We start from the raw sequence: 72,089 nt of genomic DNA on the forward strand, positions 1-72,089 counted from the left end.
TCCCCAGGAGAACAGGTGTCAAGCAATTATCAGAACATCACTACCCCTCAACGTAGAGATGCAAGACCACAATTTTCCTTTTAAAAAATAATTATATAATGAATGAGAATCCAATTTATGTGGAAATGTAAGCATTGGCAACATAGTAACATAGTTTTGGGATTTGTATTAAGGTATGACAAGAAAAGGAAAACATTAGCTGAGACTCATACGTTTAAAAATAGAAAAATCACATACTGAAGAATTTGGAGCGGGGATGGAAGAAATGGGTGAAGGTGGTCTAAAGGTACAACTTCAAATTATAAATAAGTTCTGGGGATATAACTTACAGAATGATTACTATAGTTAGCAATAGTGTACTGTAAAAAGTAGAATTTGATATGAAGAAACAAGACATATTATAACGGAGAAGGAAGCACTGTCTCCTTATCATATTGGAAAATTTAATATGTACAAGGCTTTCAAAATTTGATTTTTAAAATCATTGTACATTCTGGTGAATGCTTTTGAATGTCTTATGTCTGTTTTGAAGTACTTGTTTCATTGCCTCAAAATGTACAAATATAATAAATGCTGCTTCTTGCTGGAAGATGATTCAATAATTTAAAAAATTCAAACTTTAAAGCAAAAAGTGTTGAGTCCCAGCAAACACTTATATAACTGCCAGTATGGTAGGAAAGAAAAAGAACAATAAGAAGCACTGCTATTTGAAAGGTGAAAATGTCACCAAATGCCCTTGAATGCTCTCAACAGGAGCCTGTCTTTATTCTGTCTTTTTCTCTGACATCTTAAAATGAGATCTTTTCAATACTTCCAACCATCTGATAGAATCCAAGAGAAGACTATACTAGCCATCAATGTAAAAACAAAAGTTCTTGATTTGGAGCACACAAAAAAATCACGAAAAAGTAAAAAGTGAAAGGAAGAAACTTCCTCTTTATATATTATAATCCTCAGTGATTTACAGAAAAGTTGTTTTGATTAATGGTATTGTGATTGAATTAGGCTGACCTTTCCTCTTCTTTAGCTGCAAAAGCTTATAGTTCTAGCTGTTGTGCACCTCTCTTAAACAGCCAGCCACCTGGACAATTTCTATGGAATCCTATATCCTGGATTTGGAGTGATTCCCTGTATTATTAAAATAAACTGGACCTTAGGGGATGCAAAGAGCAGCTGCACAAAATCAAGCTTCTCATTATTTAGAAATATTTCTAAGACACAAGGGATTCTAGTCTTTTTGTTGCCTATGCTTTTCAGGCACACAAAAATAAATTAACATTTTTTTTTACCTTATTGTTGGGGTTAAATAAATTAATACTGGTAATACCCTTAGAATAGTGCCTGGCACATCGCGTTTGTTATTATTTTTATACAAGTCAGGAATATTTATTAAATTGCTTCTCCTGCCACTAAGTGAACTGCACATGAAATAGGTACAGGGCAATGCAGACCCCTCATGTGTAATAGACAGGACGATTACTGACACTGTGTGTGCACTCCATGTATGTACTCCACGTGTGCACTGGAGAGGACACGCCCTCCATTTTGGTGTGGACATGAACTGTTAGGTTTGAGAGTCGAAGTTAAATAAGGGGCTATGGAATCATCTCAACATTCGGATGTAGGTTCAGTTCCAAGTGCTTTCTACATGTAAAGCTGAACAAGACCATTTCACATGCAGGGCCACACTTAATCCTATGAGTTAGGTGTAACTATCACTGCTCCACAGTGAGAAAACTGAGGCTTAGAGGGTGGTGTGATTTGCTCAGGATTGCATACCTAGAGAACAAAGCACCTGAATTTGAAACTGGGCCTTCTGACCCCATATCTGGGGTTATCCTTACTCAGCTGGAAGTTGACCTTGTCACGAAGTGGTGCTCCTGGGCTGTTTTCTCTTTCGGCTCCAAAGTTGCCCTGAAGTTCTAGGATGGTGGTCTTCTAGTCTCATGGTATCTGTTGGCATTAAACCAGTCTGTGAGATGCGGATGGGGGTGAGGAAAGCCACAGTTACTGAGAGTAAAAGATGATTGTATATATGAATGACTAGGCTATGGCAAGTTTCAGAGGGAAGGTTCCTCCTTATCAGAACAGTTTTCAGGATATTAAAATGTTAAATTAAGCTCCCTAAATGGTACTCCAGTCATCTTAAATGTTGCCAGTTGTTGCTAATTGTTTACTTGACATGGTGGAAATTATTCTCAGGTATAGTTAATATCACAAAAATGTCTTTAAAATGGCTTAAGAAAAAGAGTCTGTTTCTATTTCATTCTTATTAGGAGCCAATTATTTTCATACCTCAGATTTTCAATATTCACTGAATCCCACTTTTTCGTTCTTAGACATTGGTTCGCTGTCTTTCATGTGATTCTTTTTGCCTGTTCTGTATTTCTTTGAAATCTTGCTCCATAGACTTTATGTCACTACCGGGGCTGTTCCCTAAGTGAAGCAAATTGGTCGGTGAAATGTACAACTCATTCACTAAAACCACCTGCCTTCAGTGAGTTGAGGATGATGGATGTTATTACCTGACTATTTTATTGCTGCCCAGATAACTGACTGTATTAAAAACTACCATTCTTAAGCATCATTTAAAGTCGACTATTTCTAACAGAACCCAGTGAAAGGTCTGTAAAATTCTAAGCAAATATTACACCAGTAAGAGAAGCTCAATAAATGATCATCAATTTTTGGACAAAAAATCTCAGCATAATTTTCTGTCTAGAAAAGTTTATCGTACACTTGAAGCACGTTAGACCGTGAGGATATTAATTTGTTGCAAGTTAAACATGATGAATACTTCTCTGGGAACCCATTTCTCTTCTAGTTCTTACTCAAATTTTGCACTTTTTCTGAACTTTCTGAAACATTAATCTCTAGAATGGTTCTCAAAATACCATGGATCTCACTGACATGTGGTTTTCATTACAATAAACTGCTGATGGTAAGAGAAGTGATTGGAGAGAGGGAGGTACTAGATGCAAGAGAAGACATCTCTGCTGGCCAACTGGAAAAGTGGGCAGTTTAATTCATGTTACGTAATATAGTGATGATACTTATAGAGTTAAAATCTCAATTAGTGTAGAATTGTTGAATGTATGATCCTAGACAGGTATTCGAGGCACTTTGAAAGACATTCTTATGTCACATTTGTATGTTTAAGTATGGAAAATTTAATGATTTCTCCTCCTACTTCCTCTTAAACTGATCATATTTAAATAAGGATGCAGCCATGAAATGTGGACACACAGAAACTACATCCCGAATTTTGAAGTCATTAAAGAAAGACAATTATGGAAAGACATGATTCAAACAGGGAATGTTCTGAGACTTTGTATGAATCTTTCCTACTAGGCAACTGTCTCAGATTTTTTTTCTTTTTGTAAGGAAGTGAAAACCAGAGAAGTGGCATTGAGGAAGGGGACCTGGTCCCTGCAGCAGGGATTCTGCATCTCAGGGAAAGAAAAGTGACCTCTAGACCCTAGAGGGGTCACTGCTGGATGATGCAGCTGTTGATCTGAAACAGCGTTGTTACAACACCAGCAGCATATCTAAGTGTGTCTATATAGTCTTTCCATTCTTCACTCATTATATTCGACACTGCAATCGGATAACGCCTCTCTTAATCCGAGAAGTGGTCTTCCTTTTTTCATAAGGAACCAGCCACAATTATAGGCATGTTAGACTACCAGATGCTTCCACTTGTGTGAAATTTTTCTTTGGGAATTTTTTCTCAAAATGCTCCTTGGAACCATCTGTATTCTGTCATGGGGAGGGTGTTGGGGAGGGTCTTATGAAATGTGCAAACCTATCAAGTGAGAATCTCTAGAATCTTCAATGTTGTTCTCTTGGTAAACCTGTTCTCTCTCTCTCCCCTGCTTTATGTAGTACATCTGGGCCTGCATCATAAAAGACAAACTAAGATCATATCATGTATATATAGGCATATATTTATATATAGACATATATAAATATATGCCAAGCTATAAGCTACAAAGAGTCATTTAAATTCTATCTTATAGATTGGATAAAATCATAACAAAAACATATGATAATGCAATGTGTTAATAAAAATGAATTAGGAATGATTTTAAATGTACATATTCACAGTAGCATTTATCTATTTTCTCTCCATCCTGTTGATTAGAAAGTCAAGAGAATCAGTAACCTTGAGGTGAGACAATACTATTGAAAATAAATAGAAATGGAAAAATGTCTTAGATTTTTTCCCCTAAACATGAAATTATTCTAACTTGATCAGTTTTCACAAGATCATTAATACAGAAGGAGAGAATCCCGAGAGACAGGTCCAAGCAAGGATTCAATGATAGAAGGCATGTAAAGCTTAGCAAAGTGCTTGTTGCCAAATAATAATAGGAAGACATTTCTATATAATATTCTATATTATGTTGCTAGGTACTATTTTAAGTGCCTTACATAAATTTAATCATTTAAGCTATCATCACAACAGCTCTGAGAGGGAGGTTCTACTATTATACCCATGTTGCATATGTAAAACTGAGGCATAACTCCCAAGGTTATGGAGCTAGATGTGATGGATGTGGAGTTTTTAACCTATACAGACCGGATTTGGAGTCAATGTTCCTAGTCACTACAAAACTGCAACAAAAATGGGGACATCATTCTTACCTTAAAGAACAAGCAGATGTGAAATGTCTTGAAACTTTTGCAAACAAAGAATAATATGTAGGGACCAGTCCTACCAGATAATAAAACTTTCTATAAGAGTAGAATAATTAAATGTGTAATTTAAATGATTAAACTATAGTAATTAGTGGGTGAAAAATAGACTGGAAGATCAATAGAATAGAATAGCTATCATGGAACCAGTGCCTGTAATGAATGTAAACACATGAAAAATGAATCCTGATGATTCAGGTGAAAGAGATGGATCATTCAAAATGCACTCCTTAGAGTATTGATGAACTAGTTTAAAAAATCCATTTTGATTTTATGTTATCCTAGCTCATCAAAATAAATTATAAAAGGATAAAAAATTTAAATAAAAGGATGAAAGAGCTAAATGGAAAATGAAAATTAAAAAAAACAGGAACTATAGGTGAATGTTTATCAAATTTGTGAATGAAGACAAGCTTTATGAATCTGAAGAAAATCAAACACCTACAAATGACCAATGCATCTTACTGTATGTCAATGCCTTCAAGTCAAAAGTAAAAAACAGAAAACAAACAAGCAAAAAACTGAGTTAAATGAAAAAAAATATGAAAATGTATTTGAAATAAAATGTGACAGATTGTTAGCTTTATTAATTTATAAAGACATTAAACCACTTGATAGAGGGGAAAATACCCTAAAGTAAGATGTGGATAACTGGATGAGACACAGGAACTATTCAAAAAATAGTAAGGCAAATGATTAATTAATATTTGAAAGAGATTACTCTTACTAATAACCAGTAGGTAAATCATAAGTATTATGTGTTATTTTCTGAAAATTACAAACTATATGGAACATTAACATTTACCCTACAACTATTAGCACTAGTGGAGGTACAAATTGCAAAACAAGTATTTTAAGTGACTTATTTAATTTATTTATTTACTTATTTTAACATCTTTATTGGAGTATAAGTGCTTTACAATGGTGTGCTAGTTTCTGCTTTATAACAAAGTGAATCAGTTATACATATACATATGTTCTCATATCTCTTCCCTCTTGCGTCTCCCTCCCTCCCACCCTCCCTATCCCACCCCTCTAGGTGGTCACAAAGCACCGAGCTGATCTCCCTGTGCTATGCGGCTGCTTCCCACTAGCTATCTATTTTATGCTGGTAGTGTATATATGTCCATGCCACTCTCTTGCTTTGTCACAGCTTACCCTTCCCCCTCCCCATATCCTCAAGTCCATTCTCTAGTAGGTCTGTGTCTTTATTCCCATCTTACCCCTAGGTTCTTCATGACCTTTTTTTTTTCTCCCTTAGATTCCATATATATATGTGTTAGCATATAGTATTTTTCTCTTTCTGACTTACTTCACCCTGTATGACAGACTCTAGGTCCATCCACCTCACTACAAATAACTCAATTTCGTTTCTTTTTATGGCTGAGTAATATTCCATTGTATATATGTGCCACATCTTCTTTATCCATTCATCTGATGATGGACACTTAGGTCACTTCCGTCTCCTGGTGATTGTAAATAGAGCTGCAATGAACATTTTGGTACATTCTGACTGGTGTGAGATGATATCTCATTGTAGTTGTGATTTGCATTTCTCTAATGATTAATGATGCTGAACATTCTTTCATGTGTTTGTTGGCAATCTGTATATCTTCTTTGGAGAAATGTCTATTGGGTTGTTTGCTTTTTTGTTATTTAGCTGCATGAGCTGCTTGTAAATTTTGGAGATTAATCTTTGTCAGTTGCTTCATTTGCAAATATTTTCTCCCATTCTGAGGGTTGTCTTTTGGTCTTGTTTATGGTTTCCTTTGCTATGCAAAAGCTTTTAAGTTTCATTACATCCCATTTGTTTATTTTTCTTTTTATTTCCATTTCTCTAGGAGGTGGGTCAAAAAGGATCTTGCTGTGATTTATGTCATAGAGTGTTCTGCCTATGTTTTCCTCTAAGAGTTTGATAGTTTCTGGCCTTACATTTAGATATTTAATCCATTTTGAGCTTATTTTTGTGTATGGTGTTAGGGAGTGTTCTAATTTCATTCTTTTACATGTACCTGTCCAGTTTTCCCAGCACCACTTATTGAAGAGGCTGTATTTTGTCCACTGTATATTCTTGCCTCCTTTATCAAGGATAAGGTGACCATATGTGTGTGGGTTTATCTCAGGGCTTTCTATCCTGTTCCATTGATCTATATTTCTGTTTTAGTGCCAGTACCATACTGTCTTGATTACTGTAGCTTTGTAGTACAGTCTGAAGTCAGGGAGCCTGATTCCTCCAGCTCCATTTTTCGTTCTCAAGATTGCTTTGGCTATTCGGGGTCTTTTGTGTTTCCATACAAATTGTGAATTTTTTTGTTCTAGTTCTGTGAAAAATGGCAGTGGTAGTTTGATAGGGATTGCATTGAATCTGTAGATTGCTTTGGGTAGTAGAGTCATTTTCACAATGTTGCTTCTTCCAATCCAAGAAGATGGTATATCTCTCCATCTATTTGTATCATCTTTAATTTCTTTCATCAATGTCTTATAATGTTCTTTATACAGGTCTTTTGTCTCCTTAGGTAGGTTTATTCCTAGATATTTTATTCTTTTTGTTGCAATGGTAAATGGGAGTGTTTTCTTGATTTCACTTTCAGATTTTTCATCCTTAGTGTATAGGAATGCCAGAGATTTCTGTGCATTAATTTTGTATCCTGCTACTTTACCAAATTCATTGATTAGCTCTAGTAGTTTTGTGGTAGCATCTTTGGGATTCTCTATGTATAGTATCATGTCATCTACAAACAGTGACAGCCTTACTTCTTCTTTTCCGATTTGGATTCCTTTTATTTCTTTTTCTTCTCTGATTGCTGTGGATAAAACTTCCAAAACTATGTTGAATAAGAGTGGTGAGAGTGGGCAACCCTGTCTTGTTCCTGATCTTAGTGGAAATGGTTTCAGTTTTTCACACTGAGGATGATGTTGGCTGTGGGTTTGTCATATATGGCCTTTATTATGTTGAGGAAAGTTCCCTCTATGCCTACTTTCTGCAGGGTTTTTATCATAAATGGGTGTTGAATTTTGTTGAAAGCTTTCTCTGCATCTATTGAGATGATCATATGGTTTTTCTCCTTTAATTTGTTAATATGGTGTATCACGTTGATTGATTTGCGTATGTTGAAGAATCCTTGCATTCCTGGAATAAACCCCACTTGATCATGGTGTATGATTCTTTTAATGTGCTGTTGGATTCTGTTTGCTAGTATTTTGTTGAGGATTTTTGCATCTATGTTCATCAGTGATATTGGCCTGTAGTTTTCTTTCTTTGTGACATCTTTGTCTGCTTTTGGTATCAGGGTGATGGGCCTCGTAGAATGAGTTTGGGAGTGTTCCTCCCTCTGCTATATTTTGGAAGAGTTTGAGAAGGATAGATGTTAGCTCTTCTCTAAATGTTTGATAGAATTTGCCTGTGAAGCCATCTGGTCCTGGGCTTTTGTTGGTTGGAAGATTTTTGATCACAGTCTCAATTTCAGTGCTTGAGATTGGTCTGTTCATATTTTCTATTTCTTCCTGGTTCTGTCTTGGCAGGTTGTGCATTTCTAAGAATTTGTCCATTTCTTCCAGGTTGTCCATTTTATTGGCATAGAGGTGCTTGTAGTAATCTCTCATGATCCTTTGTATTTCTGCAGTGTCAGATGTTACTTCTCCTTTTTCATTTCTAATTCTGTTGATTTGAGTCTTCTCCCTTTTTTTTCTTGATGAGTCTGGCTAATGGTTTATCTATTTTGTTTATCTTCTCAAAGAACCAGCTTTTAGTTTTATTGATCTTTGCTATCGTTTCCTTCATTTCTTTTTCATTTATTTCTGATCTGATTTTTATGATTTCTTTCCTTCTGCTAACATTGGGGTTTTTTTGTTCTTCTTTCTCTAATTGCTTTAGGTGCAAGGTTAGGTTGTTTATTTGAGATGTTTCCTGTTTCTTAAGGTAGGATTGATTTGCTATAAACTTCTCTCTTAGAACTGCTTTTGCTGCATCCCATAGGTTTTGCGTCGTCGTGTCTCCATTGTCATTTGTTTCTAGGTATTTTTTGATTTCCTCTTTGATTTCTTCAGTGATCACTTCGTTATTAAGTAGTGTATTGTTTAGCCTCCATGTGTTTGTATGTTTTACAGATCTTTTCCTTAAATTGATATCTAGTCTCACAGCGTTGTGGTCAGAAAAGACACTTGATACAATTTCAATTTTCTTAAATTTACCAAGGCTTGATTTGTGACCCAAGATATGATCTATCCTGGAGAATGTTCCATGAGCACTTGAGAAAAATGTGTATTCTGTTGTTTTTGGATGGAATGTCCTATAAATATCAATTAAGTGCATCTTGTTTAATGTATCATTTAAAGCTTGTTTCCTTATTTATTTTCACTTTGGATGATCTGTCCATTGGGGAAAGTGGGGTGTTAAAGCCCCCTACTATGAATGTGTTACTGTCGATTTCCCCTTTTATATCTGTTAGTATTTGCCTTATGTATTGAGGTGCTCCTATGTTGGGTGCATAAATATTTACAATTGTTATATCTCCTTCTTGGATCGATCCCTTGATCATTATGTAGTGTCCTTCTTTGTCTCTTGTAATAGTGTTTGTTTTAAAGCCTATTTTGTCTGATATGAGAATTGCTACTCCAGCTTTCTTTTGATTTCCATTTGCATGGAATATTTTTTTCCATCCTCTCATTTTCAGTCTGTATGTGTCCCTAGGTCTGAAGTGGGTCTCTTTTAGACTGCATATATATGGGTCTTGTTTTTGTATCCATTCAGCCAATCTGTGCCTTTTGGTGGGAGCATTTATTCCATTTACATTTAAGGTAATTATCGATATGTATGTTCCTATTCCCATTTTCTTAATTGTTTGGGGTTCATTATTGTAGGTCTTTTCCTTCTCTTGTGTTTCTTTCCTAGAGAAGTTCCTTTAGCAGTTGTTGTAAAGCTGGTTTGGTGGTGGTGAACTCTCTCAGCTTTTGTTTGTCTGTAAAGGTTTTAATTTCTCCATCAAATCTGAATGAGATCCTTGCTGGGCAGAGTAATCTTGGTTGCAGGTTTTTCTCCTTCATCACTTTAAATATGTCCTGCAAGTCCCTTCTGGCTTGCAGAGTTTCTGCTGAAAGATCAGCTGTTAACCTTATGGGGATTCCCTTGTGTGTTATTTGTTGTTTTTCCCTTGCTGCTTTTAATATGTTTTCTTTGTATTTAATTTTTGACAGTTTGATTAATATATGTCTTGGCATATTTCTCGTTGGATTTATCCTGTATGGGACTCTCTGTGCTTCCTGGACTTGATTAACTATTTCCTTCCCCATATTAGGGAAGTTTTCAACTATAATCTCATCAAATATTTTCTCAGTCCCTTTCTTTTTCTCTTCTTCTTCTGGAACCCCTATAATTCGAATGTTGGTGCATTTGATGTTGTCCCAGAGGTCTCTGAGACTGTCCCCAGTTCTTTTCATTCTTTTTTCTTTATTTTGCTCTGCAGTAGTTATTTCCACTATTTTATCTTCCAGGTCACTTATCCGTTCTTCTGCCTCAGTTATTCTGCTATTGATCCCTTCTAGAGTATTTTTAATTTCATTTATTTTGTTGTTCATCTTTGCTTGTTTCCTCTTTAGTTTTTCTAGGTCCTTGTTAAATGTTTCTTGCATTTTCTCTATTCTATTTCCAAGATTTTGGATCATCTTTACTATCATTATTCTGAATTCTTTTTCAGGTAGACTGCCTATTTCCTCTTCATTTGTTAGGTCTGGTGGGTTTTTATCTTGCTCCTTCAACTGCTGTGTGTTTTTCTGTCTTCTCATTTTGCTTATCTTACTGTGTTTGGGGTCTCCTTTTTGCAGGCTGCAGGTTCGAAGTTCCCATTGTTTTTGGTGTCTGTCACCAGTGGCTAAGGTTGGTTCAGTGGGTTGTGTAGGCTTCCTGGTGGAGGGAACTAGTGCCTGTGTTCCAGTGGATGAGGTTAGATCTTTTTTTTCTGGTGGGCAGGTCCACATCTGGTGGTGTGTTTTGGGGTGTCTGGGGCCTTATTATGATTTTAGGCAGCCTCTCTGCTAATGGGTGGGGCTGTGTTCCTGTCTTGCTAGTTGTTTGGCATAGGGTGTCCAGCATTGCAGCTTGCTGGTCGTTGAGTGAAGCTGGGTGTTGGTGTTGAGATGGAGATCTCTGGGAGTTTTTTGCCGTTTGATATTATGTGGAGCTGGTAGGTCTCTTGTGGACCTGTGTCCTGAAGTTGGCTCTCCCACGTAAGAGGCACAGCACTGACTCCTGGCTGCAGCACCAAGAGCCTTTATCCACATGGCTCAGAATAAAAGGGAGAGAAAGTAGAAAGAAAGAGGATAAAATAAAATAAAATAAAGTAAGATAAAATAAAATAAACTTATTAAAATAGAAATAACTATTAAGAAAAAAATGTTTTAAGTAAAAAAAAAAAAATGGATGGACAGAACCCTAGGACAAATGGTGGAAGCAAAGCTATACAGACAAAATCTCACACAGAAGCATAAACATACACACTCACAAAGAGAGGAAAAGGGGAAAAAATAATATATCTGGCTCTCAAAGCCCACCTCCTCAATTTGGGATGATTCGTTGTCTGTTCAGGTATTCCGCATATGCAGGTACATCAAGTTGACTGTGGAGCTTTAATCCGCTGCTTCTGAGGCTGCTGGGAGGGATTTCCCTTTCTCTTCTGTGTTCGTACAGCTCCTGGCGCTCAGCTTTGGATTTGGCCCCGCCTCTGCGTGTAGGTCGCCAGCGGGCGTCTGTTCTTTGCTCAGCCAGGACGGGGTTAAAGGAGCAGCTGATATGGGAGCTCTGCCTCACTCAGGCCGGTGGGAGGGAGGGGCACGGATGCGGGGCGAGCCTGCGGTGGCAGAGGCCGCCATGACGTTGCACCAGCCTGCGGCACGCCGTGCGTTCTCCTGGGTAAGTTGTCCCTGGATCCTGGGACCCTGGCAGTGGCGGGCTTCACAGGCTCCCCGGAAGGGGGGTGTGGATAGTGACCTGTGCTCGCACACAGGCTTCTTGGTGGCGGTAGCAGCGGCCTTAGCGTCTCATGCCCGTCTCTGGGGTCCGCACTGATAGCCGCGGCTCGCGCCCGTCTCTGGAGCTCCTTTAAGCAGCGCTCTTAATCCCCTCTCCTCGTGCACCAGGAAACAAAGAGGTAAGAAAAAGTCTCTTGCCTCTTCGGCAGGTCCAGACTTTCCCCCGGACTCCCTCCCGGCTGGGCGTGGCGCACTAACCCCTTCAAGCTGTGTTCACGCTGCCAGGCCTCTCCCTGCGACCCGACCCAAGCTCGAGCCTCAGCTCCCATCCCCCGCCCGCCCCGGAGGGTGAGCAGACAAGCCTCTCTGGCTGGTGAGTGCCGGTCGGCACCGATCCTCTGTGCGGGAATCTCTCCGCTTTGCCCTCCGCACCCCTGTTGCTGCGCTCTCCTCCGCAGCTTCGAAGCTTCCCCTGCACCACCTGCAGTCTCCGTCTGCGAAGGGGCTTCCTAGTGTGTGGACACCTTTCCTCCTTCACAGCTCCCTCCCACTGGTGCAGGTCCCATCCCTGTCCTTTTGTCTCTGTTTATTCTTTTTTCTTTTGCCCTACCCAGGTACGTGGGGAGTTTCTTGCCTTTTGGGAGGTCTGAAGTCTTCTGCCAGCGTTCAGTGGGTGTTCTGTAGGAGTTGTTCCACGTGTAGATGTATTTCTGGTGTATTTGTGGGAAGGGAGGTGATCTCCGCGTCTTACTCTTCTGCCATCTTCCCCCTCTCTCCCAAAATAAGTATTTTAGAAACTGTCAAGAGTCTATGTTCACACAGACTTTGACCCAGAAATTCTTTTAAACTTGTGAATATACACCTTAAGAGCAGGTAAATTAGCAGGTTGGGATTAACATATACACACTACTATATATAAAATAGATAGTCTACAAGGACCTACTGTATAGCACAGGGAACTCTACTCAGTACTCTGTAATAACCTATATGAGAAAAAATCTCAAAAAGAACAGATAAATGTATATGTATAACTAAATCAATTCGCTGTACACCTGAAACTAATGCAACGTTGTAAATCAACTGTACTCCAATATAAAATAAAAATTAAAAAAGAAAGGAAGACATCAAAGCTAAGGAAAAAAATAGTGATTGCATCATTTTAAGTGCAAATATTATGTGTGATTTCTTGTTTGCTAAACAGTTTGCATAGTAATAGAGAAATGAATCCACACATGATCTTAGCCAAAAGGCCAAGAAGTGTTAGAGAAATTAATCCAAAATGTTGTGTGGTAAAAGTTTGAGTAATTTTTTCTTTACTTCCTTCTACATTTCTCTTGTATCTCTTTTTCACAGTGAAGGACTATTACTTTTGCACTCAGAAGAGTTTTTAGTTTTTTTTCATTTGTTTTTAAAAAGAGAAAAATAAGTTAGAAAATAAAGGGTGGAGTGGTGATAATATGGAGAGATCATCCCCCCTGGAGTATAGTTGATTTACAATGTTGTGTTAGTTTCAGGTGTACAGCAAAGTGATTCAGTTATACATATACATATATTCATTCTTTTTTAGATTCTTTTCTCATATAGCTTATCACAGAATATTGAGTGGAGTTCCCTGTGCTGTACCATAGGTCCTTGGTTATTTATCTTATATATAGTTGTGTGTGTGTGTTCATCCCAAGCTTATGATTTATCCCTCCCCCCACCCCATGTTTCCCCTTTGGTAACCATAAGTTTGTTTTCGATATCTGTAAGTCTGTTTCTGTTTTGTAAATAAGTTCATTTGTTGGGATGATTACTTCTTATTGGAGAAACTGTGTCTAGGAAACGCGGGCAATCTAGCGTGTATTCCCAAAGATGGCCCACTGTATTTCAGAATTTTCTAACAAAGAAATAAATGTTCTTTTCTTGGCTCAAATTTAGGAGGAATATAGCTCAATGTTTTCCTATAAATAATGCAAAAGTGTGTGTCCATAGTTAAATTAAATGTCTCTTATTAAATAGCCTACTTGAGACTATTTGGACTCACAAATAGGGGTAGAACACACTCAGAAAGTAAAGAGAAAATATTCTAGAATTGTCTAATGATGGATGGGGGCATGCTTTACTGAGGCAAGAGAGCAGGACTGAGTTATAAAGCCAGAGATCGGGAGCTAGAAGTAACTAACCAGGCCTCAGAAGTGGTTTCCCAAAGGGTGAAGCAGAATGAAAAGCAAGGATTAGCTCTGAAGATAGGACACAAGGAAGCAAATGCGGGTGTGTTTAGAGAAATGATTCAGGATGTTTTTTATTATTGGGTTCTTCTTAGATACATCATCAATTTTTCTTTCTTTCCATTGTGTCATTCCCATCTGCTTACAAACATGCTGTAATTTTTTACATAAAAATTCCCTCTCTTGACCCATTTTTGCTGTACAGATGCCATTGCCGTTGGTCAGTTTCCTTTTACAACAAAGCCCAAGAAAGAACTGTCTGTCTTTGCTGACTCCAATCCTATCCTCTGTGCGTTCACCGCACCATGCCATCAAAATTGTTCCTGTCACCAGTGACTTTCACATTGCCACATCCAGTGGTCATTTCTCAGTCCTCATCTTCCTTAAACTATCAGCAGCATTTGACACAGTTAGTTACTCTCTTTCCTTCCTGACACACTTGCTTCACTTGCTTTGTGGAACATCACATTTTTCTGGTTTACCTATAATCTCTCTGGCTTTTCTTCTTAGTTTCTTAAATAATTCTTTCTCTGTCTTCCTCAACTCTTTCTTCTCTTTCCACACATATTTAAAAGTGACTTCATCCACTTTTGAGGCTTAAGTATCCTTATGTTGTTTGGTCCCTCCATCAGAGTAGGGAAGTTTTAGAGTTTTCAACAATACCTGGCAATATAGTAGTCAATAACTACTAAATATTTGTGGAATGAATGAATGGATGTAGATCCTAGCATAACTTTTCAGGATAAAAACCAAGCCTTAAAGGACCTAATGTAGCTTGAATACAAGAATACTCTTTAAAAACTTATCCCCATAATAGTATAATCATTTCATACTTAGACTGTATACTTTTGTGATTTCTGAATTTGAGAGAAAAATATTAAACCTTTTCCTTCTCTCCTCAAAAATTTAGATTGCTGTTCTAAGATTTTTTTTTTTTACATCTTTATTGGAGTATAATTGCTTTACAATGGTGTGTTAGTTTCTGCTTTATAACAAAGTGAATCAGTTATACATATACATATGTTCCCATATCTCTTCCCTCTTGCGTCTCCCTCCCTCCCACCCTCCCTATCCCACCCCTCCAGGCGGTCACAAAGCACCGAGCTGATCTCCCTGTGCTATGCGGCTGCTTCCCACTAGCTATCTATTTTATGCTGGTAGTGTATATATGTCCATGCCTCTCTCTCGCTTTGTCACAGCTTACCCTTCCCCCTCCCCATATCCTCAAGTCCATTCTCTAGTAGGTCTGTGTCTTTATTCCTGTCTTACCCCTAGGTTCTTCATGACATTTTTTTCTTAAATTCCATATATATGTGTTAGCATACGGTATTTGTCTTTCTCTTTCTGACTTACTTCACTCTGTATGACAGACTCTAGGTCTATCCACCTCATTACAAATAGCTCAATTTTGTTTCTTTTTATGGCTGAGTAATATTCCATTGTATATATGTGCCACATCTTCTTTATTGATTCATCCGATGATGGACACTTAAGTTGCTTCCACGTCCTGGCTATTTATTGTAAATAGAGCTGCAATGAACATTTTGGTACATGACTCTTTTTGAATGATGGTTTTCTCAGGGTATATGCCCAGTAGTGGGATTGCTGGGTCGTATGGTAGTTCTATTTGTAGTTTTTTAAGGAACCTCCATACTGTTCTCCATAGTGGCTGTACCAATTCACATTCCCACCAGCAGTGCAAGAGTGTTCCCTTTTCTCCACACCCTCTCCAGCATTTGTTTCTAGATTTTTTGATGATGGCCATTCTGACTGGTGTGAGATGATATCTTATTGCAGTTTTGATTTGCATTTTTTCTAAAAGACACAGAGCTGTCATTTGTAGAGATGTGGACAGACCTAGAGACTGTCATACTGAGTGAAGTAAGTCAGGAAGAGAAAAACAAATATCGTATATTAACGCATATATGTGGAACTTAGAAAAATGGTACAGGTGAACTGGTTTACAGGGCAGAAGTAGAGACACAGATGTAGAGAACAGATGTGTGGACACCAGGGGGGAAAGTAGCAGGGGGGCAGTGGTGGTGGGATGAACTGGGAGATTGGGATTGACATGTATACACTGATATGTACAAAATGGATAACTAATAACCTACTGTATAAAAAAAATAAATTAAATTCAAAAAAAATAAAAGACACAGAGCTCTGAAAAAAATAATATAGTTTATATACAAAATGTTTTTCATTATGTTCATCTCTCTGTATTAAAATATAAGTGAGTCAAACACAGCATTATAGTTTGTAATTGTCTTCTCAGGAAAAAAAAAAATCACAGCCCTCATTCACGTTAGTTAATACCTTCAGTAAGAGTCTATCATATCATTAAGTATTATCCCCTGGTGTGAATGAGAAAAGATACTCTTACAATCTTTTTAATTGATTGTTTTACATTATAGCCAGGACAACCATAATTATAGAACTCTAGCCTCAATTTTTCTGTCATTCACGTAATTTTAGTCAACTGAGTTTTCACATTGAAGAGGTGTTGTTCACTCTGTCAAGCAAATTACCAAGAACCAGCACTGAAAAAAAAGTACTAATCAAAATTATAAAGTGGAGTTCCACTCTCGTGAGGTTTTAGGAGTTTCTGTGTCAGTCTTTGCATAATGCATGGAGGATTTTGTTTCTTCAGTATTCATGCATGGATAGGGAAATATATCAGAAAGTTATAATCCTCATTTATTCTAGTAAAAATGGTTAGTTTTATAGCTGTCCAGAACATGTTTAGGGCATGCCTGAGACAGAGTTCAGGGCTCTTTTCCTTAAAACTCTTTTTTCATTTTTAACCTGTGGACATGAGCTAGTATTATCTATTATTGATATCAAACTACCACCAAAACTATAATGGTTTAAAACAACGATTTATTATTTTTCTTGTTTCTGAAGATTGGATTGAAAAAACTAGACTTTTAAAAAACTGATCACCTCTGTTCATCAAAAGACATCATTAATAAGAGAAATGACTAGGCAAACCACAGCCTCAGTGATAATATTTGCAAAACATATAACTGTGAAGGAATTGGTACCCAGAATATACAATGAATGCCCACAACTCACTAATGAAAAGACAAATAATCCAATTTAAAAAATGGCCAAGGGCTTCCCTGGTGGCGCAGTGGTTGGGAGCTGCCTGCCGGTGCAGGGGACATGGGTTCGTGCCCCGGTCTGGGAGGTTCCCACGTGCCGCGGAGCGGCTGGGCCCGTGAGCCATGGCCGCTGGGCCTGCGCGTCCGGAGCCTGTGCTCCGCGACGGGAGAGGCCACGGCAGTGAGAGAGAGGCCCGTGTAACGCAAAAAAAAAAAAAAAAAAAAAAAAAAATGGACAAAATATTTTAACAGACACTTCACAAGAGAAAACATTCAAATGTTCTTTAAACATATGTAAAACTGCTCAATATCATGTCATCAGGAAATAAAAATTAAAAACATAATAATACACCAGTATACATCTACTTGAGTGGCTAAAATTAAAAAGACACAACATCAAATGTTGACAAGGATGTGGAGTTAACTAAAACGTCCATATGTTACTGATAGGAATATATTGTAAAATGCAGCAGCCACTTTGGGAACGTATTGGTAAGTTCTTACAAAACTAAACGTGCACTTATCCCATGACCCAGCAGTTTCCATCTTTTGTATTTACTCAGAGGTTAGGAAAATAAAAAGACTTTTGCAATTACTATACTCATACCACTCTAGGTTTAATTGCTCCAAGCTGGAAAAATCCTTTGTGTACTTCAATAGGAGAATAGATAAATAGGCTGTGGTATATTAATACCATAGAATATTAACTCAGCGGTAAAAAGAAACAATGTACTAATACATACAATAAGAATGAATCCCAAAATTATGCTGAGTAAAGAAGCCAAACATAAAAATATATATTGTATGGCTTCACATATATGAAGTCTTGCAACAGGCAGATCTAATCTATAGTGGGGAAAAAGCAAACAAACAGAACAACAGGTACCTCTGAGCGTGGGCTAGGGATTGACTAGGAAGGGGCATGAGGGAACATTCTGGGGTTAAGAAGAATATTCTATGTCTTGATAGGAGTTAGGGTTATACAGATGTATTCCTTCTTTCCAAACTTGGTAAATATCACTTAAATTTTATATATTACATTGTATATAAATGCTGCAATTTCACAGTATTAGATAAAGGAAAGGATTTACAGCACTTCACAGAGCATACTCACATAAGGCTATAACCAAGGCATAGAAAATGGTATAGCATGTTCCAAGTATAGGCAAGCATGGGGAACAGAGGTACTCCTAGAGTCAGCTCCCCAGGGGTCTTTTTTTTCTCATAGAGTGTACTTGATCTGTGGATTATGAACCACTGATATGTGAGTGAGGAATCTTAGTTTCAGGAGACCATGAGGAAAAATCTCCAGTAGAATCTTTTATGCCTCTCTAGTCACATTGCCAAGCCAGGGTGGTTAACCCATTACCCCAAGTGTAAGTGATCTTTAAACAAGCTGGTCCTGGGTGTAAAGCTTAAAGTTTGAGATTTAAAGAACACATTATAAATCTTTGGTTAGCTCACTTGTTTTTTTCTTGGTACCAGACATCTAGGCATCTCTGGAGATAAGCATGGAGCTGTCCTGGTTTAGCTATCAGATAATGGTATATTACACAATACATTTTACATTTAAAGGAAAGAGAATATTAAAAAGTTGAACTCTTGTTTATAATATGCATTTTGAAGTGCTTAAGCGGGAACATAGAGATTCTGCAGTTTACTTTAAAATGCATGAAAAACTGGGAGAGATTGTTGGATGGATAGATGAGCAGATGTGGTTGACAAAACATAAGTAAAATGTTAATGGCACAATCTAGGAAGTGAATATACTGGTTTTTATGTTAAAATTCTTTCAACTTTGCTGCCTATTTGAAGATTTTTATAATGAGATGTTAGGGAAAATAGTGCACAGGTTTATCAAGTGTGTTAGAGCTTACAGTTTTGAACTTGGAGAAGGGGATTGCCTCAGTAAAAACATGAATTAAACGGTGTCGTTGTCTTCCCTCTTCTACGATTCTTTATTTGGTCCTCTGTTTCCCATTCTGCCTCCTCCCTGCACCAGGTACCATGGGATTTCTGTTCACCACTAACTCTCTCCATTAAGGTTTATTTCAAAATTACTCTTCCTCCAACTCTTGCTTTTCATCTCCTTTCTGCACTAAAACCAGTTAACTGAAAAGGCAATTTACACTAAGGTGCTAAAAACCATTAAAAAAGTTTTAATGAGGTCTACTCTCTTTAAATAGTGCTGGCAGCTCTGTGTCTACAGGAATTTAAGAAAATTCCATTTTCCTGAGAAAAAATATGGAAAAATATATGTTCACATATGGAAGTGATTCACAACGCAGGGAGGAATTTTCTAAATGCAAAAATCAGTGGTATGTCCTAGACGAATTTTGTTCTGGCGAATGAGAACATACTTGACTGGAGGGAGGGCAAGAAAAAGTTTCAAACTGAAGATGCATCTTACAGGAAGAGTAAGCTCCCTAACAAGAAGATAGCATTCTGGGCAAAGGGAATGAAATAAGTAAAGGGACAGTGGTCTGTCAATTTGCTGGATTCTTTTCTGAGAATAAGATAGGGTTTGTATTGGAGAATTGTGACTTGGCAGAAGTTTTTGAATTTTATTTTGGCTGTATTGGAAAGCAGGAGGTTCAATCTATATCCAAGGTAAGTAGAAATCTTAGACTGTAGCCTTGAGGCCAGGATTAGAAAGGTAAAGGGACCATGTGGCACCGAATATGGTTTTATACGCCACACAAAACTCTACTTCATTACCTGATTGATGTACACATTACATAGATTTCAGAAGTATTCCTATCCAGCTGATTACTGAATGTGATGTTATCTCTGAGGAAGAACTATGTAGAGAGTGGGGCAGAGATGCTCAGGAAAGAGAGGTGAAAGGTAATATTGCAAACCTAAAAGGCAGATTCTCTAAGGGCACTCATCCAAGTGGTGCAGCAGATAGATATTTCTGTCATGGCAATGTTTATGGACATCTGCATGTCCATAAATAATCCACTGACTAATAGAAATATGTTTTCATATAGGAACAAATGAAAGAAAACCTAATTCCAGAATGAAACCAAAGTCAGTGAGTAAAATAAGTCAGAAAATTTTGGGAAAAAATGGGCAAATGTATTCTTATGCAATGCAAACAAAATATAGGGATTTTGACTTTTAAGAAATTAAACAAAATGCAATTTAGGTCAACAATTATTCAAGGAGAAAGAGAAGGCCCCTTTGTAATGCCAATATGAAGAGTTTATAATGGAGATAAACATGTATAGCTAGGCCTCAAATAAGAGTAACTATAAAAAGTACAGGGGATAAAAGGAGAAAAATATCCACTTACAAGAAGTAGATGAATTTGATTTAATATTAATTTAATACCTCTCTCAGTCTATGATAGTTCAAATTGGACAAAATTAAGATTATAGATGACCTAAATAACATAATTTTAAAAGTGCATCTGATTGGTATATATCAAACCTTGAACCCTGAAAATAGAGAATACCCACTCTTTTTAGGTGTCCTTGCTACGTTCATGATATTAATCATATAAGAGGTCACAAAGCAACCTCAATACATTCCAAAAACGTAAGTAGTAAAGAATATTTTTCTGATTGAAATGTGATAAAAATAGAAAATAATAACAAAACCAGAAAACTAAAGATACTTCCACTTGGAAATTAAAACAAACATACAAACCAACAAAGCAATGACTTCAAACATCTCTCAAATCAATGTAGAGTGCAAACTGGAATTGCAGAATTTCTAGAAAATAATGAGAACATTACATATAATAATTTATGAGATTCACTATAGGAAAGCACAGAAGAAAATTCACAGGTGTAAATATTTGCATAACCAAAAGAAAAAATTGAAAACAAATAAGCATCTGAATCTGAAGTTTATGAAAAGAACAACAAAGTATGTTAGAAATCAGAAAAAATATAGAATTATTAAATACCAAAGCTGGTTTTTTGGGGAAAAAAATTGATAAATCGCTATCTTACCTATTGAAAGAGAAACAGAAAATTCACCATAAAAGAAATCACAAGAGGTTAAAAACTCAGAGGAAAAAAGTAAGTTAAAAAAAACCCATTAAATACCAATTTAGTCAGATCACACCATAGAGATGGTCCTTAATCATTTTTACAGCTGCACGTTACTTCATTGTATGGGTATACATATTTTATTCAACTAGCTTCCTATTGACAATAATTTAGGATTTCCCAATTTTTTTTAATTTTGTTGTTATTGTTGGGTTTTTTTGTTTTTTGTTTTGCTATTACAAATAGTGCTTCCATGAATTCTCTTGTGCATTTCTAATGAATCTCTGGGACAGACACCTAGAATTAGGATTGCTTGTTCAAAGGGCAAATTTTACTAGATACTACCAACTTCACTTCCATATTTTTTGTTCCCACCAGCAGTGTATGAGAGTGGCATCAACATCTTTTTTGAAGGAGAGAGGAATTATACAAACCAACTCTAAATCTAATGTGGGGAAATAAGAATAAACAGGAAAACTTTGAGAAAGAAGATCAATGAGGGTAGAGAAGATCTAAAAGTTTTAAAGTGTATTACAAGGATTTACTAATCAAACCAGTGTGGTACTAGTAGTAAACATTTATACAGATTAACGAAATTAATTAGAAAGTATAGAAATAAGTCTAAATTCATATGGGAATTTAGAATATGGGAAACGTTGCTTTCAAGTCAGTGGGAAAAAAGACAAGCTAATCAATAGAGTTAGACAATTAAGATCTGGAAAAAATAAGGATAGATTTATATTTATATCTCATAATGAATACTAGGATAACATCCAACTCTTTCAAAAGTTTAAGTGTGAAAATTTGAAATCATATGTACTCAAAAAATAAAAAAATTCGCTCAAACTCTTGGAGTGGAAAACTCTTTCTAATTGAAAATGTGGATGGCATAATGGTCTATGATTAAAAACATTTGGACTCCCCACCAAAAAATAGCATAAGCAAATGCAGACGATAAATGACAAGTTTGGAGAAAGTTAGTTTCAAACCTTCTTGTATACTGAAAGTGCCTAGAAATACGCCATCAATCAGGGTTAATCTTCCATTGGAACATGATGCCACAGGCATTCCAGGTGTTTAAAACTGGCATCCATTCTAATTGGTCTGGCATCCTTTACTGTTGGTGGGTGATTGTGCCAAATTGTTAACATTTTTGAACATCAAACTTCCCAGTAACTTGACAGAGAAAAGAACAAATCGTATAAACAGTTCACAAAAATAACGTCAAATAGCTCTTTACCATATGACAAGAGTCTCAGTCTTTTTCATCATAAAAGCTTGTTGAATGTCTATTTTCCATTAATCCAGAGAACAAAAATTGAAAAATTTGATATACTCCAGGGTCAGGCTCTGGGGCACAGGCGCTCTCAAATATTTCTGGTAGGAGTATAATTGGTACAATCTTTATGGATGGCAATTTACTAATACCTACCAAAATAACAAAGACAAATAGAAATTGGCTCATCCATTTGGTTTCTGGGGTTTTATTGCTCTGATATACTTGCACGCCTAAAATATGATTCATAAATAAGGCCATTAATTGGAGAATTACCTGTATTTGGAAAAGATTAGAAACAATCTAAATGTCTACTAGTCCGATCCTAGTTATAAATTATAGTCTTCCAATACAATGCAGTGATGTGCAACTGTAAAATAGATAGATGATAGATAATAGATAGATGGTAGATAGATGATAGATAGATAGATAGAGACACAATATACTTATGTACACATGAGGATTACCAAGTTTTAGGGCATTCTGATACTGAATATTTATATTATTATTAATATTATATTTAATATTAAAACCACAGGATTTCATTTTTATTTGGTTGAATCCCTCAAGGTTGTCCTTAGGCTGTTCAGTTCACTTTTAGTTGCTAGCATGCCCAATAAGCCAGCTTTTACTATATCAAAATGTACACGTAGCATGGACTGTCCGGTACTTGGGGCTAGATGTTAGCTCTGCTTTCAGGGGAGATGGTTACACAGGAGCACTGGCTCATAGAAACAGTTCCTTTTCCATCTCCTCCTAACAGCCCCAGGGAGGAAGTGATGGCAGCAGGGTTTCCTCTCCCAGCCACGTGGACCCCATGCTGCGCAAGTTAGGACATTCTCCCCCTACTTTCTTGCTTGTCCTGAAGGAATCCAAGGAGAGAGAAGTTTGAGGAGCTGGGAGGCAAGAGGAAGAAGGAGGGTGGGGAGTAAAGAGCGAGCATTAAGCTATTTAATAGAGTGCCTCATACATGCTGAGTGCTGCATGCCTTGTGTGGTTGTATGGAATCTTCACAGCAGCCCAGTGAAGAGCTCATTCTCATCCCCATTTTACAGATAAAGAAACTGGGGCTCTGAGAGGTTAAGTAACTTGCCCAAGGCCACCAAGATCAAGTGGTTAAGCGGGGTTTAAATGTAGACCCTTCTCTTCCTGATCCTCCTGTACTCTTTTTATTAAGGTAATATTTATACACAGTGACACGCACAGGTCTGAAATATGCATTTTAAGTGTGAGCTTGGAAAAAATGGATACAACTGTGTCACCACCATTTTCATGTGCTTTTTGGTCCTTGTATAACTTCTTATTTGAAATGTCTGTTCAAGTCATTTGCTTACTTTTCACTGCATGGTGGTCTTGAGATTTGGAAGAGTTCTTTATATATTCTGGTTACAAGTTTTTGTGGGACACACATATTGCAAATGTTTCCTCTCATTCTCTGACTTCCTTTTTCATTCTTTGATTTTTTTCTTGTTTACTTGTCCTATCAATTACTAAGAGGGGTATTAAAACCTCCAACTATTATTGTGGAATTTTTATTTCTCCTTATTTATTTAATTTTTTAACATTTTTATTGGAGTAAAATTGCTTTACATTGTTGTGTTAGTTTCTGCTGTATAACAAAGTGAGTCAGCTATACGTATATATATATACCCATCCACTCCCTCTTGCGTCTCCCTCCCACCCTCCCTATCCCACCCCTCTAGGTGGACACAAAGCACCGAGCTGATCTCCCTGTGCTATGCAGCTGCTTCCCACTAGCTATCTGTTTTACATTTGGTAGTGTATATATGTCCATGACACTCTCTCACTTTGTCCCAGAATACCCTTCCCCCTCCCCGTGTCCTGAAGTCCATTCTCTACATCTGTGTCTTTATTCCTGTCCTGCCCCTAGGTTCGTCAGAACAATTTTTTTTAAGATTCCATATATATGTGTTAGCATATGGTATTTGTGTTTCTCTTTCTGACTTACTCCACTCTGTATGACAGTCTGTAGGTCCATCCACCTCACTACAAATAACTCAAGTTCATTTCTTTTTATGGCTGAGTAATATTCCATTGTATATATGCACCACATCTTGTTTATCCATTCATCTGTTGATGGACACTTAGGTTGCTTCCATGTCCTGGCTATTGTAAAAAGAGCTGCAGTGAACATTGTGGTACATGACTTTTTGAATTATGGTTTTCTCAGGGTATATGCCCAGTAGTGCTTCTAAGCAGGAGTGTAAGTATTTCTATTTTATAAGGTAATTTAAATTAACTGTCACATAGTGATGGTGAGCATGAAAGAGTTGCATACCAAGAGAGATGAGACAAATTGAAACAACCCGGGAATAATGTTATTTATTTCTTTATGCAGGTGGGACATGGTTCTCAATACTAATAATCCTTAAACTTGAGTGTACTTCAGAGTCATCAGGAGGGTGTGCTGAACACAGATTTCAGGCCCACTCCAGAACTTTTGATTCAGTAGCTCCGAGGCAGGGCCAGAGGATTTGCATTCCTAACAAGTTCTCAGGGAATACCACTGCTCCTGTTGGTCTAGGCACCCATACTTTGAGAACCATGGCTTTGCCATGCCTCTTCTGTGAACTTTCATTGGGAAATTGACTAACTGCTTCCTCTGTCATTTTCTGCCTGGCCTCCCTCCTACCATTTCCTTTAAAATCTTGATTCCTGGCATATATATATATAGCAGTCCAGGATTTTAAAACACTCAGCTCTTAAAGATGTTAAAAAAAAAAAAAGAATTCAGTAAATAACATTTCAATAAGCCAAGTGAATCATCTATCCAGATAGAATTATAGCCATTTCTCATTGTTCTCTGAAGTCTCCTGGAGTGAGGATTCTTGAAAAGTGTTCCTTAAGAGGGATCAGTGATCCATTCTTGGGGCTTGGCAAAAACATGAGTATCTACTGAAGGGAAAGGTTGGGGCAAGACAGTTTCCAAACTTCTCTTTTCCTGGTGTAGATTTTCTCTCCACTACTACCTTCTATGAGTTATGGTTTTTACTTTGTATTATAAAACCCATTTTTAAAGGAAAATGTAAGTTAGGAATAAGAAGATAAAGGAGAGAGAGGAGGTGGGGAGGTTGGAAGCAAAGTAATACCTACTTATTTGAGATATTATCAAAGGGTGTGACTAGGTCTCAGTATCACAATCTCTAGGTCCAACCATGTTGCTGGAAATAGCATTATTTCATTCTTTTTTATGCCTGAGTAATATTCCATTGTATATATGCAACACATCTTTATCCACTCCTCTGTCAATGGACATTTAGGTTGCTTCCATGTCCTGGCTATTATAAATAGTGCTGCAATGAATATTGGGGTGCATGTATCTTTTTGAATTATGGTTTTCTCAGGGTATATGCCCAGTAATGGGATTGCTGGGTCATATGGTAGTTCTATATTTAGTTTTTTAAGGAACCTCCATACTATTCTCCACAATGGTTGTACCAATTTACATTCCCACCAACGGTGTAGGAGGGCTCCCTTTTCTCCACACTCTCTCTCGCATTTATTGTTTGTAGATTTTTTGATGACAGACATTCTGACTGGTGTGAGGTGATACCTCGTAATTTTGATTTGCATTTCTCTAATAATTAGTGATGCTTAGCATCTTTAATGTGATTTTTGGCATTCACTTTGCTGTACACCTGAAACTAACACAACATTGTAAATCAACTATAATCCAATAAAAATCTTTAAAAAATTGTCATATCCACCCCAACCTTCAGAAACCATCACCCTGCTCTGTCAGCAGCCATTACCATTGAGGCAAGCCCTTCCATCAGCAAAAAGATTTCAAATCACTAAAGTTTCAAGCGATGGTTAGCATTTTTAGCAATAAATTATTTTTTTATGTAAAAAAAGGGTGTGACTAGGAAATTGACAAGAAAAATTCAAATAAACATGAAAATATATTCAACCTCACTGATAATAAAATAAGTGCAAATTAAAGAAATAATATAGTACCAGACTTTACTTAAGGAATTGGCAATACTTTTAACAATGATGATTTGTGGTGTAGTAGAAGGTGCAGCAAAATAGTTTTCAGACATTGCTATGGAGTGTATGCTATAAGAAGGTATGAATGATTTAAAACAATACAACTCAGTCTTTATATTATAGAGTGTCCTGTTCAAAGTTCATGTATTCAAAAAATCTCCCTTCCATATTTACTTTCCTCTTTATCTAGATTTTACTGTCCATAATTTGACCAAAATACTTTCCTTTTTAATAGGTTAGATGAAAGAATATGGTCACAGAAATGTGAACTCAAATCATGGGTTTGATGTTGGGAGACAAGCATTAGAATATTTAGTCTAAAAAATGCATGGGGTTAAGACACAAATAAGGAGACAGATTTTTGGGTATATAGAGAGATAGATTATCATAAGTATAAAATATGTAGATGACTACCTATCAGTGGAGAATTATTGATTGGCAAATATCAGAAACATTTCACCAATGTAACACCAGATGAGAGGAAAATCCACTTGAATCAACAAAATAAGAAAAACAATATTCTTTTCAACTGCACTTCTGCTTTATTGTACACATTGTAACATTCTAAGCTAATGAACTGGCATGAAGTTAAAAATGATTTGACTTGGTCCATTAGTTTTTCTGTTATTTTATGTTAATAAAAGTTCTAAGTACTTGAAAACAATTTATTTTAGTAAGTAGGATAAATTCTCCCTCTCAAGTCCTATTTATATTATTCATTGGCTGTAGCAAACCTTTTTCTTAGACCAAATCAAAAAAGCCCCAGTCCTTGTTTGAATGATATCATTTCGAATGACTGGAATCTAACTTAATTACTTTTATTACATTGTGTATATGGATAGCTAACTGAACATGAATGATCAACTACCAAGTGGTGTGGCTCAACTTTGTTACAGAAAGACCAATAAATGAAGAAATTTTTTATGAAAGCGTTGCATTTGCTGACTGTGTCTCAGTTTTCTTTGTTGTGTGACAAATTACTTTAAGATTTAGTGGCTTAAAGTAACATCCTTTATTTTGTCAATGATTCTGTGCATCAGCAATTTGGGCTGGGTGTAGCTGGGTAGTCTGGTCTTGGCTGGACTCCTTCATGTGACTCACTGTGGTCAGTGGCTAGGTCAACTGGAGGCTAATTGTCTAAGGTGGCTTCAGCTCATGTCTGCTCCACATGTCTCGTACCCTCCAGCAGGCCAGCCAGGACTTGCTCACATGGTGGTAGCAGACTTCCTAGAGACGGTGGAAGTATGCAAAAGGGACCGGTTTGGCATTCACATGAAACTGTTTCCTCCACATTCAGAGGCCAGTGTAAAAGTAACAAGGGCATTCCAGATTCCAGGGGTGGAGGATAGGCTTCACTTTCTGATGGGAGTCACTGATTTGCCATTTTTGCAATCTGCCGCAGACTCATAGGGTTCTTTTCTTTGACACAAAATATTCCATTAGTTGTCAAAATCATTTCAGCTCATCTTTTTCATGACATGGATTATTTGTTGCCGTGGTGAATTCTGGTGAAGTTAATTGTTTGGTTAAAAATATAGAATTTAATTTATCTGCATCCACCTTTCTCTAATGGCTTCTCATCAGGTACAGAAAAAAAGCAACCAAATTCCTTGAGAATCTGCCATTCATGATCTGTGCTTTCCCTGCCTCTAGTTTCCTCCCTCACCAGCCCTGGACTCTCCAGCCATGTTGCATGGTTTGTTGTTTCATGAACACCTCATGGGCTTGTAGGTCCCTGTGTGGGTATGTGAGTGTGTGTGTGTGTGTGTGTGTGTGTGTGTGTGCAGGAATTAATCCACCTTCTGTGAATGCCTTTTACCTCTTTATCTGCCTAATTATTCCTCAATTCCCCAAGCATCAGCTTAACTCTATGAAACTTTCTTGATGAGCTCCCTTGCCCTAAGAACTCTTCAGGAGCAGAGCCTCAATGCCTTATTATCTGTTATGGAATAAAAATTATTTGTGCTCTAGTGTGATTCTACCTTTAAAAGATGAACTTCTTGGATAAACTACAAGGTCCTACTGCATAGCACAGAGAACCATATTCAGTATCCTATGATAAACCATAATGGAAAAGAATATTTAAAAAAAAGAATGTAGGGCTTCCCTGGTGGCGCAGTTGTTGAGAGTCCGCCTGCCGATGCAGGGGACGTGGGTTCGTGCCCCGGTCCGGGAAGATCCCACATGCCGCGGAGCGGCTGGGCCCGCGAGCCGTGGCCGCTGAGCCTGCGCGTCCGGAGCCTGTGCTCCGCAACCGGAGAGGCCACAACAGTGAGAGGCCCGCGTACGGCAAAAAAAAAAAAAAAAAAAAAAAAAAAAGAATGTATACATATTTATAACTGAATCACTTTGCTGTACAGCAGAAATTAGCACATCATTATAAATCAACTGTACTTCAATTAAAAAAAAATCTGGGGTAAGGATTGGTACATTTTTACACACTTATATTTTCTTGTGTGCAATAAACATTTTTTTCCTTTTTTTAAAAAAAACGATGAGCTTCTTGAGGATGAAGAATGTGTCTCAACCATGTTTGTGAAGGCAGGGCTTAAATCTCTATTTAGCAAATAGTAGGTGTTCAATAGTTTTTTTTAAATTGATGAATGAATGAAAAAGTGTATGAGTGAAGAAATAGTCTGCATTATTCTCCTTTTTTATTCTTATTTTTTATTTTTTACATATTCTGTCTAGACCTATGTATTCTCCTTTTTAAATATGAGACAAATCCTTTAAACTTTTTGACCTCATACACTCTCATACTTTCAATTGTCAGTGGTACATAGATGATTCTTAAATCATTTTGTTTGCTTGTTTTCGTATTTTTGTTTCTGTGTTTAACCATGACTGTTTTCCTGAGTCCCAAGGCTATCTCCAAATGGGCTTTTAGATATTTACACCTTTATGTCCTGCTACTTTCTTAAATATAACATGTTATGATCTGAACTCCCCACCTTCCTCAAAGTTTGCCAGGAATCTGCTTTTCTACCTCTGAATAACTACAGTGGTCAATGACATTACCATCTTCCTATAAAACCCAAGGGGTCTTTTTGCATATTTTCATTTGAGCTTCAAATGAATTGAGTAATAGAGATAACCAAATACAGTTATCATCGCTATTTCACCATCAACAAAATCAAATGTCAAGGAAAGTAACAAGTTTTCCCACAGTCATGTTGATCACAAATGGTAGAACTGAGACTCAAGCTCAGGTTTGTCTAACCTAAAAGGATTACATTCTTATTTTATCTTTAATTTCAGAGTTGTGGGGATAGACTTGACAAGGTTTGCTAGCTCAGTGGTTTTGGATTAGAAAAGAAGGAAAACATTTTCATTCCTCATTCTTCCTCATTCTCCACACGCAGTTGATTTGCAAATGCTCTTGGCTTATCTTAGCAACATTTTCTCATTAGTATCTCTCTTTTCCCTTCAGCCCATCTTTCCTTAGTTCATCCCTATTCTTTTAGTAATTATTGCAAAACCTTTCTAATTAGTCTCCTTTGCCTCAATATCTCCTGAGTTTTAGGGCAGGGTAATGACTTCTTATCTTAATATTGTCACACAGACTAACTGACCACGCATCTAGTAGGATGCTTGATAGAATTTATGAGTTAAGTTTCACTACTGAACTTAAAATGAAAATATTTTGCAGAAAAACTAAATAACTGTAGAATATGTAATGGGTAGTGACATAGCAATATTTATCCAGCTAACCTAATTAAAGTATAAAACAAAAATTTTCTTTTCAGAAATTAGTAGCAGGTGTTGCAATTAAAATATAGACAACATATTATAAAATGTATTGGTAAAATGGACACAATCCCAGTCATTTAGCTGTATTCTGCTTACCTAAACCCATCTGCTGTTGAAGCCAGATAAGTGTTTATTTGCATTTATGTGCTAACATTTACAGACAGACATTGTTTACAAAATTTTGTGTATTATATCCTGAATACATGGTTATTTATTCTTGGCCATTATACACATATTTATGTATGAAAATATTATAGAAGGAAAGAAATTTGTCTGAGATGGTGAATTAATATTAACTAATGCTTATGGGTATATATTATATTCTAGGAAATGCATTAAAAACTTAAAGGCATTGTCTCATTTAATCCTCATAATAACCTTATGAAACAGTTATTCCAAGCCCCATTTTATAGATGGGGAAATAGAGGCTTAGTTATATGAAATACCTTGTCCAAGATCATTCAGCAACTAAAAGGTAGAATAGGATTCTCTCTTCTCAGTAGAAGATCGGTTATATCCACAGGAGGTAGCAGACATGTCCTTCTACAATAGAAGGTTGGATTTCAATTATGTGGACTGAGTCTCAGTGATAGGACTCAGTCTCTAGAAGTCTTGCTAAAGACAGTCTTGCTTTCCTAAACCTTGTCCAGAGGTAAATGTTAAAGATCTGCAAGCTAGAGGCTAAGTCCCATCCATGGAGCAGTAAATTAAGCCTTTGGAGGATGTAAAGAATCTGTAAAGACAGAACATATTGTATTGAAGGTAGTCAGTTTTCTGTGAATGGAGTTATTGAAATATAGGGTAAAGAACTTGCTGGGATCCATGTAGAATGGATTTAAACATGGTAGTTTTTAAAAATTAGATTACTTCTAAGGTCCCAAATCAGTACTTTAATCCTATTATTTCATGTTTTCTTTTTTTTTTTTTGCAAAGCAATTAGTTACATGATTTTTAGATTCCTAAATGGGTAACTTAAAGCACTCTGATAAGATCTATTCTCTCTTTAGTAATTTTCAGCAGAAAAACAGAAAAAAAAATACATCTCTTTTCTGTAAACTGCTTAATAATAAAAAAATAAAATCATTACTGAAAAGTAAAAGAACAGGTAGATTTTTTTAATTTTAAAAGCTACTTTGAGATTTAAAGTGATGTGTAAATACCATGCAGATGGCAATTATAGGTATATGTGTATATGTATTTTATATATATATATCCCATATCATTTCATGAACATTTTGACTAGCTTTCTTCTTGAAATTTTAATTGGTAAAATTAATTTATTGTACAACAGCAATCTTCCATAAATACATTTGAAGAGGCTTTCTTGGAGAATTTAAGGATACCAACTAAACAAAAGGAAATAGTGAAATATTCAGCACTCTGATCTCAGAGGGAAGGAAATGGAGCAGGATATACTTGTGTTCAAGCAATTTTAGGGACTTGAGAATATTCTATGAACATTATTCTGTACTTCAGAATAACGAGCTGCTGGAACAGCAACATCACCATCAAGAATTTGCACCTTTGGTGGATAATCGTAAGGCTTCATTTTTCTGAAAGTCATAATTCACATCAGCCTGCTGCACTGAGTGAGATAACATTATTTTCTTGTTCATGGAAATAAAATTCTACAGGTAATTTACTGATGTGCTAATTACCATTTCCAGTGATGAGCTAAGGAACACTGTGGTTTCTCAAATTGTTCCTACCCTGAAAAATGTTTTATATTAGCAAACACCCTGAGGCATAAAATGGTATTAGTCTTGTGGATTGTTGCCAAACACGGTAGGCAATATGCTCATGATTTTTTTTGGAAATGATCAACTGTGTTTGAGAAAGAAATGCCATAATAGCTGATTTGTGTGTGTGTGTATGTGTGTGTGCGTGTGTGTGAGCATTTCTTCATAATATCAGTGATGAAAACATTTCATCAACCGTGGAGGCTTAGCAGATGGGAAGATCTATATATTTCTTTTGACACAACAGAAGCATTGAACTGCTGAAGACCTGTGAAAGAAATAGCGTTTCTATTGATTCAGAATTTCAAAAAGTCTTTATGTTAATTGTCTGCTGTGTTAGGCGCCTCAGCTGCATTGCTTGCTGCCGTTTGGGCATGGTCCAGCTTTTCAGTAATTTCTAAGATTTTTCTGTTTACTTTCCTGTCTCCTAATCTACACATATGAGAGTCCAATTTATTCTTCAAAGTCTGTTTCACCCCTACATTTAGAATTTATTTATTGAGAAAATAGCTATCTGATTATGGATTTACAGATTCCTAGCAGTAATTCTTTTCCTAAAATACAGTACATACATTCTCACCTTTGTGGATTAAAAGTTTATTTTTATTTCACTAGCAATTTTCTTTCTGATCTTTTCAGTCAAATTCTACCAATTCTTCAAGACCCAGTTTAAGTTCTACGTGGCGCATGAAGCTTGTTCCAACACCTTAGTGCCTGATCATGTCTGCCTCCTTGGAACTTCTTTAGAATTTTAAAGCTGGAAGGAAACTTAGAGACCACCATCACCTCTCATATGCCACACAGGGCAACTATTTGCCTATATTAAACCTTTGTGAAAATAGTGCTCCTTTTGGCAGATGCAACTAAAACATATGGTTTGGCAGGTACATGAGCCGAATTTCAGCTCCTAGCAGCCTTTTGGCCAACTGTCATTGTACAGGGCACAACTGGTGACATGTATCTTATTCTGATGATATCCGGTCTCTAAACGTTATTGGACTTTTCCCTGCCCAATGATATGATTCTAAGACAGAAGTATGAGATTATATGTATATGCATAATCTTATATGAAGTATAAGATTAATGTTATTTCTGAAGAGTATAACAAATAAAAAATTTAAAAATTAGGGGTATGATTATGCACTTCTTTGTATACTTATAGAACCCATAGTGGGTCATCAATGAATAAGTAATATTTATATTAAAACTCCTACAGGAAATGAAGTCATATTATTATTTTTTAGGGGGGTACATATATCTTTAATCATATATTGACAAATGTTTGTTGCCTGTGACAAGGACCAATATAGTTTATAGAATCTACTGCTTTTTTTCCCTCTCTCTTTTTCTTTTTAACTTTATTGGGGTATAGTTGATTTACAACATTGTGTTAGTTTCAGGTGTACAGCATAGTGCATCTGTTATATGTATATATATATCCACTCTTTTTTATATTCTTTTCACATATAGGCCTTTATAGAGTATTGAGTAGAGTTCCTTGTGCTATGCAGTAGGTCTTTACTAGTTATCTATTGTATATGCAGTAGTGTGTATGTGTCAATCCCAATCTTTCAATTTATCCCTCCCTGTTCCAATGAGATCATAATAGAAGAGTCAAATAAATGTTTGAACACGAATATTCAATTAATTTATTTAATTTGAGTTAAGTGGAAATGAAAGAGGCTTAAACTCAGGAAGCAAGTGAAGTAGGTCATTTATCGACAAAATGTTTATAGAAAGAAAAGAAGACTTTGAAAATGTCACCAGAAAAATTAGGAATAATCAGGCTTAGAGCATATAGTGTAGTTCAAAAATAAAGATAATTCAAATATTTCTTGCTGCTCACTGAAGTGAAAGGAAGTAAACATCAGTGGAAGAAACTAGAGAGTCTGAAATGTCAAATTCATGTGCTGATGAGACTTGACTTAAAATGGGAAGCAAAAAGTAGTGTTCATAATATTAATACAAAAACTGAGCATGTGTATACTAATATATGCCTTTTAGAGGGGCTTAGCTGACATTGGTAGTATGTAGAAGCAATCTGCAGACTATACCATTCTCCATTAATTTATTGATTAAGTAAATATCAGATCTATAAGAAATGACTCTTTTGTGTTTATACTCTGTGAGTTATGATTTTTATAAATTTATGACATCTTGTTAAAGCCATAGTACGTCATTTGGCTAATTCTTTAAACACTCAATGCTAGACAGTCATGCTTGGCAACCTCATCTTTTTAAGGTAACTCAGGTTATCAAAAGATGAATTTAGGGGCTTCCCTGGTGGCGCAGTGGTTGAGAGTCCGCCTGCCGATGCAGGGGACACGGGTTTGTGCCCCGGTCCGGGAGGATCCCACATCCTGCGGAGCGACTGGTCCCGTGAGCCATGGCCGCTGGGCCTGCGCGTCCGGAGCCTGTGCTCTGCAGCAGGAGAGGCCACAGCGGTGAGAGGCCCGCATACCGCAAAAAAAAAAAAAAAAAGATGAATTTAGAAAACATCTCTTACAGTTGAACCTAGCATATATAAAGCTTTTGAGAATAATATACCATATAGAATGAATTTGTCAGTACAAAAAAGAGAATTTCAGAAACAAATAGAGTTTTAGATTTCCAAATAGATTATAAAGTGGTGTTAATCTAAAAAAATGCAAACAAGCAAAATGAAAACACGCTCATAGATACAGAGAACAAATGGGTGGTTGCCAGAGGGGAGAGCGTGGGGGGTTGGGGAAAGTAGGTGAAGGAGATTAAGAGGTACAAACCTCCAGTTATATAATAAATGTCACAGGGATGAAATATACAGCATAAGGAATCTGGTCAATAATACTGTAATAACTTTGGGGACAGATGATTACTAGACTTATTATGGTGATCATTTCATAACGTATGCAAATGTCAAATCATTACGTAGTATACCTGAAATGAACATAGTATTGTCATCAACTGTATTTCAATTAAAAAAGGAGATACACAAGTGCAAATGTAAGAACGATCTATATGATTGATGTAATTATAGAATTAGTCCCTATTAGCTGGTAACTTGGATTGAGACATACGTTTTATAAAACATTATACAGGGTCTGTAAGATGAAAATTACCAGGTTGTTGAAAGAAACTGAAGACCTAAATGAATGGAGTGACACACTGTGCTCATGAAGTAGAACATTCAGTGTAGTAAAGATGTCAATTCTCTCAAATTTTTTATAGGTTTAATGCAATTCCTATCAAAATTCCCACAAAATCTTTTTGTTCATGTAGACAAACTTATTCTGAAATTTATACCAAAGTGCTTAGGTCATGGAATAGCTGAAACAATCTTGACAAAGAAGAAAGCTCAGGGAATAATTCTACCCTCTATTAAGTCTCACCAAGTATCTACAGTAATCAAGACATTGTGATATTGGTGAAGAGATAAACACATAGATAGATGGTACAAAATGGAGAACACATAAAAAAGGTCCACATTGATTCAAATGATTTTTGACAAAGGTGCAAAAGCAATTCAGTGGAAGAGAGACAGCCAGTTGAAGAAATAGCACTGGAATAACTATAGGAAAACCATAGGCAAAAAACCAACCTCAACTAAAATCTCACAGCTTATTTAAAAAAAAAAAACTCAAAATGGATCGTAGACTTAAATGTAAAATGTAAAACTATAAAATTTTTAGGAAAACACATTGACCAAAATATCCAGAATCTAGGACTAGGCAGTGTTCTTAGACTTGACAAGAAAAGCAAAACTTATAAAAAAAAATTTTGTAACTAAAACCTCATTAAAGTGAAATAAAACAGTAAAAAATGTCTCTTGAAATGCTGATCCTTTCTATTTTTTGTAAGCAGTATCACCAACATCTACCTATGTGTGACATTATTAAAACTGTTATTTTTCTCAATTAAAAGCTCATTTTAATTTTTTAAAATTTCAAAACGGTGCAACATGCAAAAGATAAAATAATTTGCAACAGCTGTTAATTGGAGGAATTTTTCACAAACTTTATTATCTGTAGACAGATAAGATTGCTGATTTTCATCATTAACAGATGTTTTGGCTAATGTTTTCTACAGTGGTGTGCATAGTCCTTGTGCTCAAATGTGTATTTAATTATTGTAGTTGATCTTAAAAATCTGATAGAATCTGTGTAACTCATTTACTGGGAAGTCTGCAACCAACTGTATGAAACACTATTTCAAATAAGGTTGTATTTTTAGGAGATAGCATACAATATATATCTCTAATTAATATCACTCAGGCTTTGAAATCATTTAACATTTGATTGAAAGGATGAGAAAGTCCATGAGAAACATTCTAATGAAATTGTAACCCCATGTCTTGTTAGGGAGATCTGGTTTTACCTGAACAACCACAAAGTGTAATATGCTGGCACTCCATGATGCTCTTGCTTAGTCCTGAAATGGTGCTGGTATTCTGGTTTAATTTTATAGTCCTATGAGACAATTGATTAATCTAGAACAGTGTGCAAACATGGCAGCACAATAGTCTTAAAACAATAGAAGAATTAGAGTCTAAAATTTATTCTTATATTGCGTTCTTTTTAAAAGGGAATGTCCTTAAAAGCTTCCACAGTGATAATAAAAATCTTTATAAAACTGATGCTGTTTCTCACACTCCATTAAACTACCCCTTTTATCTTTGAAATTGATGTGAAAGCAAAATATTTATACTACGTTGACTCCACTTTTTAAATTGCTTTTTGACAAGAAAAGCAAAAACTAAAACAAATATGTTTGAGACTCAAGAAGTGCCCAAATACATCTAATTTATTTTGCAGGGGTCATTAAAGCCTTGCATCTCTGTTGTATTATAACTGGCTTGCATTAGGGTGACAATCTAGAACATTTTTAATATTTAAAAATACCATTTTCTCATATTAAGAAAGAAAAATCTATTTTTCATCAAGGGTGAAATCCACAGAAAATTGACAACAAAATTTCCTTTCCCTTACTCATACAATTTAAGGGCTGATTCTAAGCATGGAAATCATGAATATCCACTCATTAATAATTAATCCCTCCAAACATCTTAGCATGCACACCTAATGGTAGCTTCTAGGAACTGTGGAACACCTCTAATTTTCAATTCTTCTCTATATGAATATTGATGAAATAATAAATTATAAAAGGCCAATAGAAAGCAACTTACTAGACTTTAAAGTGTCAAATGTCATCTTCAATCAAAGGAAAACTAAAGGTGTATATTTTTTATTCCCAAGACCATAGTATGCAATGCTTACTTATGTTAGTCCAACTTAATACAATACATAATTCAGTCAAGAAAATGAGTCATTTAAAATTTCTCCTTGGGCTTTAATTTTGCTTTCTAGTGTTGATACTGCATCTAGCTTGCAGACCTCTATCAGAAGGTGAAGAGGGACAATGTAAGGAGTTCTCTAAATTCCTAGTCAGAGATGAGGATGAGATGGCTTGCTCCAGAATGAAAAATCAATGCACTGGTCCCTCATTGAGAAAGTGTTGCCCCTTCCCAACATGTGCAGTGCAGCTGAACTAAATAGTGTGTTTGATGACATAGTTGATTTATATCATGGCTCCAGTTCCTTATGTATTATCAGTCTTTTAATAGACAGTGTGCAGTCACAGCCAGTTTGGAGTCCATACTTTGCTAGCATTGCTGCAATGTCTTGTTGCCCACAGATCAACTGGTGGTGAAACATCAAGAAGCAACCAGCTTACAAAAGCTGTCGATGAGCGTGCGCCCTCTGCTGGAAGGGTGAAGAAATTTTATTATTACTTGTTTGGTAACGGCACTCCGTGAAATCTGGTAAGAAGTCCGCTGTTTGATAGACTTTTCCCTTCTGGGTCCTGGTGCGAAAACCTATTGGTAGTTTCCAGTGTGGCCCAATGGAGCCAGAAGGTACCTACATGTATGATAATTAATGCAAACACAGGCCACAGAATCATATATCAGAAAGTTATTTTATTTTTCCATTTTCACTTGTGTGTGAATTTTAATATAAATATGTGGACATAAAGAACCAAGGCTAGTCAAACTGTTCCAGTAAATAAATTTCAGAAATTCCACGTTGTACACTCTTGCACTGCTGGTGGGAATGTGAATTGGTACAGCCACTATGGAGAACAGTATGGAGGTTCCTTAAAAAACTACAAATAGAACAACCATATGACCCAGCAATCCCACTACTGGGCATATACCCTGAGAAAACCATCATTCAAAAAGAGTCATGTACCAAAATGTTCATTGCAGCTCTATTTACAATAGACTGGAGATGGAAACAACCTAAGTGTCCATCATCGGATGAATGGATAAAGAAGATGTGGCACATATATAAAATGGAATATTACTCAACCATAAAAAGAAACGAAATTGAACTATTTGTAATGAGGTGGATAGACCTAGAGTCTGTCATACAGAGTGAAGTAAGTCAGAAAGAGAAGGACAAATACCGTATGCTAACACATATATATGGAATTTAAGAAAAAAAAATGTCATGAAGAACCTAGGGGTAAGACAGGAATAAAGACACAGACCTACTAGAGAATGGACTTGATGATATGGGGAGGGGGAAGGGTAAGCTGTGACAAAGCGAGAGAGAGGCATGGACATATATACACTACCAAATGTACGGTAGATAGCTAGTGGGAAGCAGTCGCATAGCACAGGGAGATCAGCTCGGCGCTTTGTGACTGCCTGGAGGGGTGGGACAGGGAGGGTGGGAGGGAGGGAGACGCAAGAGGGAAGAGATATGGGAACATATATATATGTACAACTGGTTCACTTTGCTATAAAGCAGAAACTAACACACCATTGTAAAGCAATTATACTCCAATAAAAATAATTCCACGTTGTAACAAATACAAATAAATTTATTAAATTTTTCTGCATAATGCCAGCTTTTGGATATTTTAAAACCAAGAAATTTCTTATTGGTGGCAACTAAATGTTTTTTGTGGACTTTTTATTTCATAGCACATTCCATCTGTTGACTACACTTTTCTAGTTGACTTCTTATGCGTGCAAATACATATTTGTAATGTTGGTTCTTTGCTATTCCTGTAGGTATTCTATTAAAATAAATTCATTCTTTATAAAAATTATCCTGGGCTCATTGAAGTCAGAAGATGTTTTGTGCCCTGCCTTGTCAAGTCATAGGATTAAGTGGGTCTCAGTTTCCTCATTTGCAAAACAAGGAGGTTAGTCTAGTTGACATCCAAGCCTCTCTATTGAACAAATTATTGTGAGTCTCCCTGCCCCACCGTGCTAGGTACTGAAGATGAAAAGATAAAATTAGGAAAAAACCCATTATACTCTAGGAATCTTTCTCAGACTCTAAAATAGTATCAATACAATATCATAATATTTGTTAATGAGTCTCCATTAAGCTGCACCACAGTTTCTTTACTAGCCTGTGAAATTAATTAGAAGCATTGCAAAGGACTCATTACTTTTTCTACCTTAATGAAAGTATTTAATGAAAGGGCTACTGTTTGTGGAAAGCAGAGATGGAGAGAAATGATTTGCTGCAAAAAAAAACCCCTATTAACTCATTATCTTCTCCGTCTCAGTAGATGTGCCTTTGGAATCAGACAGATTTGATTGAAAATCTCTTGATCAATTGTGTAACCATGGGAAGTTCTTTAATTTTCCAGTGCCTCAGTTTCCTCATCTACCAGTAGGGGATTATAATAGTGCCTGAGGAGAGTCTAGGGCAGATGAAATGACACTATGTTTTGAAAAGCAGTTGGCTTGAAAATGCGTGGTAAATCCTTGGAAAATATTAGTGTTTGTTGATACTGTAATAGTCAAGGTTCCTTCTTTCCATCTCTATTTGGTTCTGTCCTATTCACTTTCTTCAGCTTGGTTTCCCCAGCTCTGGTCTTCTCTGAATCAATCCATTTCCACACTGATCCAAGAGTTAGAGATATGATTATATCACACCCTTTCTTGAAACATTCAATGCTTTTTACAACATAACTCAAGCCTATCTCCCTAAACTTATTTTCTGAAAGTTCCCTTTCAGGTCGTATACTTCAGCTGCCTTTAACCTTTTTTTTTTTTTTTTAATTGAAGTATAGTTGATTTACAATGTTTCAGGTGTACAGCGAAGTTATTCAGTTTATATATATATATATATTCTTTTTCAGATTCTTTTCATTATAGGTTATTACAAGATATTGAATATAGTTCCCTGTGCTATATAGTAGGTCCTTGTTGTTTATTTTGTATTTAGTAGTGTGTATCTGTTAATCTCCGATTCCTAATTTTACTTTATACCAGGCTTTTTTGTGAACCTTATGCTTCCGGCACTGCCTCAGTTTTTGTCTGTATGTTCCCATTTCTCTCTTTGCCTGCATCTTGCCTCTTTCCTTCTCCAAAAAAATCATCAACTCTAATAAAGTAAAATACTTATAGTTTACTGTAGTACCTGTACACTATGAAAGTTATTGGAATTAATGTGTCTGACTATCCTGTTCAAGTTTATGTTTTTTGAGGACAGATCAAGAAGTACCAAGCTCACTGTTAACACTCAAGGCTTGGTGACTTGGAGAGATTTTGAAAAACAGCTTAATGAGAAAGTACAACATGATTTACATCTCAAAAGCTCTAGAAAAGAATTATAAATTTCACTCGAGAAACAGGTGTAAATTATTGAATAAGGTGCATAGACTGTGTTGCCATGGTAATTGGATTTCTACACAACATTTTACTCTTCTGTTTTGGAGGAAAGGAAGTTAGATATTTGCTTTTCAAGGCCTTTCACATTCATTTATAAGTATGTATTCACTTAGATGTAGTTCAGCAACAGATATCTTTTGGTTACAGCTCTAAATCGTTATGAGCCTATAAAATTCTTTGTTTCATCTATATTTCCCCATCCCCCAGAAAAGAGAAAAAAACTGGAAAACAAGCAAGCTGTTTTTCAATTAGAGTAACCTTTGGAATTGCTTCCTATGTTCCTAATACATTCCAGATGTCACTGTTTGTGGTTAACACTGTTACAGATATCTTTTCACATTGCTTTTTCTTCAAATTATAAGTCTAAAACCCATCTTGGTATTGAGTGGGTAGTATTCAATACATATTTTTCAAATACTCAGAGTGACACTGATGAAGGGAGTGAAGCAAACTTCAGTTGGTTAAAAGGAGCAGAGTTTCTCTGAAAACCGTATGCCGGGAGAACCAAGGGTATAGCAAAGAACTGACTGCACTTGGTTGCAATAATCTGACCAAGTGATAAGTTAGGCCTGCAAGCAGAAACCATTAATCATGCATTCCTGAGATTCACAGGAACACTTCTGCTTTTTTGAGCAGTTCGCCAAATTTCAGTGTTGCCATGACAACCTCTGTATTCATCCTCAGGTGTTCAGTGGCATCACATCTTGCCAGTTGACAGGACCATGTGATCCTTCTGGGTAACTACTTAAATTACCACCTTTTTAAAATAGTGACAATTACAAAATTTTCACTTCAGAGTGTATTAAGGTATCAGGAAGCTCTGGGCAGAAGCAAAGTGATAATTTTTGTAATTATCCATCTACAAAGTAACACGCGATGCCTTCCAACTAGAAGCTATTAAATTTTTAGTGGTGGGTAATAAAAAATAAACACTGTTTTCTTTTAATTTCCAGAATTTTACTTTAAATTAAGTGTGGCTCATAATTCAGGTGAATAAAGATGTGAGGGGTGGTATGGGATAGCTTCTGTGACTGACCCTTAGGAGACAATAATAAAAAGTTTCCCCAAACTGGAGCCAAGGAATTCAGCTTAAGAGATTAGCTGGAAAGGAAGGGAAAACACTATAGGACATTTTCTTTTTCACTTTTAAATGGTGATCACTCTCATGCTTTAATTATCTTCCCTTCATCTCTGCACAGAAAAATAAGGGATACTAATTTACAGAGATAAGATGATGTTTTGTTATTTTTTATGATACCAAAAATTCCAAAGACCAGAGGGCAAATATCTAATTTGTTACTTTTAAAAGAAAAAACCCCTAGATATTGGAGATGATAATAAAATTATATTAAAGTAATCCTTGTGAGTATATTTTAAAATGTAGATTAACTTATCCTAGAATTCATATTTACTTCCTTTTAAAATACAGATATTTCATTAAATTAACTGATAAAGTCTTCTATTTTCCCAGAAAAAAATCAGCTTCAAATTATACATGAATATGCACAATAAATACATTAATTATTGACTAAATTATCTCAAACCAGAGACAGTAATGTATGACTGTCCCAAGCAACTGATATGCCTGCACATTTTAACCTATTTTAACAAACCTTATATTAAATATAGGTAACAACACATAGTTAAATCTCTGTCATCCTACAATATTGACGTGAAAGGTACATAGTTTTTGCATAATTAAAGACAAAGGTATTTTCAACATTTAGTGCTTCTTATTGGCACAGTGTCTAAAACACAGTGAGAGTTCAGTACATATTTTTTGTAAGAGTGAATGAATTGGCTTCTCATTTTAACATACTAGATGGTCATTAATATAGTTACCACAGATGATTACTGTCTTAAAGTAAAGAATGGGGATGGTGTAGATTTAAACTTTCAAACTGTAAGAAAGAAGATGGTGAACAGACGCATCAGTAGTCCTTCCTTTTTTCAACATGAGGGAGAAATTAGAAAGGATGAAGTTCTAACCATTGAGCTGGAGACCCACTGACTCTTTCAAGTATATGTTTTACTTCGGCTAACTAATGGTTAGGGGAAAAAACTGATATATTTTAAAACAAAGGGTTTTTGGTTTATTGAGTTGAAATAAACTAAAGATTCCACTCAAGTGGCTTAAAACAATTAAATACATTGTTTTACACTGGAATTCTAATAAAAATTACAGCAGGAATTGATAAAGTGATTTTAAAATCATAAACAAGAAGCAGGTTACTGGCACACTCTCAGACCTGAAAGAGTGATTCTATTTTGCCACCATCACCTCCTGAGACCATTAGGGAAGGTGTATGAATGGCATCTATACAACTTCATACTCTTTTTTTCTTGTTTTAGTTCTCCAATTCTCTTTCTTTACCCAGATGGTTCACATCTGTAACCTTTTTTTTTTTTTTAAACCTTCCCTCTAGTTCAAGACACTTTTCAATTTAATAGCTGAGATCTTCATCCTGGGAGAGCTATTTAAGGCTTAAATATAGAAAGATGGAAGAGAGACAGACAGAATAAACTTATTTGTACCAGAGGAGCAAAAGGTCAGCAACAGGAGACTCATATAATCCGCTGATGTTCAGGGAGCTTAGAATATTGCTTGGGGGATAGAAGTGGGTGCCCCAGATAGCAGTGAAATCGAGGTAGTTCCCCAGTAAAACATGCCCAGGGTGGGCTATCCCTACATGTGTGTCAATCCTTGCTGTGGCTTTAGGAAATTTTCTTTGGCACATAGATTTACTTTCCTTTCTTACTTGATATTATTAAAACACAGCTTCATTCATAGCTTTGTTTCTAGTACTGGTGCTATACCAGGAGCCTAACCTTCTTCCCCCCTCACCTCCCCACCAAGCTACTGCACCAGGACTGTCCCTGACCATATTCACTCATTTCTCACCCCAGTTCATCCTGTTACCCTCTGTGGGAAAATCCACCAGAGGGACCTTGATTCACCTCTTCCTCTTCTCCAGCCTGCCTCAAAGTTTGGTCCAGGAAATGTTTCTCTCACACTAACAAGGGAAACTACAGTGCTGTGCTCAAACCCACTGAAAACACAGCCACTGGACAATATATTTCCTTAGAAATAAGTATAAATTCTAGTGCTACAGTTCTGCCAGTTAGAAATTTAACCTTAAGGGGAAAGGTGTCCTGAATTCCGATTTCTTATTTTGCAAATCAACACTTAGAATACAAATCTTTGTTTGAGATGGAGGTTTCTGTACTAGTGGAACAATTATATCCAAAGGTATCAAAAGAAAGTGTAAAATCTTAATATCAAGGAACCGGGGATTCCCGAGCAAGAGAAATGGCTTAATGCAGCGATAATTTTGAGGAATGTTGGTTTGGCAGTGGTTTACAAATCCACAGGGAGAGGCCTGAGACAATTCCATCAGGGAATCCACTTAGGGATGTCTTTTGTATTGAGAAATGAATAAATAAGATGCTAAAATATGGTCACATCAGTGAGCATAAAGGCTGAACTGCTAAGAGTAAAGTGTAAAAAAGTTAAACTGAAGAATTGGCTATAAGGCATTCCTGGCTAATGAGTTTTTTTCTAACTTTTCTTGCTCTTCATCTGTCTCTTCTTCCTTCAAGCCTGCAACCGTGTCTGAGCAAACACAGTTGTGTTTACAATAAAAGATACATTTATAATGCATATACAATCATATGTATGGGTCAAAGATATAATCATTTGTCATTAATGAAAAAAGAAAAAGAAAAGTAAAGAAAATCCAGTATCATGAAAGCTAAACTGGAAATAATTTCAGATTTCATAGAGAGCTTGGGTAGGATCCAAACTGGAAAAGAATCAATGAATAGCCATTTGCTATTGATGTTCTAGCACAGAGACATAATTTATTTGAATGATTCACAGACCCTTAATGAGTTTGTCCAAGACGAGACATTTTTGTTTACTAGAAAAAAATTCTGTGTGACAATTGTTTTCTAAATTACAAGAGAATAAAATGTAGGAGCTATTTCTATAAAACTGTGCTAATTGGTTCCTCCTCCAATATCATTTTCATTGGTAATAAGAGGCAATAACCTTTTTAACCCAACAGTAAGCTTTTGTTTTATTAAAAATAATTAAGAACAGGTTTTTATAATAAGAAGTACAGAAGCCTCAGGTGAGAGATGAAAATTTATTAATTAATAATACAACTTGATTTGGGGTTTTTGAGCACATAAAGGGAACTAGAGCAAAAAAAAAAAAAAAAAAAAAATCCAGAAAAAGAGTACTTTCATCTTGCCTTTGAAGTATGGCTTCTGTACTTGCCTGAGAGCTAATCACTTTTCCTGATGCAAAGTATGATAAAAGAGAGAGAAGAAAGAAAAAGTATGACTCTCTTTGTGCAATCAAACCAGTGATTAGAAATCAGCACAATCAAATGCAGTGCATGCAGTTCAAGACAAGATAGTTAGGGAGGGGGGGAAAAGACCCAACGAAGTAAGATGAGAATAATTTGCTTTGCCAAGTAATAGTAAAACATCAGCCTATCTGTTTACCACCATATCACAATTTAAGCACATTTATAACTATTTATTTTCCTAAGCTTCTTTTTCAATGACATATTGCTTCGTTTTCTTACTGCTTGTGATTTCCCCCAAGCTCTGTCTTTGAAATTTGAGGCCTTCCAATGTTTGCACTTCTAGTAGTGATTCACCTTTTGGACTTTTTTCATTTTATTTCTCTATCAAAATTTACCCATTCAACATTTCACTCTGCCTCCTAAACATTCCCTATGTCCATGATGGCAATACTCTTTTGTGTCTACCTGAAATCATCCCTTAGGATGAGTCTCTAAGACTATACGCAACAAGGCATGATGCACATTTAGTACCTTCCCATGAAGTCATTTCAGGCTTGACAGTTGACTCCTCTGTAAGGCTGGAAGTTCAGGACGGCCTGAACAAGTAAATTTCAGTTGGATTAGAAAAGAGAGTTGAAACTTGCTAGGAAAATTTATGACAGTTGTGTAAAATGAAGGAACTTGGTAACATAAAACAAACTGCACAAGTTTACTTAAGGTTGGCCTTCCATATGATTATAATATTGTTGAGATCACCTTGGCATTGACCAGGTATTTTGCACTGATATTGGCATAAAAGGAAATTTACAAATATAATTTACTCACATAATAAAAATAGGGCTTTCTGTTGAACAGGAAAAGATTCAGTATCTATATTTGAATCTTTTAAAAGAAATAAAACAAATTCTTATATTTTAGGATATAATTATAAATAGTATCACTTGAAATGTCTCTCAGTCTTAGTATTCTATGTGGAGATTTTTAAGATGGTAGTAGAAAAGGGGGAAATATCAAAAAAGCTCTTATCACACTTTTCCTTAAGATCAGGAAAGCATAAGTAGGAAAAGAGGTAAAATTATAATTTCTCTAGAAATGTTTAAAATAAACAAATACATTAAAATTAATTCTAATTCCAAGTCCTATGGTAGGGAAGATAATTGAAGTTGTAATTGAAAATTTGGGCTTTTAAGTCAGAGTTGGTATGCCATTTCTGCCACTTACAAACTTTGTGAACTTGAATAAGTTATCCAGTTTTGGTACAGAGTAATGCTGGTTAAGGAAAACAGTGATATTCAGAGACCCAGAAGTCATCTTTCACTGAGTATGCGTTTATTTGGAATATGCTTTAAAGAACTACCTTTCTTCCACTGACCAATCAGAGAATCATAATAAAATAAGGCAAGAAAATTGGTGAGTGAACTGCCTTAATCAAACTCTAAAAATGTCCTTCTTTTGCTTAGAGGGAAAATGGGATTCCCCCAGATTTGAGCATTGAAGAAGACTAAAATTGCTGTCAGGAATTTTCATGCCCTGAGTCCAGCTGCCGCATCTAAGAAGCCATACTTTTAAGAGGGGATAGTGTAGTAAGATGCACAGTGGTAGAAGGCCTCCTGAGTTAGTAGTTTTCATAGAAATAAAGACTCTAAGGCAATGGGTAGGGAAATATTGGGAAGTGTACAGCCTTGAAGGTATAGTCTTCAACTCAACGTGCCAATTCATTACAGACTACTGGCCACGTGCAGTTTCTTTTCAATCGGTGCATCAGAGGTCTTAGACTCTTAGCTCATCTAAAATAAAACTCTCAAGGGAATTGACTTTGCTACTGTGCTAGGGTTCTCTGATTTCCTTTAGGAATAAGCAGTACTATTTGCCTGGGCTCGTGGCTACTGGTTGAGGAGAATTTGGCATAAAGCCCCTCCCTGGTTTTAGTTGTCTCTATGTTGGAGAGTTATCTGCATCGACCCTCTTGACTTCGCTCTACATAATATGCCAACCTCAAAGCTCATTTCATATTCCTACTAAATACTTAATCTCCCATTAAAATCTACTGAGTTTTGCTTTGTTTTTAATTTCTTCTTTCTCTGATTCACACTTGAGTGATTTTCTTTGTAAAAGATCAAGGTGAGCCTTGATTTATTTCCATGAAAGCACAAAGTAACTCCTAATTAATACATTCAAGTGGTGCATGCATAGACGTCTCACTATAAACACAAAAAATAAAGAAACTCTTTGGGGAAGCGTGTGAAGTGGACGAAGTTTGCCTACAGGGCTTACTGACCTGTGCATGTTCCCTTTCGCTGTGGTAGGAATATATGTGGGGCTTTGCTAGTTTATTTTCAAGAACTAAATTATTTGATTAGTGGAAATTCTTTGAGATTTGACAAAGCATTGATTAATATTGCTGATTTTTAAGGAAGTCAGAACTCTTGCTCTCCTGAAGTACTTTTTCTCCACCTCCTCCATCTTCTTTTTCCTGTTTCTCTCTCTCATCTTCTTCCTTTACCTCTTCTCCTTCCTCTGCTCCTCCTCCTCCTTCTTTGTCTTTTTCCTCTTCTTTCTCTTCTTCTGCCTCTTATCCTTCTGTTCCTTCTGATCCTTCTCCTCAGTGAATCTCTCAAAGGGAAGTTGGATGAGAAACTTGTGATCATCTAACCTCTAAATCTCCTTCATAATTTTATTATAATGGGTAGTGAAAAAGAAAATAATCCCTGTTGGCTAAATTTACTTTACTGAAATTAGTTTGAATGTATAAACAAGTACAGTATCACTACTGAACTTAACTTAACATTCTAATTAGATGTCACTACTTCCAAACCTAGAAAAATTGCCTTGTGATTTCAAGGACTTAAAGCATGTGTGCTTAAGGAGGCTATGACTAATGCTTCTTATTTTCCCAGAAAAATTATTCATAGCCATGATTCAATAAAGAGATAAAGCTTCTGTAACCTATGTATAAAAGACCTGAAGAGACGTGTCTGTGGCCTTTTTCCTCTACTGATCACCATGTTGATTGACAGATCTAGATGGCTAAGTTGACATACTCTTTCTTAACTAAGTCCCATACTCCCTTCTTCTGTTAAGAAAGACCCTACTCAATAGAGAAACCCAGGTTTTTGGTATCCCTAGGAAGGAAAGCTTTGGAAAGCTTATGGTGCTCTGGCTAACATATTTGCCATCTTTTTCTTACATTTTGCTATGAAAATGCCATTACATTTTCTTACATGAAATAATTTTAAAATATTGTGTGACTGTTGTAACTGACTAGTAACTTTTCTCATCAGAAGATAAGAAGTTACAAATTCTAATTGATATGACAAAATTTTACAAAAGATATTTAATTATATGTGTGTGTATTTAAAAATCAGATATTGTCCCAATAGTGAATTTATTAGCCCATCAATTATTTTCCCTAAGTTGTTTACTACTAAATACCAATACTAACAAAGATCAGAAAAATGGATAGAATGGCTCACTATCATACATGTATAAGTATTTAAATAATGATTTATTAAAGTAAAAATTCAAAATTTGAGCCAGCAAACATAACTTTGTCCTTTGCTTTATTTTTTCTGTTTTTTTCCCCAACATACATATGTTGTCATCTGGATTTGCTTTACTTTTCTTTTCGTAATATTTCTGTCCTAAGCCTCTCACCTGAGTAACATATCTGCATAGCAAACTGTCACTAGATATCTGCACTTGGGTTTGTCACTGGTTAAAATTCAGCATGTCAAGGCAAATACTAACAGCCATAAAAGGGGAAATCGACAGTAACACAATCATAGTAGGGGACTTTAAAACCCCACTTCCACCAATGGACAGATCATCCAAAGTGAAAATAAATAAGGAAACACAAGATTTAAATGATACATTAAACAAGATGGACTTGTTGATATTTATAGGACATTCCATCCAAAAACAACAGAATACACTTTCTTCTCAAGTGCTCATGGAACATTTTCCACGATAGATCATATCTTGGGTCACAAATCAATCCTTGGTAAATTTAAGAAAACTGAAATTGTATCAAGTATCTTTTCCGACCAAAACGCTATGAGACTAGATATCAATTACAGGGAAAAAAATCAGTAAAAAATACAAACACATGGAGGATAAACAATACACTACTTAATAACCAAAAGATTACTGAAGAAATCAAAGAGGAAATCAAAAAATACCTAGAAACAAATGACAATGAAAACACTATGACACAAAACCTATGGGATACAGTGAAAGCAGCTCTAAGAGGGAAGTTTATAGCAATACAATCCTACCTTAAGAAACAAGAAACATCTCAAATAAACAACCTAACCTTACACCTAAAGCAGTTAGAGAAAGAAGAACAAAAAAACACCCAAAGTTATCAGAAGGAAAGAAATCATAAAGATCAGAAATTAAAAAAGAAATGAAGGAAATGATAGCAAAGATCAATCAAACTAAAACCTGGTTCTTTGAGAGGATAAACAAAATTGGTAAAACATTAGTCAGACTCATCAAGAAAAAAAGGGAGAAGACTCAAATCAATACAATTAGAAATGAAAAAGGAGAAGTAACAACTGACATTGCAGAAATACAAAGGATCATGAGAGATTACTACAAGCACCTCCATGCCAATAAAATGGACAACGTGGAAGAAATGGAAAAATTGTTAGAAATGCACAACCTCCCGAGACTGAACCAGGAAGAAATAGAAAATATGAACAGACCAATCACAAGCACTGAAATTGACACTGTGATGAAAAATCTTCCAACAAACAAAAGCCGAGGACCAGATGGCTTCACAGGCGATTCTATCAAACATTTAGAGAAGAGCTAACACCTATCCTTCTCAAACTCTTCCAAAATATAGCAGAAGGAGGAACACTCCCAAACTCATTCTACAAGGCCACCATCACCCTGATACCAAAAGCAGACAAAGATGTCACAAAGAAAGAAAACTACAGGCCAATATCACTGATGAACATAGATGCAAAAATCCTGAACAAAATACTAGCAAACAGAATCCAACAGCACATTAAAAGGATCATACACCATGATCAAGTATAGTTTATCCCAGGAATGCATGGATTCTTCAATATACGCAAATCAATCAATGTGATACACCATATTAACAAATTGAAGGAGAAAAACCATATGATCATCTCAATAGATTCAGAGAAAGCTTTCAACACCCATTTATGATTAAAATCCCTCCAGAAAGTAGGCATAGAGGAAACTTACCTCAACATAATAAAGGCCATATATGGCCACAGCCAACATCATTCTCAATGGAGAAAAACTGAAAGCATTTCCACTAAGATCAGGAACAAGACAAGGTTGCCCACTCTCACCACTATTATTCAACATAGCTTTGGAAGTTTTAGCCACAGCAATCAGAGAAGAAAAAGAAATAAAAGGAATCCAAATCGGAAAAGAATAAGTAAAGCTGTCACTGTTTGCAGATGATATGATACTATACATAGAGAATCCTAAAGATGCTACCAGAAAACTGCTAGAGCTAATCAATGAATTTGGTAAAGTAGCAGGATACAAAATTAATGCACAGAAATCTCTTGCATTCCTATACACTAATGATAAAAAACCTGAAAGTGAAATCAAGAAAACCCTCCCATTTACCATGGCAACAAAAAGAATAAAATATCTAGGAATAAACCTACCTAAGGAGAAAAAAGACCTGTATGCGGAAAATTATAAGACACTAATGAAAGAAATTAAAGATGATACAAACAGATGGAGAGATATACCATGTTCTTGGATTGGAAGAATCAACATTGTGAAAATGACTGTACTACCAAAAGCAATCTACAGATTCAATGCAATCCGTGTCAAACTACCACTGGCATTTTCCACAGAACTAGAACAAAAAAATTCACAATTTGGAAACACAAAAGACCCCGAATAGCCAAAGTCATCTTGAGAAAGAAAAACGGAGCTGGAGGAATCAGGCCCCCTGACTTCAGACTATACTACAAAGCTACAGTGATCAAGACAGCATGGTACTGACACAAAAACAGAAATATAGATCAACTGAACAGGATAGAAAGCCCAGAGGTAAACCCATGCACATATGGTCACCTTTTCTTTGATAAAGGAGGCAAGACTATACAGTGGAGAAAAGACAGCCTCTTCAATAATTGGTGCTAGGAAAACTGGACAGGTACATGTAAAAGAATGAAATTAGAACACTCCCTAACACCATACACAAAGATAAACTCAAAATGGATTAAAGACCTAAATGTAAGGCCAGATACTATAAAACTCTTAGAGGAAAACATAGGCAGAACACTCTATGACATAAATCACAGCAAGATCCTTTTTGACCCACCTCCTAGAGAAATGGAAACAAAAACAAACAAATGGGACCTAATGAAACTTAAAAGCTTTTGCATAGCAAAGGAAACCATAAACAAGACAGAAAGACAACCCTCTGGATGGGAGAAAATATTTGCAAATGAAGCAATTGACAAAGGATTAATCTCCAAAATTTACAAGCAGCTCATGCAACTCAATATCAAAAAAACAAAAACCCAATCCAAAAATGGACAGAAGACCTAAATAGACATTTCTCCAAAGAAGATATACAAATTGCAAAGAAACACATGAAAGAATGCTCAACATCATTAATCATTAGAGAAATGCAAATCAAAACTACAAAGAGATATTACCTCACACCGGTCAGAATGACCATCATCAAAAAATCTACAAACAATAAATGCTGTAGAGGGTTTGGAGAAAAGGGGACCCTCTTGCACTGTTGGTGGGAATGTAAATTGATACAGCCACTATGGAGAACAGTATGGAGGTTCCTTAAAAAACTAAAAATAGAACTACTATATGACCCAGCAATCCCACTACTGGGCATATACCCTGAGAAAACCATAATTCAAAAAGAGTCATGTACCACAATGTTCATTGTAGCTCTATTTACAATAAATAGCCAGGACATGGAAGCAACCTAAGTGTCCATCAACAGATGAATGGATAACGAAGATGTGGCACATATATACAATGGAATAATACTCAGCCATAAAAAGAAACGAAACTGAGATATTTGAGGTGTGGTGGATGGACCTAGCGTCTGTCATACAGTGTGAAGTAAGTCAGAAAGAGAAAAACATATACCGTATGCTAACACATATATATGGAATCTAAAAAACAAACAAAAATAATGGTCATGGAGAACCTAGGGGCAAGACCGGAATAAAGACGCAGACGTACAAGAGAATGGACTTGAGGATATGGGGCTGGGGAAGGGTAAGCTGGGACAAAGTGAGAGTGTCATGGACATATATACACTACCAAATGTAAAATAGATAGCTAGTGGGAAGCAGCCGCATAGTACAGGGAGATCAGCTCGGTGCTTTGTGACCACATAGAGGGGTGGGATAGGGAGGGTGGGAGGGAGGGAGATGCAAGAAGGAAGAGATATGGGGATATATGTATATGTGTAACTGATTCCCTTTGTTACTAAGCAGAAACTAACACACCATTGTAAAGCAATTATCCCCAATAAAGATGTTAAAAAAAAAAGGCAAAAAAAAGAAAAGAAAGTGAGATGATGAAAAAAGATATTTCATTCAAATGGAAATGACAAGAAAGCAGGGGTAGCAATACTCATATCAGACAAAACAGACTTTAAAACAAAGGCTGTTTAAAAACTTAAACAAAAGACATGACACCATAAAACTCCTAGAGGAGAGCATAGGCAAATCACTCTGACACAAATTGTAGCAATATTTTCGTAGATCAGTCTCCCAAGGCAATAGGAATAAAAACAAAAATAAACAAATGGGACCTAATCAAACTTAAAATCTTTTGCACAGCAAAGGAAACAATTAAAAAACCCAAAAAGACAACCTATGTAATGGGAGAAATTATTTGCAAATGACGCGACTGACAAGGGCTTAATCTCCAAAATATGCAAACAGCTAATACAACTCAACACCAAAAAAAACCAACCCAATCGAAAAATGGGCAGAAGACCTTAATAGACATTTCTCCAAAGAAGACATTCAGATGGCCAGTAGACACGTGAAAAGATGCTCAACATAACTAATTATTAGAGAAACGCAAATCAAAACTAGAGTGATGTACCTCACACTGTTCAGAATGGCCATCATTAAAAAGTCTACAAATGAAAAATGCTGGAGAGGGTGTGGACAAAATGGAACCCTCCTACACTGTTGGTGGGAATGTAAGTTGGTGCAGCCACTATGGAAAACAGTATGGAGGTTCCTCAGAAAACTAAAAATAGAACTACCATATGATCCAGCAATCCCACTCCTGGGCATACACCTGGACAAAACTCTAACTCAAAAAGATGCATGTACCCCTATGTTCATAGCAGCACTATTTACAATAGTGAAGACATGGAAACAACCTAAATGTCCATCGACAGCTGAATGGATAAAGAAGATGTATATATACACATACACACAGGCGCACACACACACACACACACACACATATGCACACAAGGGAAATACTACTTAGCCATAAAAAAGAATGAAGTTTTGCCATTTGCAGCAACATGGATGAACCTAGAGATTATCATACTAAGTGAAGTAAATCAGACAAATATCATATGATCACATATGTGGAATCTAAAATATGATACAAATGAACTTATTTACAAAACAGAAACAGACTCACAGACATAGAAAACAAACTCATGGTTACCAAAGAGGAAAAGTGAGGGGATAAATAAGGAGTTTGGGATTAGCAGATACAAACTACTGTATATAAAATAAACAACACGGGTTTACTGTACAGCACAGGGAATTATATTCAATACCTTATAATAACCTGTAATGGAAAAGAATGTGAAAAAGAATATGTATATATATGTGCAACTGAATCACTGTGCTGTACACCAGAAACTAACACAACCTTGTAAATCAACTATACTTTAATAAAAAATAAAAAAAAAACAAATTCAACATGTCTAAGATATGTATGATCTCTGTGCACCACCTTCTTCTTCTACAGCATGATTGTGTATGCACCACAATTCATTAACACTCACATCCCATACCTCTTAGTTGACTTCCATTTCTCATTTCAGTGAGAGGCAATGCCGTCCAGAGAAAGATGTGAGATATCATTTTTTCACTCTACTTCATCCTCATTACCCCTCAATCAAATTAACCATCAAATCCTGTCACTTAACAACTGTAGTTCAAAGGGATGGGTCCATTAATGATAAGTATAGGTAGACCCAATGATGGGCCATAAAACAAATCTCAGTACATTTAAAGGGATTAAAATCTTGCAGGGTATCTTTTCTGACCACTATGAAATTGAATTAGAAATCAATTACATTTGATTGATGTTCAATCAATCAAATTACAGTAAGATATTTGGAGAAACCCTAAATATTTGGAAATTAAACAGCAAACTTCTGAATAACCCATAGATAAAAGAATAAGTTACATGGGAAGTTAAAAAGTATTTGAACTGAATGATTGAAAATACAACACATCAAATTGTGGGATGCAGCTAAAGCAGCACATAGAGGGATATTTGTAATTTTTAATGCCTATGTTAGTAAACTCCATGAAAGTAAATATGTTTACTGGGCATCCAGGGGTCTGCAACACAGTAACATAGTAAGTACTTAATAAATATTTATTTATGAAATCAACGTCCTTATGTATCACTTCTTTCTGACATTTTTTAAATTTTCTATATTCTCTCTTATTCAGCTCTGGTTTATCTCATTTATAAAATATGTAGAAGTTAGAAACTGCAACACAACTATCTCTCAATTCTGGGACTGATTTTATATTTCCCAATCATGATAGCAGTGATTTCTTTTCAAGTGTATTTTCTTTCCTCTATAGAAGCATATTAACCTACTTTCAGATAATTATTAACAAAAATTTCTGTTTAGCTTCATTTTCATCTTATCTACATACATTGTATGAGAAAGATATTTAAGACAGATAATACAATTTAGGGAGGGGTAAAATTTTTACTAGTTTACTGCAGACAACTAAGTAAAGATATGTTTTCATGACAGAATTATTCTTGGAAAGAACAGTACATTGCATCCATATACATTCCATCTACTACTGGGAAAGTATTTGAAATCCTCATCCTACTATCTGTGGGTTAATGACAGCACTCCTTTTTCCAAGTCATAATATATTGATATTTGACTTTGATTGATTATAATTTGTGCTTGCCAATTCAGAATAATTTTATTATTGGCTTTCTTTTTAATTTCAGAGATAAAGTTATATAAATACAATTAGCTCAATCAAGTGAATACATAGTTACTGATTTGGTTTGATTTCAAAGTGCTTACTCTACGCTCAGCACTCCACTCCCTACCCGCAGTGAGGGGGATAATTTCTAGCTCATTCTCTCAACATCTAGAGTAGCAATTTGTCTTATATTTAATAACTATTAAATATAATAAAAGAATACTAATAGATTAAAAAAGCACTGTTTAGCTTTAGTATGGTTTCTGATAAAACATTCGAGGAGCTCATCACCTGAGTCTATAGCTCTAGCTGTACTTAGTTTCTAATGAAAAATACATGAAGAAGGTTTACAGAGGTGGTCTAGCTATAAGAATCATGATTCTCCTCATTTTGAGAGTATTTCTCTCTTAATGTTGAGAAATGTTGACATATACTACCAGGACAGTACTTATGGGTTAAAGACTCAGAAATTTTGACAAATTAAAACGCATGCTAATTTCTCAAAGCAGACACAGATGACTGATTATTTCATCAAGCACTTGATCTAAAATCATAAGTGGTGTCAAGCCAAAATTAATCAGCAATTTAAGTGACTGACATGTTGCTAAAATTCTAAGGTCCTGCCACACATCCTTTATATGCTCAAGCATTAGTTGCCAAAAGCAAAAGGTAGTGGAGAAAGTAACAGTCATTTATTTGAAATATATTTTATTAGTTCGACACAAATACAATATTTGTTATATAAAGCATTTTTAGGAAAAAGTACAATTTGAACGCTGCTATCGATTATTTGAGAACAAATACTAATAATTTTTCCACAAATCATTTATTTAAATAATAAAGTACATCAAGAAAAAAGAAAATTAAAAACAAGAGAAATCATTATTTATAGTTAGATGAATATTTTTTCAGCCTATTGTTCTGTTTAGCTATGTAGGTATTTATCTATATTGGGACATCATTTTCTCAAAACAGAAAATTGGGAACATGTTCTGTATAATAGTCTACAAATTGATTTTTAGATTCCTCATTAGCAATTTATTTTCTATAGCTTTTCCTCGTACTTCATATACCTCTGATTCTTTATATGTTATGGTGTATTTCATTAATTTTATTTCTAGCTTCCTTTGTTACAGCAGAGGTACAATAAATACTTGTGCACATAATTGAAGTACATACTCATAACCAGTGCACTAGGGACTTAAGGTTGGAAAATTGAAAGATACTTAAATGAAGACATAAGAAATGGCATATGGATATTAATTTTTAAATGTGAATGCATATGAATGTACAACTTTTTGCCATTCTGTATATTGAGCCAATACTAGTTATGTTCCTATGCCATCTTCTTTTGCATAAGCCATTGTTCTTTTGCATCCAGTTTTACTTTTGTAAAAAGTTCCTTGAGAATTTAAACACATTTTGAAAGTATTTAATTGCAGAATAATTTTAGATTTTTAAAAAATTATCTTTTGCATGCAGTTGGACAAGTGTATTTTAGTACCTTGATTTTTTTCAGGTCTTCCCAAAACTTTCAGAAAATTTTGGAAGTTTGAATTTTGTTTTTAATAGAAATGACAACCGTCTCTCTTTTCTCTGATGTGTATAATAATAAAATTACATAATTACAATTACAAATTCAGTAGTGATGTGGGTTTGGGAACAAACATAATTGGCTTGGTAAGCATTAATTTCATTGGTGAGAGCAGGAGTGTCTGAGTGTTCTAAGAAAGTAGCTGGCTTGTCAGGATGTGACAAGCCATGCGTACCTGTTCAAGTAGCTTATCAATGAAAAAGAATGTCAGCTAACCTGTTATATTAGCTAAATCAAGGTTGGTTAGGAGAGCTTCTACTGTACATTTACATATGCTTCCTCTGAATGACAAAAGTTGAATTATGGATTTAAAGAGTTTGACAATTTAAGGTTTTCATGGGTCCCCAAATTTTTCTTCAAACCATTTGTGGCTCTATCAAAACTATATGGATTTCTATTACCCACAGATTTATAAATACTGGGTGTTATCAATCTCCTCTGTGTAATGGATGAAAATTATACTTTGTTTAATCTGCATTTCTGTGATTTTTAGTAAGATTGGAAATATTTCTGCATCTTTTTCTTTGAACTACTAGTCTGTACATTTTTATTATTAGGTTGTTATATTGAGCCTATTTATTCACAGGAATATTTTATGTATTTTTTCTTCTATATCAGAGGTCAGTTCATCCCTAAATATTCTGAATTAACTGGTCTAGGGTGGGACCTTGGCATTGGTCATTTCTGGTAATTTTTAAAAACTTCCAAGATGATTTTAACATGCATTAAAATAGATGAGTATCACTGGTTCAGCTTTAATTTTTTAGCTTTATAGATATTATCTTTTACAGTTTAGAAGTTTCTCTTATGTGGCTAAACTTGTTAATGTCTTCCTCTTTTTCACTCAATAAGCAACATTTTTACCCATAATTGAGTGTTTCTGATTTTTTCAAATATATTTATAATGTCTTTCATTCTACAAAATATTCTTATTTTAATGTTGTCAAGTTTATCAATCATTTCCTCTGTGTCATCAAATTTTAAAAGTTAATAGTTATTCTTATTATCCTGAAAGTAGATAGGAGGTTCCTGGGTGAAGGTCAGATTAATTATTGCTTACATATAGTAAAAACTGCAGATTGGGACATCTCCCAACATCCCCTTTCTATAGTGACTTGATGACAGCCAGATGTAAACCTACCTAAACCAAGGTCTGCACTAAGAATCTATGAGTTTATATAGAAGAGAGACAGCTGCATCTCTCCTCCCCTCCTGAGAAATGAAGAGAAACTTCATCTCCGTAGTGGAAACAAATATTCCTTAGAAGCCAAAAGGGAGAATCCTTGATTCTTACCCTTTGTAATGTAAGTAACCTTATCCAGGGAGAAGCTAAGAATAGTGTCTCTGAGTTTACAGCCCATAGGTTGTCTCCTTGGTGCTGGGTGTCATCCCTTCATTGAAATGTGAGCATTTGCCTCCAGGGAGGTAAATCTCTCTGGAGTTCTCACTGTCTATTCAGTCATAATTTCACTTCCATGCCTTGTGCTTTAATCCAGAAGCTCTAATCACGCAGAAACACAAAAATAATGTCTCTGCAGTCCCACAATATGGTTTATACTTTTATAGCCTATTTAACTAATTCTTTCCCATGACAAGGCATAAAGATAATCTCTGTTCTTTAATAATTTTAATTTATGTCTTTTATTTGAGGCTTTAAGCTACCTGGCATTTACTTTTGTATCCAGCATAAGGTAGGAAGTTTTATCTTTTTGCACATGGATAGACTGTTGTACCATTCCAGTTTATTAATAGTCTGTTCTTTCCTTATTGATTTTCAATTCCACAACTAAAATATTACAAGCAATCTACAGCCTTTTCCTAGTATTTCTTAGTCTGTTAATTTACACCTGCATCAACAGTACACTATTTTATTTACCAAGCTGGAATGGTAAATTTTGATTAATACAAGCTTTCTTTTCCTTCCCTGCCTATCCTCTCTCTTTTTCCTTCCTCCCTCCCTTCCTCCTTCCCTCCCTTCCTCCTTCCCTCCCTCCCTCCTTTCCTTTCTTCTTTCCTCTTCCCTTTCATCTCCTTCATTATTGCTTCTTCCTCCTGCTCTTCCTCCTCTTTTTTCTTTTTTTACCTTCCTCTTTCTCTTCTCCTCCTCCTCCCCTCCCTTTCTTCTTCTTCTTCTCCTGCCCCTCCTCCTCCCCCTCCTCCTCCCCGTCCTCCTCCCCCTCCTCCCCCTCCTCCTCCTCCTCCTTCTTCTTCTTCTCCTTCTTCTTCTTCCCCTTCTTCTTCTGCTTCTACTCCTTCTCCTCCTTCTCATTTGGATAGATGAAATTGTGAAGAACTGCCATTTTTATCATATCAAATGTTTTTATCTATGAACCTGTGTTGACTAGTATGTTGAAAATGGACCCTATAATGGTTTGAGGGAGGCAGGAGAGGAGCATAGCAATGATACAATCACATTTACCAGTTAAGAGGTTACTGAAGTAATAAGAAAGACACTGGCTCTTCACATCAGAGTGGTGACAGCAGGGGCGATAGAAGTGGTTGTATTTTGGATATTTAAAAAAAAAAATGAACAAGATTTCATGACTGATTGGATGTGATATTTGAGAGAAAGAAAAGGAAAAAGGATGGCTTCAATATTTTTTGCTGGAACAACAGAAAAGATGGAGTCTGCATCAATTAAATGGAGACAGCTGTGGGTAGAGCAAATTTGGGGGAGAATATCAAGAGTTCAGTTTAGAGCATGTTCAGTTTGAGATGTTAAGGAAGAAAGCTGAAGAGAGGTCGTCACTTTACATAAAGTATTTAAAGGCATGAGAGTGGATGGGGTCACCAAGAGAGGGTGTTTGGATGGAGAATAGAGCAGGATCAAAGATTGTTCCTTGTAGAATTTCAACATTGGAAAATTGGGGAAAAGAGGAGGAACCAGCAAACATACCAGAAAATGTACAATCATCTATTAAGGAGGAAAACCAGTATGTGGAAAGTGCTGGAAGCAACACAAAACTGTATCAAGGAGGAAGCCATAATCCTTTGTATAAATGATGCTGACAGGTCAAGTAAGATGATAACTGTTAAATGAGCATAGGACTTAGCAATATGGAAGTCACGGCATTTTTGACATGAGCAGTTTTGGTGGAGTGTGGGGATGAAAGCCTGAGAGGTATGGGTTTAAGAGAGAATGGGAAGGGACCTCCCTGGTGGTCCAGTGGTTAAGACTCCGTGCTTCCAGAGCAGGGGTGTGGGCTCGATCCCTGGTTGGGGAACTAGGATCCCACATGCTGTGTGGTGTGGCCAAAAGAAAGAGAGAACGGGAAGAGAAGAAATGCGTAAAGTTAGTTTAAACAATTTCTTTCTAAAAGTTTTGCTGCCAAGGAGCGTAGTGCGATTGGGTGATATCAAGTGGGGAAAATGAGATCAAGGGAAAAAAAATATCATAAGAGAAGTAATAAAATGCTTATATGTTTAAAGAAATGATCCAGCAATTAAAAGGTTAAAAGAAATTACACTTTTTAGAACTTTTAAAAACAATAAAAATGAAAGTGATAACTTAAGCAATATTTTTTCAAAATGTGCCTCTTCTAGCCCTTGATTCACTTTCCTGCTGCAATAGCTTCTAGAATCTATTTGCTAATCAATCTCCCCAGATGCCTCCTCCAATCCAAACTGTTCCACCCCATCCCCTCCCTGGTCCAGCCTATCCTCTCCCATCTCCTCAAAACTTTGAGAACCCTCACTCTCTCTAACAGCCTAGATCTCTCTCTCTCTGCTGTAGAACCTACATCACAAGAGATTCAGAAACCTACCATCAAGAACTTCTCTAGAAAGTGAGTGCTGGGGTCAGGGGTGAGCAGTAGGTAACCATGAGGGGAAATCAGAGAATATCCTCATGTTAATAACTTTTTTCTCTTTCACATATGGCTTAATGTGTGTGGTTTTACTTGTTTGTTTGTTCGTTGTTGTTCTTTTGTTTTGAACCAGATTGGTTTCAGGCTGCTCTAGACCTGAACAGCCCCAGTGAATATAGCAATAATTGGGAAAAAGGTTTTCCCTTGGAAATTGGGTGGATGCTAAACTAGTTGAAAATACAGAGCCACAAAGAATGTTAAATACTCTCAGGGTTTTCTTTTCTCTTTTACTTGTCAGGAGATGCTAGGAATTAAAGCCTGGTAAATGACATCAATAATTAAGATTTTTGTATGATTTCTTTGCATGAATAAAGCAATTTTTTCTGATGCTACCATAATAAAAAATCTTTGCCCACTGAACAGTATTTATCTTTTCCACGCATTTGTATTTTCTGTCTAGATAATTACTTACTTCATAGCATTAAATAAAACTACTAGATTACTAATGACCATATAACTATGGCCGTAATCATCTCTAATATGTGATCACAGTATTTTGAAATTATCATAGCATTAAAATAATACTGAAGGTCAAAAGTCTATCTCTATGTAATTATTTACCTGGATAATTTTAAAATATAATATTATACATATTTTTATGATGGAGTGCTCTTGTGGGCGGCAGAAGGCTCGGCTGGAGCCTGGTAGGAATGCTAAAGGGTAAAGGACTAATTGTTGGAGACTGAGTGTGAACTAAAGAGAGAAAAACTCCTGGGGTCTTGGCCTTTTTTTTTTTTTTTTTTTTCCGGTACGCGGGCCTCTCACTGTTGTGGCCTCTCCCGTTGCGGAGCACAGGCTCCGGACACACAGGCTCAGCGGCCATGGCTCACGGGCCCAGCCGCTCCGCGGCATGTGGGATCTTCCCGGACCGGGGCACGAACCCGTGTCCCCTGCATCGGCAGGCGGACTCTCAACCACTGCGCCACCAGGGAAGCCCTTGGCCTTTTTTATTGCAGGGGTGGTGAGGAGGCCCATGCTTTCATACGTTTTCCCTCCAGAAACCCCACCAGGTTCTCAGGGTGAAGATCAGAGAAAAATCTCCTCATGATTCTGGTGGGAGGAGAGGAAAAGCATCCAGTCTGAAGTAAGCCCAGAGGCCCCTGCTCCCTGAACAAAGGCTTCCCCTCAAGGGAAACTATTTTACCAGAAACTTAACTGATTTGGATTTTACCAGACCTTAACCAATCTGAGGAAAGGAAATACCAACACTGGCCCCTCTAGCCTTCCTGTCACACCTAAGTGGGGGAAACAGAACTGGGAAGCACGTGTGAAGGTCACAACCCAAGGACATAGGCTCCCTAAGGACTGAGCCTATAGGATTAAGGGCTAACATAGGATTACAGAATGCTCACCACCACAGCAATATGGGTTCCTCTAATAAAAAGGGATTACAGCTGAAAGAACTGTAAGACTCAGACCTTATTTAAGAAGGAGTTTGTACAGAGACCCAAAGATAATAGAGGAAACAAAAACAAGGACAGTAGAGGAAATTTAGCCTCTAACATCATAGCTACAACAAGCAGTAATCACAGCCTAAGTCTTACCAAGATAAACATAGCGCCTTATATTAAAGGCTTTATTTACCTTGGTTCCTTTTACCAGATACATCATGCCTGGCTTTCCACAAAAATTTACAAAGTATACTAAAAGGAAAAAAAAAAAACCCAAAAAACAAAAAAAAAATAGTCAAAGAAACCAAAACAAACATCAAAACCAGACTCAGACGTGGTAGAGATTTTGAATTTTCAGATTGGGAATTTAAAGTAACTATGATTAACATGCTAAGGGCTTCAATGGGAAAAGTGGACAACATGCAAGAACAGATGGGCAATGTAAAGAGAGAGCTGTAGCTCAGAGGAAAAATCCAAACAAAATTCTAGAAATAGAAAACACTAATAGAAATGCCTTCAATGGACTCAGTACACTAGACATGGCCTCGTTTGCTGACAGTTTATACTATGACTGGGTGTGCATTGTTTAACCTGCAGATGTGATAGATAGCATTAGTTGATTTTCGAATGTTGAACCAGCCTACTTGCATACTTGAAATAAATTTTACTTCCTTGTGGTGCATAATTCTTTTTATACATGATTGAATTCAACTTGTTAATACTATCTTGAGGATTTTTCTATTTATGTTTATTAGAGATCGTGGTCTGCAACATTCCTTTCTTGTGATGTTTTTGTCTGGTTTTTGTATGAGGATAATACTGGCCTCATAGAAAGAACTGGGGAGTGTTTCCTCTGCTTCTGTTTTCTGAAACAGATTGCAGAGAGTTGGTATGTTTTCTACCTTAAATATTTGGTAGAGTTCACAAATGAACCCATCTATCTGGTCCTGGTGCAAATAAGCATGTAAAATGATGCTTAACATCATATGTCATTAGACAATTGAAAATATAAGTGAGATACCATTATAATCATTACAGCAGCAAAACTCCAAAACACTGATTGCATCAAATGCTTGTGAGGATCCGGAGTAACAAGAACTCTCGTTCATTTTTGATGGGAATACACCATTGTACAGCCACTTTAGAAGACAGGTTGGAAGTTTTCTACAAAACTAACATAATCGTACCATATGACCCAGAAATTGTGTTCCTTGGTATTTACCCGAGTGAGTTGGTAACTTGTGTCCACACAGAAACTTGCACAAAAATGTTGATAGTACTTTGTTCGTAATTAGCAAAACTTGTGACCAACCAAGATATCCTTCAATAGATGGATGAATAAACTGTGGTACATCCATATAATGGAATTTTCTTTAACAATAAAAAAATTAGCTGTCAAACATGGAAGAACTTTAAATGCATATTACTAAGGGAAAGATGCCAGTCTGAAAAGGCTACATACTTAGGATTCCAACTATATGACTTTATGGAAAAGGCAAAACTATATAGAGAGTAAAAAGATCTGTGGTTGCCAGGGGTTAGGGAAAAGGATGAATAGGTGAAGCCCAGGAGATTTTTAGAGCAGTGAAACTATATAATACTGTAACGATGAATATGTGACATCATGCCTTTGTTAAAATTCATAGAGCTTGGGCTTCCCTCGTGGCGCAGTGGTTGAGAGTCCGCCTGCCGATGCAGGGGACACGGGTTCGTGCCCCGGTCCGGGAAGATCCCACATGCCGCGGAGCGGCTGGGCCCGTGAGCCATGGCCGCTGAGCCTCTGCGTCCGGAGCCTGTGCTCCACAACGGAAGAGGCCACAACAGTGAGAGGCCCGCGTACCGCAAAAAAAAAAAAAAATTCATAGAGCTTTAAAACACAGAGTGAAAGCAAACTACGAACCTAGTTAATAATAACATATAAATATTGGTTCATCAGTTATAACAAATGTATCACACTAATACAAGCTGTTAACAATAGGGGAATAATGGGGGGGGGCGACATTGGAGCTCTGTACTTCCTGCATTTATAGCACTAAAACTGCTCTGAAAATAGTCAATTAAATTTAAAAAGATCATCTTTAATTCTTGTTGTTATTTTGAATAAGCTTTAGTTTCATGAAAAGAATTAATTATAGAAATAGCACTGTTATTGGGTTGCTTAAAAAAACATCAGATAGTGATAGAGAAGCAATCATTTTTTTAATCATATGATTGTTCCTCCAACTGCACGTAAATGACAAAGAGCTGCTGCTGTAGAAGAGAAGGAATTATTTTGCTGTAGGTTGGTAGCCTACTAGAAGGCCTGGTTTTATAGATAGGTGTAGTTTCTTAGAATATTTCATAGTTTATGTCAGTCAGATAAGCAATGGAAGCTTCATTTGGATTCTACTTCCATTTTGCAGAACTGAAGTGATTACAAAACAGATGTAATGACAGAACAAATGATAATTAGCATTAAAGATAAGGAAGATAGCTTTTTGTTCATGTTAGTTACTAGATAAAAATGAATAAAGGGTGCATAAATTTAGCCAAATTAACCAGAATCTTATTAAATAACTATATCATATAACCATTTCACAGTTTGATTTATTTTAGGTTACCAGACACTTGATAAACAAAAAGAATTTTAAGTGTACTTGGCTAAGATCTGTCATTTACTTGGGAAAATAGAAAAATGAAATCTTATATTAAATTATACCAGATTTTATGGTAATCATTTGAGCTGTAATAAAATTCTAATTGGTTTACCAGTGAATTTTTTAGGTTTCTTATTTCTAACATTTTTAATGATCAATTTCAATTTGCTTTCATGTATTTCATTTCTCCCTTCATCATCTGTCTTTTAATATTGTGAAACCTGGTAATAATAGATTCATTTGAATTTTATGAACCCAGTAAATGTCTTTTTATGATGCCTTTTTCCATTTCTAGGGAAAAAGATATTCCCAGCCTCGGAAGATTGTTTCTTTAAGCGTTTTATAAAAGCTAGTAAAATTGGTTTAACTGTCCTGACCCTTTCAGTTTTAGTTTTCCATTCCACTGTCTCACATAAAAGTGCATCTCAAGTTTTTAGTAGCTATCAGAAGTTGAAGTATCAAAGATAAAAACTGAAAACAAAAAACCCCAACATGATATGAAAACAAATCCTATAAAAGATATTATAGTATCATTGCAATTATTTTATCCCTGTTTGGATATAAAAGAATGAAAAAAGTTTTATTTTGTTACTACCCTGAAGTTCAGACTATAACACACTTATTCACTAAATATCTCCATATATTTTGCACATTTATAATAATAGCTAATATCAGCTAAGCACTTAATATGAGATACTACCAAGATAATTGTATTAGCAGAAGAGTATTCTGCCCAATAAGAGAATAGTAATGGTTTTAACATGGAACAAGTGTTCAGTAAAAATCAGTTATTCTTATTATTTATCTTAGAGCATTGCTTTCTTTCTAAACTGAGATTTCTAACTTCCCGGACCGGGGCACGAACCCGTGTCCCCTGCATCGGCAGGCAGACTCTCAACCACTGCGCCACCAGGGAAGCCCCGAGATTTCTAACTTTGTTCCTGAATTGAGATTTAATTTATGTATGGTGAAGCACACAAGTACACATTCTGAATGTACAATTCAATGAGTCTTGATAAATAATTACATCCACATAACCTGCACTCAGTCAAGATACAGAATATTTTGATCGTCCTAGAAAAAGTCTTTCGTGCTCCTTTCCAGCAGATCTGAGTAGAGGCAACTTCTTTTCTGACCTCTATTAGTTTAGATAAATTGTGCTTGTTCCCAAACTTCATAGAGTGGAATTCTATAGTTTGTACTCTTGTTTCTGGCTTCTTTCACTCAAGAGTATTTTTGAGCGCATCTACGTTGTTGTTTATATCAGTAGTTTGTTTCTGAGTAATATTCCATTTGTATGAATCTGTCTCGATTTGTTTATCCATTCACCTGTTGACGAGCATCAGTTGTTTTCAGTTTTTGGCTCCTGTTAATAAAATGAATACAGTTACATTCAATGAAATATAAGGAGGCCCTTATAGCTAGGTTTTATAGCACAGGGAAGAAGTGAGAAGAAATGATGCTCGTGAAGATAATGTGGGGTCGATCATGAAAGATTTATTTTGCTAAAGGAGTTTGGTTTTAATTGTCAAAGAGATGGGAGACCATCTGAGGAAATAATGTTTCAGATAATCATTTCAGACTTACTACTTGGGTAACAATGAGTAAAAAACATGGCTTTCTAAAAGCTCTACCTCAAAGGAGGAAAAAGATATTGCTCAGAATTAAAATATGTCAAATATTTCCTGTTAGTTAAAGCATAGGATACAGCTGTGTGTTTGGGGAAGGGATTTGTTTGGACCCTGTAGGGTAAGAAATAAGCACCTATGCATACAGAGATCCGTACTCAGCCGTAGACTTGAGGGGATTACCCTGCGGAACTCTGGAGTGTTCCCTCCTTGCTGCCTCTTCCTCTCCAGTACACAAAGTCTAGCACCTCAGTGTCCTCAAATTTGTAACTCCAATCTCTTTCTCCTCAACCTATGGAGACTGCCTACTTCTGTTTTGAGTTTCCTGTCCTTGTGCTGCAGTTTAGAATCTGACTCCAGGCAATCAGTTAGAGTCTCCATGAAGCTCACCTCATTTGTTTCCTTGCTCTCAAGCATTACAGGCCTGCACTGCCAGTTGTCCAACTTATGAACATATTAAATATAAAAATATTTATATTGTATATTAATTATAAATTATTTATATTAATTATATACTTAAATATATAAAAATATTCAGTTTTCTACGTGTTTACAGTAAAAGTACAATTTTCATAGCAGTTTGTCCTTATGGAAGTCACAATTCTATTTTTATTGCTAGTACTGAGCTCACTAATATGTCTATTTCTCACTGCAGAGTAAGTTCCACAAGCATGAGAATTTATTATTTAAATTTTTTTTTTGCCCCTGCTCAGTAGTACTGAGAACAATAGGGCTCTGGGTGGGCTTTTTCTGTAGTGTCCAGACGAGGCAGTGCTAGACTGAAGAACCTAGGGGAGCCTGGAACATACTCACCACCAAATTCTTCTTTATTCTAGAAACTGCCCAAGTCTGGGCATGTTTGTCTTGTAGAAGTCATTCAGTATCCTTGCCCAGTGTGTACCAGAGACGAAGTATGCAAGAGAATAAGAACTGTTTTCTGACTTGGTAATTTACTGAAGTAGAATTATTAGTTTCAGCACCATATATGTATTAGCCTGCAAAGGGCATTGTATATATTACACCATTTGATTCTCACTGGAATCTCACTGGCTTTTCAGAAATCTCACTGGATATTTTTTTCTCAGAGTAAGTAGCTCATTTAGGGTCACAGAACTCGTGACCCAGTGGGTGGCTCAAGTGTAGTAGAAGTGCAGGCCCTTAGAAACTAAGAAGTAAGAAGTTTTCAGGAGCCTTGTCTGATGAGTCATTTATACAGATAAACCAAGTCTCTACATCTTCCAAAAATGAAAAGGAGTGACATAATTGATGCTAAGAAAGTAGTCTAAGATTATACAAACCTGGAACCATGCTAGGATTTGAACCAAAGCTGTCCAAACCCAAGGTATTAGTAAGCAAAGAGCATATTTTATTGCATTTATTATATAAAGCCAATTCATTAATTTTATATTTGTTTTCTTGCAACATGATTTTCTTTTTTCTTTTTTTTTTTACATCTTTATTGGAGTATAATTGCTTTACAATGGTGTGCTAGTTTCTGCTTCATAACAAAGTGAATCAGTCACATACATGCATATGTTCCCATATCTCTTCCCCCTCGTGTCTCCCTCCCTCCCACCCTCCCTATCCCACCCCTCTAGGTGGTCACAAAGCACTGAGCTGATCTCCCTGTGCTATGCGGCTGCTTCCCACTAGCTATCTATTTTATGCTGGTAGTGTATATATGTCCATGCCACTCTCTTGCTTTGTCACAGCTTACCCTTCCTCCTCCCCATATCCTCAAGTCCATTCTCTAGTAGGTCTCTAGTAGGTCTGTGTCTTTATTCCTGTCTTACCCCTGGGTTCTTTATGACATTTTTTTTCTTAAATTCCGTATATATGTGTTAGCATATGGTATTTGTCTTTCTCTTTCTGACTTCACTCCGTATGGCAGACTCTAGGTCCATCCACCTCACTACAAATAACTCAATTTCGTTTCTTTTTATGGCTGAGCAATATTCCATTGTATATATGTGCCACATCTTCTTTATCCATTCATTCCATGTGGACTCTTAGGTTGTTTCCATCTCCTGGCTATTGTAAATAGAGCACAACATGATTGTCTGATCTCTAATGGTAACTCCTCCATGTTGAATTTGTATCTGTGATAGTGGACTTAGTTTCAGCTGTGTCTGATTTTAGATTGGCTGCTCTGTCTCTAAAATCCACAACGAGGAAAAGAATTACTGAATCACAACTTTTCAATCTATAGTGGTTGAATTGTGATTAATTTCATTTGCCAAACATTGATTTATGTCCTCTTAGGTATCTAAAGTCATACAAAATAGCAAATTTTGTAACGAACCAAGCTAATTTTCTAGGACTGCCTTAGAAGCTGATTTCAAGTCATGCCATTTTTTAAAAATTTTGTTTTCATATTTATACTGAACATAGCTTATTTTGAACTTCTAAATGAAGCAAAAATAACATCTGGAAAGCAATAATAACATCTCTCACACATCCTTCTCGATGTGGTTTCATGTCTACTTTTTATATAGCATTTTCCCATTATCGCATTATTCTTAAAACAAGCTGATGAAGTACATGGAGATGGTATTTCCACTCCTACATACAAATGCTGGAAGTGATATGCAGAGATGGCCAAGCATTGGTCCTGATAGGCAGGATATGTATGAGGAGAAGGACTAAGTCAATAACTTAGCTCTCCTGGTATTCTGCCCACGAATCTTTCAGTTTTTACTGTCAGCTTTGACAGATAGCCTGAACATGACTGAATCCTCAGAAGCTCATTCCCCTTCCCCCGACCTCACCATGAACTATAGCAGAAGCGAGCAGGCTCCCTGGCCTTCACACTCTGCAAAGAAAGTGAATGAAACTAATCAAGAAACAAACATGAAGCACTGTGAAAGCATCTTGGAAATTAATATTCAAAGCAGTCTATGACTTTATTATAATGATTCCCAGAGTCATGTTTTATCTTCATAGAAAATGCTGAAGAAACTTCATCTAGATTGAAATGAGAAAATAATATTAATCTGAAAGAAACAGAATAAAATACTGTTTTCATTTTATCTCTCAAATCAGTATTTATCCAACTAGTAACATTTTAGTGTTCATGTGTATTTAGCAATTTACTGAGTAGTGCACCCTCACTTTAGGGTGAATCCTATGAATCCTATGAAATAAGTGAGTTTGCTGGTTCATGCTTAGCAGACAGCAGTCAATCATTTTTACTAGTTAAATCTAAGTGATAATGTGAGAAAAAAATCAGACCTGTGAAAATTGCAAGAAGAATTAAAATGGCTAATTTTGTTAGAACATAGCATTTGTGTCTTGTTTTGAAGTGTATATAATTAGAGGTTTTTTTTTTTAAAGAAGATGTTGGGGGTAGGAATTTATTAATTAATTAATTTATTTTTGCTGTGTTGGGTCTTCATTTCTGTGCAAGGGCTTTCTCTAGTTGTGGCAAGCGGGGGCCACTCTTCATCATGGTGCACGGGCCTCTCACTATCGCGGCCTCTCTTGTTGCAGAGCACAGGCTCCAGACGCGCAGGCTCAGTAGTTGTGGCTCACGGACCTAGTTGCTCCGCGGCATGTGGGATCCTCCCAGACCAGGGCTTGAACCCGTATCCCCTGCATTAGCAGGCAGATTCTCAACCACTGTGCCACCAGGGAAGCCCCAATTAGAGGGTTTTTAATGAAGAGAAAAATGTGGTTGTATATTGATCTCTTTCCTCTGAATAATCCCTCATTTCCTCCTTTGAAATCTAATAGCACTTTGTGCAATCTTGAGGTACTTGTAACAAATTACATTACAGTAATTTATAGCTCTTTCTAAAGTCTCGCTGAGTACAGGTACTTTTCTCCAGGTTGGGCACATGCTGGATATTACTGTTTTTCCTGTAACACCTTGCTCAGTGTCTGGCTAAAAACATATGAATATTGAACAAATTAATCAAAATCATGATTAATAAAAGCTTTTTCCAAATTTCTGCCTTCGAAACCTTGTCTTCTTAGGATTCTCTAGGAAGATTCTCTAGGAACAGAGATTCTCTGTTCGCCAGCACAATCAGTATAAATTTTGCAGGATTGCAGGATAGATTCTACAGGCAAGTGTTGCGACCTAACATCCGTCTACAAGATGGAGACAGCTTGCCAATTAGTTTTCCCTGCTTTTCTGAAATATAGTTTTTACTTTCTGAAGTTTAGATATTGTTAGTCAAGTTTTTATTTTAAATCTTCCTTTCAGCTTTTCAAATATGTTTTGTGGACCACCATTTGAGCTAACCGGAGCTGTGTGAAGAAGTGCGGGGTTTCAGGGAGGCTTCCTACTGTCCCAGAGAATTATAGAAACAGAGTTCTTCATGAAGAAATGCATGGCTATGCAATGAGAAGTACAAAGCCTGCTGTAGCTAGTGTTCGATCTGATGTCATTTCTTTGAAATGCTAATATTTTAGCAATAAAGAACTTTTTATCATGTCAAAGACATAGTTTACCTTAAAAATCTTTATCAAAATGTAAATATACTCATTAATCTTTTATCAGCTGATACTCAAAGCTACCTTTAAATGCTAAAGAAATAGGCTTTGAAAGTGAAGCACCAGCAAAGTAAATATTTGTTGAAAGGGAGAATTAGAAAGACCAAGTTCACTTACTTCGAGATTTTACTGTAGGTCTGCCCTGGATAAGGGTGAGCATTTCATTTGCCATTGGCTTTCCTTTCTTAGCCTTTATTCTCAGTACTTGGGAAGAAACCATATCTTATAATGGCACTAAAGCTGATTTTCCTCTCCTGGGAGCTGTGTTAACAATAGCGCATTCCTTTAGCAATCACTGTGAGTGGCAAGGCAAGGACGCCTTCCAGGCTGATGCCATCTGGAAAATGTTCTCCCGCATTCTTCCAGCTCCAGGTTAATCTGAAGCCTCTGTTCACACATTGTGTTGCTATTAATATTATATCTGTTGCATGGATATAAAGAGATAATATCAAGGAATGAATATGTATTCTGAAAATACAGGCCAAAAAAGTAAAGTTGACATTTTATTATAGTAGAATCTATTGAATCAAATTTACACTTGTCAAAAGATTGTAAATGGTCTTTGAAAAACCATGGCAAAAGAGCTTTCCAACTATAACAGAAGTCATTGGGTGGCTGACAGTTCAGAAATATCAGCCAAAGTCAAAAGAATTGGGAGAATTACATTGTATCTTTTGCTTTTCATGTGAACAGTGATTCACCCATCAGATACTCAGAAGGAAGCTGTATTTTGTATGGCTCTTAGATTAGTTGATATAGTCTGTGAGTTGATATCAATTTCCTTGTTTGTTGAAATTGACTGGACAAAGAGAGATCTCTGTTTAATGCTGCAAATGCTACCTAAGTCTTTTTTATATTTATGAACGCATAATTTTGGTTGAGTTCATGAATAAAGAAATAGGAAATTGTAATTATATTTGGGGTTTTTTTTTAAACTTTTGAAGTGAAGGTCTTAGCATTCATAACATTTTCAAAGGGTTCCTATAGCAATCATTTTTACAGCAGGAAACAGATGGCATAAACAAATTGAGATAATTTGAGGAAATTTAAATAGGGGACTATTTATAAGGAAATCATGCTGAATAACACAGTATCCTTGGGCTTGTACCACTCAGGACAGGAACCTCCAAGGCCTGAAGTGGCAAGTAACTGGAAGAAGAGGCACAGAGGCTTGTGCAGACAGGGCTGTCTGACATTAACTCTGATCTTCAGTTGAGAGATGATGCCATCCCATGGTGATCTCGCCTCCTCCCCCATGGGTGCGAGTCAGAGGATAAATACCCTGATCTCATTCTCATTTTACTTTCTGTTTTCCTATTCAGACCCTAACTGGTGGAGCCCAGGAATCCAGTGGACAAAGAAACCTGTGATGTAGGCCATGCAGAGCAATCTCTAAGGGCATTGAGAAAAATAGAGAAGTCTAGGAAAGGGATCTAGAGGTTATATATTATATATACTATAAATATATATATATATATATATATATAGTATATCAGTAATGCACTGTATATATTTAGCTCAGTTCCACCA

Source organism: Pseudorca crassidens, chromosome 13 (genome assembly GCF_039906515.1).
Source record: "Pseudorca crassidens isolate mPseCra1 chromosome 13, mPseCra1.hap1, whole genome shotgun sequence".
Taxonomy (NCBI): domain Eukaryota; kingdom Metazoa; phylum Chordata; class Mammalia; order Artiodactyla; family Delphinidae; genus Pseudorca; species Pseudorca crassidens.